The sequence below is a fragment of the Triticum urartu genome, chromosome 2 (genome assembly GCF_003073215.2).
Source record: "Triticum urartu cultivar G1812 chromosome 2, Tu2.1, whole genome shotgun sequence".
In the NCBI taxonomy this organism is placed as follows: Eukaryota; Viridiplantae; Streptophyta; class Magnoliopsida; order Poales; family Poaceae; genus Triticum; species Triticum urartu.
In genome coordinates, this window is record NC_053023.1 from 68423246 (window position 1) to 68493950 (window position 70705).

At 45.9% G+C, this 70705-nt stretch overlaps 6 protein-coding genes across 6 annotated transcripts; 3 read left to right on the forward strand and 3 right to left on the reverse strand.

The window, feature by feature from the left end:
• Positions 1-31745: 31745 nt before the first annotated feature.
• On the forward strand, positions 31746-34456 carry LOC125535827 (cytochrome P450 709B2-like). Its single transcript, XM_048698898.1, has 5 exons — positions 31746-32165; positions 32451-32674; positions 32919-33169; positions 33283-33661; positions 33812-34456. The coding sequence occupies exons 1-5, from the start codon at positions 31898-31900 to the stop codon at positions 34241-34243; spliced, it is 1554 nt and encodes a 517-aa protein (XP_048554855.1). The 5' UTR covers positions 31746-31897; the 3' UTR covers positions 34244-34456.
• Positions 34457-39698: 5242 nt separating this feature from the next.
• On the reverse strand, positions 39699-41621 carry LOC125535832 (elongation factor 1-beta). The gene is made up of 6 exons (XM_048698903.1): positions 41402-41621; positions 41058-41174; positions 40865-40934; positions 40427-40532; positions 40189-40302; positions 39699-40090 (listed from the first exon to the last, which is right to left on the reverse strand). Exons 1-6 carry the CDS (start codon positions 41485-41487, stop codon positions 39927-39929), a joined length of 657 nt encoding a protein of 218 aa, XP_048554860.1. The 5' UTR covers positions 41488-41621; the 3' UTR covers positions 39699-39926.
• A 122-nt stretch (positions 41622-41743) lies between these two features.
• Positions 41744-44058, forward strand: LOC125535831 (pentatricopeptide repeat-containing protein At1g01970). Its single transcript, XM_048698901.1, is given in 3 exon segments — positions 41744-42243; positions 42706-43640; positions 43642-44058. Coding segments are annotated over 3 exon segments (1389 nt in total). The 5' UTR covers positions 41744-41823; the 3' UTR covers positions 43676-44058.
• A 1900-nt stretch (positions 44059-45958) lies between these two features.
• Positions 45959-47138, forward strand: LOC125535833. The gene is made up of 2 exons (XM_048698904.1): positions 45959-46469; positions 46985-47138. The coding sequence occupies exons 1-2, from the start codon at positions 45992-45994 to the stop codon at positions 47134-47136; spliced, it is 630 nt and encodes a 209-aa protein (XP_048554861.1). The 5' UTR covers positions 45959-45991; the 3' UTR covers positions 47137-47138.
• A 4285-nt stretch (positions 47139-51423) lies between these two features.
• On the reverse strand, positions 51424-55250 carry LOC125535830 (nucleolar protein 56-like). The gene is made up of 8 exons (XM_048698900.1): positions 54913-55250; positions 54586-54800; positions 53966-54078; positions 52827-53014; positions 52492-52744; positions 52176-52324; positions 51945-52091; positions 51424-51842 (listed from the first exon to the last, which is right to left on the reverse strand). The coding sequence occupies exons 1-8, from the start codon at positions 55115-55117 to the stop codon at positions 51718-51720; spliced, it is 1395 nt and encodes a 464-aa protein (XP_048554857.1). The 5' UTR covers positions 55118-55250; the 3' UTR covers positions 51424-51717.
• A 3921-nt stretch (positions 55251-59171) lies between these two features.
• On the reverse strand, positions 59172-62370 carry LOC125535829 (nucleolar protein 56-like). The gene is made up of 8 exons (XM_048698899.1): positions 62082-62370; positions 61757-61971; positions 61116-61273; positions 60652-60839; positions 60310-60562; positions 60038-60186; positions 59807-59953; positions 59172-59712 (listed from the first exon to the last, which is right to left on the reverse strand). The coding sequence occupies exons 1-8, from the start codon at positions 62284-62286 to the stop codon at positions 59408-59410; spliced, it is 1620 nt and encodes a 539-aa protein (XP_048554856.1). The 5' UTR covers positions 62287-62370; the 3' UTR covers positions 59172-59407.
• Positions 62371-70705: the final 8335 nt, after the last annotated feature.

Genomic DNA, 70705 nt, shown 5'->3' on the forward strand with positions numbered 1-70705 from the left:
ATGGGCAAAACAGAGTGTGTGGTGGTATGATCAAAATATCTTGAAGTGGTATGTTCAGTAATTCTGCAAATAAAAGATACAAACGTTTTTACGTTCAACGTCGCCGGTGCCTCACGGGTCATAATCTGAATGCAACTGCGAGAAGTAATCATCCCAAATAGGAGGAGCATATGTATATAAAGTTATAAACAGAAATTCTTTCCTTGCTTATCTGCGGCCACAAGAATTCAGAAACTTGCATTACAATATTTGATGATTCTACTTGTATAAACCGGAAGAGGGGTGGGCCATAGCTAACGATGATGGTGCAATGTGGAAGCTCTCCGGGGAGGAAGGAGGCGGAGCGTTCTTACGGATCACCTTGGCAGGTTCATCGCTGGTTCATTTCAAATTTTTTCCGTCGCGTCTGATCCGGACCGTTGGCCCGACGACGTGCGGTGGAAATGGCGGTGGGATCTTGAAACTCGTTATGGAGACGGGGACAGTGGGGGTAGATAAGATTAGTTCATGGGTCCATCTCATTGAAGAGACGAAGAAGGTGAGATAGGCGAGGCGTACTGCAGAAGTGCAGATCAAAGTGACACATGGGCCGGGCCCCACATGAAAGCCACCCGTGCTGCACGGCCAACCCGGGTATATCTCAAACGCTGCGATCTGGGACTTTTCTAAATAATGCACTGCATGCCCTTTCTAAGAAAAGGAGTGAGCAGGCGTACTTAAATGCCAGCGGCCAGCCGACTGCCGTAAGCAAGCTTGTCCGGATGCCCGCAAAGACCCCTGAGCCTGAAAATCAAGAAATGATTGGCGGGACCAAACTTTCAGCTCCCGCCACCGTCTTCTTCGAGCGTGACCTTGTCGAAACGCCTCAAGGCCGGCGACCATCGGACCCTAGCTGCTGCCGCTGCACGAGCTACCTGCTGCCGTTATACGTAAGCACAAGGTGATCTAGAGGTCTGCTTCGGTACACCTCCCCCTCCCCTCCCGCTTAACGTATAAGGGCATTTTGGGCATATGGTGCTTAATGTATCCGGCGCTGTATGCAGCGTACCCATACAGGTAGAGCCGACCGCACAGCTCGAGCCGATACGGCCGGCTCGCATCTACCCCCTCCCGTCGCGTGAAAAAAAAGACCCACGACCTGCGTTGATCACGCGGCCCATTCCAACGTCGCCCCGCCCCGTCGATCGCCGCCCTACCCCGCCGATCGCCGCCTTTCGCCGATGATCTAGTCGTGATCACGCTGCCAATTTCCATGTCTCCCTGTCCGGCCGATCGCCGCCTTCCCCCGCCGATCGCCGACCATTCTCCCCGTCTTCACCCGAGATCTGGCCACCGTGGACGTTGTTGGAGTCGCCCGCCGTACGTGATCTGGCCTCCGTGCAGGTCGTCGCGGTGACGTGTCCTACATGGACGCCGTCGCCGCACGCAACTTCGTGATCAACCTCTCCGGGAACGTCGTCGCCGTCCGCAGCCAGGCCAGGCCGGCCGAAGTGCACGTACCTGCCATGTAAGACGTCTAGTTTGTCAAAAAAATTGTACATGTAAATAATTATCTGCAATCACTTGTTAGATATGAAGTACTCATCGGTATGACCATAGTACATTTAATTTGATTTAAAAATGATAGATCAATTTTTATTTATAATGTTATAGTGTTGGTAGTGAGGTCATTCAATGGATAAAGAAACTGGATTTATGAATCTGTTTTTGGAGGCGAGTGAGTGGGATGGTAGCGATAGTGTTGATCGTACGAATGGTAATGAAAGTAAAAATGGTGATGATAGCAGCGACAATGAATACTGGTCCTCGTACGATAATTTACCTGAGGAGGATTTTCAAAAGAAGGAGGAGGGTGCTTGTAGTGAAAACATAAGTGACGTGTACATTCATTTCGTCGGACGAAGAATCATATGGGTACTTACATGTGCATTTGATTTTTTTATATGCAGGGGGATATTGACGTCCAGAACAAGGAAAATCATGGTGTTGAATCTTTCGCGGATAACATAAGCCAGGTTTGGTCCAAACTTTAAGATGTCATACAATAATAAAAACTTGTTAATGATAACTTACACTTGCTTATGTGGAATATTGTAGGCTAACTTCGATGGTTGGAGTGGTGATGATGGCTATGAGCATGAGGATGGAGCTAATATGGACATTGAGGAGGCTGAAATCCAGCAACGTGCGCTGGAGACACAGTTGAAGGTTATGGGTATGACATTTGCATCACAGTGGGAGGCTTACATGTTCTATAATAACTACGCCAAAGACCGTGGATTCAGTATCAGAAAAGATAAGGTGGAACGAGGAAAAGGTCTTTCAACCACTATTCGGTATAGGCGATACGTTTGTTCGAGGGCAGGAAAACGTCTCAGTAAATTTTTAAACCCGGAGGGCCGTACCCGCAGGCTAAGACCTGAGACTCGTTGCGAGTGTGGCGCACATTTAGTCGTGAAGTTGGACAAAGGACGTGGAGTTTGGTTCGTGGCAGCTTTTATGGATGATCACAACCATTTGTTAGCTAGAGCAGATGAGGTGGTATTTCTGCGGTCACATCGAGTGATGGGAGATCACCAGATAGCTGAGATCTTGGCGATGGAAGGAGCTGGGATCAGAAAGCATATCATTGTCGACAACTTCATTCACGGGTATGGCTCATATGATAAGTGTGGGTTTCTGAGACGAGACGTCTACAACTTATGTTGCCGAGAAAAAATGAAGTTGATTGCGAAGGATGATGCTAACATGGCAATCGGGATTATGAGGAGCAGAAAGGAGAAGGATCCAGACTTTTTCTTTGAGTACGTGCTCGATAAGGAGGGCCGTTTGAAGAGCATGTTCTGGTGCGATGCACAGTCGCGGCGGGACTATCAGTTGTATGGAGATGTGACTGTGTTTGACAGCACGTATAAGATGAACAGATATGGTATGCCGTTCATCCCCTTTGTTGGTGTAAATAATCATCGTTGCACCACAGTGTTTGGTTGTGTCATTGTGTCCGACGAGACCGAAGCGACGTACGTGTGGCTGCTCCAGACATTCCTGAAGGCCAATTGTCAAAAGAAGCCAAGGTCAATCATCACAGATGGAGACGCTGCAATGATACGAGCTATTCGGTTGGTTTTGGTTGATGTGTTGCACCGTCTCTGCTCATGGCACGTGGAAAAAAATATGCAGAAGCACCTTAATTACAAATCGCTAAATGAGTTCAGGGCACTCTTGTACTACTCCACCTCTCCGGCCAACTTTGAGGCGAGATGGCACGCTTTCGTCCGTAAATGGAAGACTGATAAAATAGAAGAGTGGCTGCGTAGGATGTACACGAAGAGGAGTCTGTGGACATCATCATATCTGTCAGATGGGTTTTTTTCTGGGTATGCATAGTAATCAGAGGAGTGAAAGCCTTAACTCTTGTCTTCACCTTCACCTGGACGGCGGTATGACTATTCTTGATCTAGTTGTGCATTATGAGAACTGCATAGTTCGACTACATGAGAATGAGGCGCATGATGACTGTGTTTTAAATCAGTCATTGCCACCATCAGTCACAGAATATAAGGACATTGAGAAGCATGCTGCCAAAGTATTCACTCATTCCAATTTTTATATTCTTCAACAAAATTTGAAGAAGATATGAGAGCTTGAGATTTTTGAAACGCTGGTGGGAGTTGACTGCCACACCTTCATCATGACATGAAGAAATAACCGCAAATTTCAGTTCAGCATGAATTATCGAGCTGAAAACTCTGAGAATACGATAGACTGCAGTTGTGGACGAATGCTTCGGAAAGGGTTGCCTTGCAAACACATTCTGTATGTGTTGGTTCATCTGAAAATATCTAAAATACCAAAGTGTTGCGTCCTTAAGAGGATGTCGAAAGTTGCGAGAGGTGGGCTGCCTGCATAGCGGAAGAGTGACATGTTTGGTTGGGGTTGGACAGGGGCAGAGCAGCGTGCTCGCTATAGTCAACTCAGTATAACAGGAGCTGAAACTTTTCATGTTGCTTCAAATGATCCATTCGTCTTTGATGAGTTGGTGCAGTGTCTGCAGAATATAATAGCGAATAAAAAGGTCCCTGATGATGATGCTGTTGGTAGTAGAAGAAATGTGCATGAGGAGCCACGTGAGCCGGAACAACATGTTGATGCCATATGTGATCCCGTGAAAGTTTTCACGAAGGGCGCCCCTAAACAGAGCACGACAGGGCGGGCAAAGAAAGATCCAAATATTACAAAAAAGGAAGACCAAAATCATTTTCTGAGAGAAAACCCAGTCCTTTTGTGGCATTTGTAAGAAAGAGGGCCATAGACGGCAAACGTGCCCTGAGAATGAAAATTAAGTTTTACATTATTTTAATTATTTTTTGTTTCTCTCTTCACAATTTTCTGATGAGTTGTTTACAATTTGTTATGTAGGAACCGGGCATAAAAATGAAGTATTCATAATCAATGGAAGGCACTGGGACAGAGTTCAATTAGCATGTCGTACTATTTGTCGCTTTATTTTGGTTAATTTGTTCGATTCTAATGCGACATGACATTTTCAGTTTATTTGTTTAAGGATAAGAGACATGGCACTTTGAGTTTATTCTTTATGCCAGCTTGTTCAATGTTATGAGACATGCGATTTTTATTATTATGTGTGAAACATGATATATTTGTATGAATGTGTTACTGCTGTCATGACTTTGTCAACTGTTTAACATTTTTAAAATTTAATCTATGTAAAAAATATATTTGAAAAAAAGGCCCAGCCGTGGCCGGGCGCATGCACGGACAGTATACTACAACGCCTTCTGGGAGGACTTTCGGCCACCGAGCGAGGAGGCCACGGCGTACAACAGGGCATTCATTAGTGTTCTGAAGTGAGCTTGTGAGAAGGCGACGACACGGGTATATAAACCGGTCGTCACGTCTCTTCGCGGGCGAGGTGGGACTAAACCTAGTCGGCACAACGTGCCAGCGTCCCCATCCGCACACGAAGAGGCATTAAAGGGCCGGCCCACGCGTCGTTAATGGGCCGACAGATTGCCATAAATCCCCCTCGGGATTGTTGCATGTGCCTGCTCGATGGGGCGGGACGAGATGTCTGCCACCGGGCCCGTGGCTGTTGCTCGGTCGGCTGCTGGGCCACCAGACGCGCGCGTGGCGCACGGTGAATCGCGCCAGCCCGCACTAGCTAGACTGCGCGGGCACGCCACTGCCTCGGCTGTCGGCCACCGCACGGGCTGGGCTGGAATATTCGTCGGATCCAGCGCCGCTGCTGCCACCAGAATCGCCCTGGGATATTGTGTAGGTTTTGTCCACATCGCGCCTATTCAGGACAACGAGGATATTTTTCAATAAATAAATGACCGTCGTGAATACAAACAACAACAATACATATAACATCGTAGCCGCAAACTGATATATTTTAGCACAGCAAAAATATTACTTGCCCACACGCATTAAAATGTTTAGTCTCACACGAAAGCGATAAATAAAACGTGAAAAATTTTCAAAATCTGTCACAGTGCCATGTCGCATTACAATCGATCAAAGTATCCAACAACGGCAAGGAAACCTTCTATGAGACTAAAACCCTACCGATGCTAATACCTATTCCTTCTCCATGTTTTTAACAATTTTCATCTTGACCTTCTCTAATTTGTTCATCTCTGAAAAAATAATTTCCGCGACAATACGTGGCCTTGACGCATTAATCTCTTCCTGGTCAAATTCATGTGTCCAGCGATCTTCATCCCAGTATTTTATGCACCACATCACAAAAAGTCCACAAGACACTCTGCAATAAACATGTGTGATCAGCTTACGATGTAGCATGCACTTGCTTGTACTCATTTAACTTACCCAGCTTTTTGTCTCGGCATTTTATACTCATTAATTGGCCATGATGAGACATCTGGAATTTTTTTTGCTTCAAGAGTTGAGTTGGCCTCCATAATATCCATAGAAATTTCAGCTCTCTGAAACAAATTAACAAAACCAGAATTTAATGTATGACCCAATATTTTTCTGAATGCAAGTGCGAAAATTATAGCGTACCAGGGTGGAAATCATATTGCGAATTCTTTGGCTAATTGCGCCTTTAGAATTTGAGTCAAGAACTTGAAACTCCTCTTTGACGGTGTGCATCACCTTGGTTATCCAATGATTATCATTAACGTGCATAGGAAAATACGCCTACATAGTAACCAAATCATGTTAGTGCAATTAAATAGTAATGACTAATAAAAACAAATAAATATGAAATCAATACCTTGTCCCGTCTGAAATACTCATCCATTACTCTTGCGAGGACTTTTGTTTTCTTTGTAACATTCTCTAAGTCTAAATCATTTACTGACTTGGTCTTTCCCCTTGCGCTATTCAACATAAATTTGGGGAACCACGTTGTTGATATGCAACGATCAGAAAAATCACGGTGTTGTAGGTGTTTACAATATGCATTGATGATCTGCATACATAAACAATAAATTTCTATCAACTTGTGAAGTACAAATGAGAGTTTTGTTAAAACCAAACTCATACTTACATCGCCATTCAACCATTTAAACGTCAGGACATCGTGAAGCATAACTGGCGTGCACATGTCCCCATTTGGTGGCGGCACATCAACTACGGTTCGCTGTGCATGCTTCTTTGACAATGCAAGAGTCTCAACAAAAACTCTGGCTGCCTCTATGTGATCCGGAGTCATATTAAAAGAACTTGCTAGAATTGAATATGATGCCAATGCAAACAGATCTAAAACAATGCAGCTACAGTCAGTTATATAATAAAAAAAATTACATAACGCGTGAATGAATTATAAAGTAGTATTTGACTTACTTTTTTAACACGTTTCTTGCGGGTAATGAGAAGGTCGTATGGGGATTGACAATATTTTGACTTTTTTCTTTTGCGCTTACCTTCATTTTCCTTACTGCCTTCACCATTACCTATGTTGCTCTTTGTCGGGAAACTCTCAAACGTGTCTTCGGACTTTGTTGGTGACAAAGCATCCATAGACTCACCAGAAATATCAGCATTTTGCGGGGTTCGAGACATAGATGGAAAGTCTTTTGTACATACAGTTGATGCCGAAGATGAAGAGTTTCCATTATCGTCTATAATGAAAGGATCAGTAGCTTCACCTTTACCCGATGTCGTCGCCAGAGCACCCGTGTCATCAATGGGCATGGAGGTATCATTCATACCCGTGAAAGATGTTCCTATCTTTATGTCAGTAGGTGATTCAATATCTGGCCAATATTTTGATGACTTGTACTGGCCATTCTCCATCCCAACTCCTTCACCTACATTATCAAATTCGTCATTGTTGTCCCTCTTATTGGGTTTGTACAGCACACCTTCCGTGTTCAACCTTTCCATTACCATCTACAAAAACAAATGAAACATCTTTCGGGTATATTGAGAAGTCCAATACAACTTCTAAATTACCTGTGCACATCTTTCAGGTATATTGAGAACCTCCTTGTGAAGCAGCTTTATGTATGTCATCACACGGTCCATACTATAAGTCGTGTTCGATGAAACCGCGGACGTGCTTGGCTTTCTACTCCTGCCACCACCTCTCGTTTAGGTTTCTTCGTTTCTTCCTCTGGGACAGTCCCTTCACGTGCTACCTTAGCACGTCTGTACTCTTCGCTAACGCAGTTTTCAATTTGTACAACAAACAATAAAATAAATTAAATAACGAATATACTTAATTACTATGTGAAACCAATTAGGACTATACTTATTGACTTACATTGCCGGTGCCCCGGCCGTGCATGTTATCATAGTCGTCTCGCTTTTTCCCTTCCGTTTCTGGCCAGTTAAGCATTACTGGGTATTCATGAGACAAAGGATCAAATGTATCCACATCAATTGGCTCAACTTTTTCCCAGTATATATACTGCATGATAATAAACACAACTAGTCAGACACATAGATCACATAAAAAATATATGTACATACAACTATTACGAAATGACTTGTACCTGAAGAAGAGCCAAGTTCCCGATTGGCCACTGGAATTTTTGAAGATCTTCGACCATTTTTTAATAGTATCCATGCACACCCCCAACGTGAAATCATTCCAATTGTATGACTCGATAGCATTCACGTCCTCCACCATTTTGTAATAACGATAAGGAACAAACTTGGTGGATTGTGGTGCTAAGACTGTACCCATAAGAACGAGTACGACCCTTCTCACAAAATCATCATCATATGACTGAGTATCAATAATATTTTTTATCAACTCGTCGATGAGGATTAGGCCTGTTCTTTTGTCTAGAAATCGATTCGGAACAATTTTTTTGGCATCTAGTTGTACTGTTGCTATCATGCTACTCACATCATCGCCCTCGTTACATAGCCCGAATATGTCATAAACATCTTCATTAAGCACACTGATGTCGTCAGTATTTGGATGAATACTAAATCACTTTCTACTACTATCATACGTTGTAATCATAAATTCCAATAAATTTTTCCTCATTTTCACTGAAGGAATTTTCAATATACTGTCCAAATGTGTGCCACGTAGCATCATGCGCTGTCTGTGTGTGAATTTTCCCACCAATTCGCACCACTTCTCAACCGAGCAGTACACATCTCCCAATTCTTGCATTCTAAATAAGATGACAGTTATCTAACTAGTTACGAGATTCAAAAAACATTACATATGGTTTAATACCATACCTTCCGGCGCCTCGACGTGCACCGGCAGCCCCCGTTGGCTAACCCCACCCGGTGTGGGTTAGTCGTGGCAGCCGTGCGCCCTCTTCCCACACCACTGCGCTGGCAGACGACCCGTCCTAGGGTTCTGGGTGCGGGTGACTTTGCCGAGACGGCAAGGCCGGGCCTTAGATCCAAGTCACGCGCGCAGATGCCGGAGTGTATGGGCGCCGTCAGGCCGGCGGGGGAGGGAGTTGGGAGGGCCACGGCGGTGCGACCGTCGGATCGGGGTGAGGACGTGCGTGGAGGCGGCGGGGTTAGGCGGTCCTGGGGCGAGGTAATGGCGGCGTGGTTTCCATGCCATGCACGCACGTACGGCGTCATAGACGTGGTCACGCCATAGTGGGCCCTTTGGCCCGTCCCGTAAAACTACCGCCGGCTGGCCCACGATGCATTTATTAAAAACATGCATTGTACTTTAACATTTCTAGTTTAATACCACATCGCTAAGCCGGCGCGCCGTTGACTCCTTTATATAATTTTCTTTTGCTCAATGAACAAACATCTGAGTTTGTGGGACTCTATTTGGAGGATATGCAGGATCGATGTGAGTCTTCACCTGCTCAGAGCTTGTGAAGGTTCACATGGATCATGCATATTCTTCAAAAAGAGAGCCATTATCTCCGATGTTTTTTTAACGACAGAAACTATTAATGCATTTTTTAATGCAACCATTCAAATTGTTTGCACACGCACTCATCACCAGGGCATGCGTGCAAGTTTTCATAATTTTCCGACACCGTATGAATTTCTTATGGTTTTCTCCGTGAAACGCACCGAAAATACTGACCGGGCGTGACGCAACGTGCGTTTGGCGTCCGAATTCGTTCAAATCTTGTGTGGGGCCCTAAGATGGGCATGCCCACTGCCTCCCAAAATTGGGTGACGTTTCGTGCATGCCACCTCGTACCACCTATGCAACCGGCACTGATCGGATATGAAGGATGTCAGCCCCATATTGCGTTCTCTTTTCTGACTCAGCCGGTGGACCCTAAACTTTTTGCACATGCACTCATCACCAGGGCCATCATGCGTGCAAGTTTTCATAATTTTCCGACACCGTATAAATTTCTTATGGTTTTCTCCGTGAAACGCACCGAAAACACTGACCGGGCGTGACGCAACGTGCGTTTGGTGTCTGAATTCATTCAAATCTTGCGTGGGGCCCTAAGATGGGCATGCCCACTGCCTCCCAAAATTGGGAGACGTTTCGTGCATGCCACCTCGTACCACCCATGCAACCGGCACTCATCGGATATGAAGGATGTCAGCCCCGTACTGCGTTCTCTTTTCTGACTCAGCCGGTGGACCCCAAACTTTTTGCACACGCACTCATCACCAGGGCCATCATGCGTGCAAGTTTTCATAATTTTCCGACACCGTATGAATTTCTTATGGTTTTCTCCATGAAACACACCGAAAACACTGATCGGGCATGACGTAACGTGCGTTTGGTGTCCGAATTCGTTCAATTCTTGCGTGAGGCCTTAAGATGGGCATGACCACTGCCTCCCAAAATTGGGTGACGTTTCGTGCATTCCACCTCGTACCACCCATGCAACCGGCACTGATCGGATATGAAGGATGTCAGCCCCGTACCGCGTTCTCTTTTCTGACTCAGCCGGTGGACCCCAAACTTTTTGCACACGCACTCATCACCAGGGCCATCATGCGTGCAAGTTTTCATAATTTTCCGACACCGTATGAATTTCTTATGGTTTTCTCCATGAAACACACCGAAAACACTGATCGGGCATGACGTAACGTGCGTTTGGTGTCCGAATTCGTTCAATTCTTGCGTGAGGCCTTAAGATGGGCATGACCACTGCCTCCCAAAATTGGGTGACGTTTCGTGCATTCCACCTCGTACCACCCATGCAACCGGCACTGATCGGATATGAAGGATGTCAGCCCCGTACCGCGTTCTCTTTTCTGACTCAGCCGGTGGACCCCAAACTTTTTGCACACGCACTCATCACCAGGGCCATCATGCGTGCAAGTTTTCATAATTTTCCGACACCGTATGAATTTCTTATGGTTTTCTCCATGAAACACACCGAAAACACTGATCGGGCATGACGTAACGTGCGTTTGGTGTCCGAATTCGTTCAATTCTTGCGTGAGGCCTTAAGATGGGCATGACCACTGCCTCCCAAAATTGGGTGACGTTTCGTGCATTCCACCTCGTACCACCCATGCAACCGGCACTGATCGGATATGAAGGATGTCAGCCCCGTACCGCGTTCTCTTTTCTGACTCAGCCGGTGGACCCCAAACTTTTTGCACACGCACTCATCACCAGGGCCATCATGCGTGCAAGTTCTCATAATTTTCCGACACCGTATGAATTTCTTATGGTTTTCTCCATGAATTCAATTCTATATTAAATAGTGTTTTTAATATAATTACATAATAAATTATATATTAAGTATTGTTTTTAACATAACTACTTAATAAATTCCATATCAAGTAGTGTTTTTTGAGAAGGGTATTTTCCAAATTATTATTACTTATAAATTATAACAAAAACCTCTTTACTATTATGAAAACTACTTTAGCCATTAATGCAAAACACATAAAAAATAATGAACATTACATAAATTATAGAACATTTATACAAATGAACCCAAATTTTTTTCATAGTGTTCTACCATCATGACTAGGATGCATGACAAGTTTCGTGGTTTTTTACCACTTTACGAATTTTCTACAATTTTTTTGATGAAAACACCTAAAACACTGACCGGACGTGACGCAACGTGCTATTGGTGTCGAAATACGACCAATTTTTGGATTCAGTGTGGGAGTGTGCATACCGGCTCACTTGCAAAATTTGGGGCCATGACAATTATGTCAAAAAATTGACCTCGTTCTCCGGATACCGTTCGGGTAGGAGCAAACGCCCCGTCTGAAAAGTAGTTTTTTTTCGACATCCTTCAAATGAACCCAAATTTTTTTCTTAGTGTTCTACCATCATGACTAGCATGCATGACAAGTTTCGTGGCTTTTTACCGCTTTACGAATTTTGTACAATTTTTCGGTGAAAACACCTAAAACACTGACCGGACGTGACATAACGTGCTATTGGTGTCGAAATACGACCAATTTTTTGATTCAGTGTGGGAGTGGGCATACCAGCTCACTTGCAAAATTTGAGGCCATTCCGAATATGTCAAAAAATTAACCTCGTTCTCTGGATACCGTTTGGGTAAAGGAGCAAACGCCCCTTCTGAAAAGTAGTTTTTTTCGACATCCTTCAAATGAACCCATTTTTTTTCATAGTGTTCTACCATCATGACTAGGACACATGACAAGTTTCGTGGCTTTTTACCACTTTACGAATTTTGTACAATTTTTTCGGTGAAAACACCTAAAACACTAACCGGACGTGACGCAACGTGCTATTGGTGTCTAAATACGACCAATCTTTGGATTTAGTGTGGGAGTGGGCATACCAGATCACTTGCAAAATTTGAGGCCATTCTGAATATTTCAAAAAATTGACCTCGTTCTCCGGATACCGTTCGGGAGCAAACGCCCCGTCTGAGAAGTAGTTTTTTTTCGACATCCTTCAAATGAAGCCAAATTTTTCCATAGTGTTCTACCATCATGACTAGGATGCATGACAAGTTTCGTGGCTTTTTACCACTTTACGAATTTTGTACAAGTTTTTGGCTAAAAACACATAAAACACTAACCGGGCGTGACACAACGTGCTATTTGTGTCTAAATACGACCAATTTTTGGATTCAGTGTGGGAGTGGGCATACCAGCTCACATGAAAAATTTGAGGCCATTTTGAATATGTCAAAAAATTGACCTCGTTCTCCGGATACCGTTCGGGAGCATACGCCCCGTATGAAAAGTAGTTTTTTTCACCATCCTTCAAATGAAGCCAAATTTTTTCATAGTGTTCTACCATCATGACTAGGATGCATGACAAGTTTCGTGGCTTTTTACCACTTTACGAATTTTGTACAATTTTTTCGGTGAAAACACCTAAAACACTGACCGGACGTGACGCAACGTGCTATTGGTGTCGAAATACGACCAATTTTTCGATTCAGTGTGGGAGTGGGCATACCAGCTCACTTGCAAAATTTGAGGCCATTCCGAATATGTCAAAAAATTAACCTCGTTCTCTGGATACCGTTTGGGTAAAGGAGCAAACGCCCCTTCTGAAAAGTAGTTTTTTTCGACATCCTTCAAATGAACCCATTTTTTTCATAGTGTTCTACCATCATGACTAGGACACATGACAAGTTTCGTGGCTTTTTACCACTTTACGAATTTTGTACAATTTTTTCGGTGAAAACACCTAAAACACTAACCGGACGTGACGCAACGTGCTATTGGTGTCTAAATATGACCAATCTTTGGATTTAGTGTGGGAGTGGGCATACCAGATCACTTGCAAAATTTGAGGCCATTCTGAATATTTCAAAAAATTGACCTCGTTCTCCGGATACCGTTCGGGAGCAAACGCCCCGTCTGAGAAGTAGTTTTTTTTTCGACATCCTTCAAATGAAGCCAAATTTTTTCATAGTGTTCTACCATCATGACTAGGATGCATGACAAGTTTCGTGGCTTTTTACCACTTTACGAATTTTGTACAAGTTTTTCGGTAAAAACACATAAAATACTAACCGGGCGTGACACAACGTGCTATTGGTGTCTAAATACGACTAATTTTTGGATTCAGTGTGGGAGTGAGCATACCAGCTCACATGAAAAATTTGAGGCCATTTTGAATATGTCAAAAAATTGACCTCGTTCTCCGGATACCGTTCGGGAGCATACGCCCCGTATGAAAAGTAGTTTTTTTCAACATCCTTCAAATGAAGCCAAATTTTTTCATAGTGTTCTACCATCATGACTAGGATGCATGACAAGTTTCGTGGCTTTTTACCACTTTACGAATTTTGTACAATTTTTTCGGTGAAAACACCTAAAACACTGACCGGACGTGACGCAATGTGCTATTGGTGTCGAAATACGGCCAATTTTTGGATTCAGTGTGAGAGTGGGCGTACCAGCTCACTTGCAAAATTTGAGGCCATTCCGAATATGTCAAAAAATTGACCTCGTTCTCCGGATTCTGTTCGGGTAGGAGCAAACGCCCCGTCTGAAAAGTAGTTTTTTTTGACATCCTTCAAATGAACCCAATTTTTTCATAGTGTTCTACCATCATGACTATGATGCATGACAAGTTTCGTGGCTTTTTACCACTTTACGAATTTTGTACAATTTTTTCGGTAAAAACACCCAAAACACTGACCGGACATGACGCAACGTGCTATTACTGTTCTAAACTTTTCGTATATGTACAATTATTAAGGGTGTTTTCCAAATTATTTTTTAATAAACTCAAAAATGTTAGCCATTAAATAAAAGTTCATAAACAATTATAACAAAAAACTTAATATTTGTACTTATAAATTATAAAACAAACTCAATTTTCTTAGTTATACATTACAACAAAAAAACTCATTATTATTATAACACTTAAAAAATTAAATAATGAACATTACATAAATATGTAAAATCTAATTAACAATTCTATTTTAAGTGTTGTTACTAATCTACACAAATACATGAACAATATATTCACGGGACGACGTGCGTTAAAATTATTTTTGAAACAAAAAAAAACACCCTCCATAGCGCGCACTGGCCGGCCCAATGACTGTGCACGACGGCGCTTCTGGACCGGCCCATTGACTATGCGGCGTTGCGGGGGCAGCGTCGGCGGGGGGGAGGACTAAACTTTAGTCCCACCCCTCCCGTCGAACGACGCCGGGACCTCCTTATATACCGGTGTCCCTCCTCACTTTCGAACTCCTCTGATTCTCGTCCGTCCCGCCATTGCCCCGTTTGACTGTACTGCAGGCCATAGCTGGGCCGAAAGGCCGGCCCTTTCGCCGCCTGGCTTGATCGGGCCGGAACGATTACGTGCCGTAGCGGCCTGCAAGTATTGTTGGGCCTTTTTTTGCCTCACTCTTTTTTTATCGTTTCCTACACTACACAAATTTAGTGTCATCTCGTCCGAAAATGCGTTTTTTTAGACATCCTTCAAATGAACCCACATTTTTTATAGTGTTCCACCATCATGACTAGGATGCATGACAAGTTTTGAGGCTTTTTGCCACTTTACGAATTTTCTATATTTTTCGGTGAAAACACCACATAGCACACCCCGGACATGACGTGTAACACTCCAAAAAATTTGATTTGGTTTTATCAAATTCTTTATTTGATTTGAAGGAGGTTATTTAAAAAAATTCTAAAAGACTCTCCTTTTCAAAAAAAATTCTCTTATGACAAGTATTTTTTGGGGGGTTCATCCAAATCTTGATCTTCGGTCTTGAGGGTTTTTCATCTTATATTGGCTCAACACAAATAAGGTTGGAAGGTCTTTACAATTTATTTTTAATAAAAAGAATTCCTAAATTTTGGATTTATTCTTCCCCATTCAAACAGTGCCCTCTTGCCATGACCTATGTAAAATATTTTCTTCCAAAACCCACCTCCATACTTTGGATCAAGCCAAGCATCCAATTCCAGCAAGTTTCAACCTCTTTTAAATTGTATTTCTATTTATCTTAACCTCAAAATCATTTTCTGTCATTTATTTGGACTATGGTGGTTTACAAAGGAACTACCTAATTTCCTTTGACTCTTGATCCCAAATAAACTTCTCTGGCTAGTCCTTAGTACCCTCAACCTAGATCCATCAATATCCATTGGTCCATAGTTCAAAATTTTCAAATTTTTCTTGCTGCAAGTTTGGACCAGATTTGCTTTTTTTGGGTGAAATTCATTTTTTTTCTCTTCCTAAAAATCTGAGATAAATCAGGCAGCCCCTAGATGCATCAAGAGACCACCTCACCAAGTCCGAGCTCCAGAAAAAATTCACGTGCCTAAATCATTTCGTCGAATAGTTGGTGTGCACTGTTCCTGTCAAAATTCAGAGTTTCAGTGTTTTGGTTCAGTCGTCAGTGTCGTTTTCTTCAGAACTTGGCGCCGATCTCGCCAGTGCGCGCGTTGGTGCCTTGCTCACTGCTCCCCCTTCTTATCCATCGCGCCGCACGGTTGCTTGGACGGTTGCGAGCGTTGGCGGTGAGCTGGCAGAGGTGCATCGCCCCCGTGAGCGGCGGCAGCAACACTCGCTGCGGCTGCCAGAGAGGCGCAGCGTGGAACGGCGCCGTCCAGCACCGCCCACACCACCAGGCGCCTCTGCGTGACCGTCCCCTCCCCTGTACGTGCGGCAGAGCCGTCGTCGTGGCCTGGAAAGCACAGAGCGCGCTCCCTGCCGCCGACGTGCCCGTGAGGCCGTTTCGTCGAGAGCTTGGAGTATCACCCAAGTCATACCAAGTTTAGCCCTTGAACGGAACTAGCGGACCAACCCGATGATGCCAAATCACCCAAACCTCCAGCCCGACCACTGCCTCGCCGTAATCGCTCGTCGGAGTTATCCCGTTCTCGGCAACCGCCTTGGGCCGGCTATAAAAGAAGGCCCCGAGCTCGCCTTCGACCCAGCACCACCCCTCCACCTCACCAGAGCCGCGCCCAGCCACTATGAGGACCTCGAGGAGGCCTTCTTCCCCGACTCCGGCCGCCCCGATCCGCTTCGGGCTCCGGCACGATTTTCTCCGGTAAGGGCACCCCTGCCTCCCAAACCTTGCCAGTAGTCTCCTAGTGCTCCCACTCTTCTGACCCTAGCCTCAATTTGGCGTCTGCAGCCCTCCTCGGTGAAATCCAACACTGCCCGAACCACCGTCCGCCGGAGTGGAGGCCGCCGTCGACGTGGTGCTCGCCGACGACCAACTCCACCACCCACAGATGCGGAAGAGCTCCGTGAACCCGTAGGTACTCTCCGTTTCCCCTACCTCGCCGTGGATCGACGCCGGCGACCACCGCAAGCCTCAGGCGCCGGTGGACTCTGTTTTGAAATTCACACCTGACGGGTGGGACCCCCTCGTCAGCCTCTCCTCTCTTATTCGAACCGTTTTCTAAAAACGCCTTCGGGCAAAGTACGCTTTCCCTTTTGGGTTGGCGTATTTCTAACTGAAGCATTTATGTTTTTATAAACTAGCCCTTAGATAGTTTTATGTTTATAACAGATTAGTCCCTGGACTAAAACCTTTATAACTTTTAAACAAAAGATGATTTTGAGTTGATTCTTTTTCTGTCATCTTTATTTTTCTATCTATTTTTTATCATATTTATTTGAAAAATATTTGAAAACAATTTTATGCACACACGGTATTTACGTTAGTATCCAATTTCTTTTATACCTTAGATACCGAAGGAGGTGACAGAATCGCAAACTTCGCCGAGCTAGACTCCGACTACTCCGAACCAGGTAAGCATGTTTGAGACTTTGATATGATGAGTGTTTTTCATGTTTGCTTGAGTAGTTTTCTCATGGCATGTTTATATAAGCATATTGTGAATGTTATATTGCATGCAAGGAAAGCTACAGGTGAGCTTCGAAGTTTAATGTGTTCATATGATGGTGAGATAACCTGATCATGTGGTGGCATGATAGGTTGTAAGCTGGTAATGTCGAAGCATGCCAGTCTTATGTCAACTGTGTAACTCCAGTGTTAACATGGATCAAGTCTTGTTCCCGTTTGTCCCCGTCCGTGCTACCACATGTTTTCTGCAAAGAATGCGGTTTAGTAAGTTGCAAACCTCTCTCCTTGTACACACCAAATAGAGGGGCCGTGATGAGGGTTCCATGGCCCTCGATTAAAGCCCGTCATCCGGTCAGGGGGCATGGGTGTTTCTAGTTGGGACCAAGAGGGGGGCACCCCTTAGAGCGCGCGAATATAAATTTGATCCCATGCTATTCGAGGTTGTAGCCTCCCCGTCTCAGAGTTTTTATTGAATGTTGCCTAGGGTGATCCCTGGCAGCAGAATGTGGAATGGGTGTGTACTGGTTAGATGTGTTTCTTCTAAAATACCGTAAACGGAACTAGTCCTTTGTGACTACTGAAATCCGTTGGTTGTGGAGTAACAGTGCAAACTCTACAGAGTCATAACCATTCGAGTAACCGTGTCCATGGCCAAGGACCTTGATCAACATATCAGTGCCAGTCTCCGTGTTTGTCTCAGTATCCGTCTCAGTGGCAGTCTCCGAGAATGAGCATGAAACCAAGAATGGTAAACCCGGATGAATGTTATTCCGGTGGATGGACTAACCGGTTTATTATTATGTACTAAGTATTTCCTTGGGATGATTTAAATTCATGAGCTACTTAAATTCAAATGACAAAATATAAGCCCTTTATGTGATGTCGCTCAGACGTCCGACTGCGGCATTCTTGTTATTTACTTTTGATATAAGCCCTTTATGTGATGTCGCTCAGACGTCCGACTGCGGCATTCTTGTTATTTACTTTTGATATAAGCCCTTTATGTGATGTCGCTCAGACGTCCGACTGCGGCATTCTTGTTATTTACTTTTGATATAAGCCCTTTATGTGATGTCGCTCAGACGTCCGACTGTGGCATTCTTGTTATTTACTTTCATTATAAGCCCTTTTCGAGATGTCTCTTAGACGTCCGACTGTGGCACGTACTGTCATTTACGTTTCAGTATAAGCCCTTTATGTGGTGTTGCCCTAACGCCCGACTGCGGCATGTTAATTTATTTTTACCTTGCGAGGCGTCGCTTCAGACACCCGATTGGTCTTCAGCTATTTTATTGGTATTTCGGGAGGACTACCACCTGACTTCCTTTTATTTATCGTGCAGTGCAAATTTATTACCTGAGTGTGCATTACTAATCTGCTCATGTGCATCATGTTTGCATTTGTTATATCTTATGTCCAAACTGTCTTGCGAGTACATTCAAAGTACTCACCTGGCTTGTTGATTTGCCCAGATGTTGATGAAGGCAATCTTATGGATGAAGAGTTCGATAGCGAGTCCGACGCCTAGAGGAGTCCCAGTCAGTCCCGTGCGATCCTGGAGTTGGTCACCTGTATTATATACGCTTCCGCTACCCAAATAAAATCATCAAGCCTCACTCCGACGCTTGATGAGTTGTAAGATTTTGGAGTCATGTCACCCACTACACTGTGACATATCCACCACCACTTTTATTACGAGTCAGTAGTTATGCCACCATACTCCTTTGTTTCATATCCGCCCTTATGTATAATATCAGTGTGCTTGTAATAAAATTGTTGAGCAGCCTCAGCTCAACCTTGTATAATATTTAATACTTCTGGATTTCTGTATCAAGGATTTGTCTGCCAGTAAGGAGGATTCTTCTATACTGGTCAATACAAGGGTCGGCTTTTCAATAAATGTTTTATTGGAAAACTGGTCCTGACAATCTTGGTATCAGAGCCAGGCTGACTGTAGGAAGCCACTAGGTGCGATCGCTAATCAGTTATTCACGTAATAAGTGCTATTTTTAACACTTTACAATGGTAGCAACTTTCTGTTAGTCATCATAAATTTATGAATTGACTATCTGGAATTTTTGTCTACTTTTGTAGATGGCTGGCAGCGACTGTGAGTCACAGGTGTTCGCCAATGTACCTGAGGGGTTTATCAAGCTTCTCGTCTCCATCACCAAGGTCGTGATCGGGCCATCGACTCGTCCGGAGTTCACACTCTACCAACACAAGATCAGCGACAGCGTGTCTACGTACCAGGCCGCGGTGCAATTCAAGGGAGGACGTTCTGAGACATGCCGCTTCCGATTTGTGGGAAGGGCCATGCCTACGGAGAGGCATGCCATGCAGATGGCTTCCCGTGAGGCGATAGCTCGTCTCCGGGATGCTCTTCCTTCGATGAAGACTCGTCGCTACCGCTATCTCCCATGCCACGTGCCATACACTTGTCACTATGCATTTGCTTGCGCTAGGGGAGAGATATATGAGGCTATTGAAATGTTGGTTGAATATCTCAAAGCTCTTGAGTCAGCTTTTGACAACCTCGTGGACGACCTTGTGGCTGCTCGTATGGACTTCGTTCAGGGTTGTTCCGCCAACAGGAGGGAGCTCCTCCATACAGCACCACCACTGACTTATGTCTCGTCCTCAGCCTCCTATGCACCTACCATCTTAGCCACCGCTCGCCGCCTGCCTACTACTGAGGAGTTTGACCAAGTCATTGCCCCTACTCCAGTCCGTGCTGCACCACCAGCCGCGCCCGCACCAGCTCCTCAAACCAGTACTTCGCGCCTGGAGCCTATTAGTGAGGAGGAGGTTGAGTCTCCAACATCATTGGGTCTTACCCTCGGCAGGCAGAAGGAAGTGTTTACCATCTCCGACTGAGTGCGCCTGGCAGCCGCGCGATGTACCAGCTTGTATGATATGTGTATTTGTATATAGGTTTGGTGAGAAGTAGTTTGTGTGCGCATCATGTAGGAACTCAGAGAAGTGCACTAGCCTAAATAACATGTCAGAAATGTGTACGCACATCCTGAGTGGTGTATTGTATAATTATGGCTTGCGTGTAAGATATGTACTGAGCGGTCCTTCTCCATGCGCAACCAAGTATTTTCTTGAAAAAATTTGGAGTTCTTAAAATTTCCGCCTTTGCAATATTATTTATTTTTGCCACTCGGTTTTTCTCATGAATTCTGCAAAAATACCCCAGAGTGGAAAATGCCTCGTCCCTGGACTCGTTCTATGCCAAGTCCGCTAGAGGAAAATTATGAAACCCAAACAAGTAACAATTTCACACAGGGACAGTAAAGTCAGCAAGGCAGTGAAACAGCATTTTCTCAAGTATGCCGCCTTTATGAACAAAGCCAGCAGCAGCATCAAGAAATGATGAACCATGTTATCAATATGGGAAATCACCGTGAACCATATCAGCAGCATTCCAAATTGTCTGAACTACAAAAGACACCTCCCCTAACGTTCTCTCACACTGATAGACCTCTTGAGGTCGATGATTGGCTTCAAGACATTGAAAGGAAGTTAATTATTGCATAGTGTTCGGACCGTGAGAAAGTACTTTATGCACCTCACTACCTCACAAGAGCAGCTGCATCATGGTGGGAAAATTTCCTACACATGCACCCCAATGAAAATAATATCACCTGGGAAGAATTTAAAGAAGGTTTTCGTGGGGCGCACATTCCCAGAAGTGTTATGAAGATCAAGAAAAGGGAGTTTGATGACCTCAAGCAGAGAAGCATGACAGTGACTGAGTACAATAGTCAGTTTACTCAATTATCTCGTTATGCCAACGAAGAGCACATGACTGAAAATAAAAAGATGGAAAAATTTCTGGACGGTCTGGCACCATCACTTAAATGCCAGCTGGTCATACACACCTTTCCGGATTTCAAAACACTTGTGGACAAAGCTATTACATTGGAAAATGAGCGCCGCAGCTTGGAGGATTTTCGCAAGCGCAAAAGGGACAAGACTACTCATGCTCGCAACAACCGAACAAGACTGATCTTCAGAAAATTGGAGCGAACAAACCCCCAACCAGTGCTCCACGCCCGAACAAAAAATTTCATGCAAGAGACAAGGATTTTACATATCGCCCAGGCGTTACTTGCTACGCTTGTGGAGAGGAAGGACACTATGCCAAACAGTGTCCAAAGCCAAGAAACTCGGCCCCCAAGCCAAACAACAATGGAAATAATTCAACACCCAAGCATAACAACTTCAACCCCAATAACAATCACAGGAAGGGTCGCTTAAACCATGTGACCAAGGAGGAAGCCCAGAATGCCCCGGATATCGTACTCGGTACGTTCCCTGTCAACACAATACCTGCCACGTTTTTGTTTGATTCTGGAGCTTCTCACTCGTCCATTTCAAAGAAATTTGCTTTGCAACATGATTTTTCGATACTTCCCTTGGAAAAATCCATGACCATCAAGTCCCCCGGGGTTAAGCAAATCACTCAGAGTTACTACTAATGTGTGGTTATTGAGATTGAGGGACTAAAGTTTCAGGCAAACCTCATTGTATTGGAAAATAAGGGACTGTATGTTATCCTAGGAATGGACTGGTTAACCACCAACAAGGGATTTATCGACTGCTTCAATCGGACTGTAATTCTTACTCACCATCACGGGAAGACGATAAAAGTTGCAGCTCAAGAAAGACCAATATCATGGCAACCAAAGTTGAACAAGGTGGACATTTCAGAGTTAAGAAAAGTTCCAGTGGTATGTGAGTTCCCTGACGTATTTCCCAAAGAACTACCAGGCATGCCACCAGACCGGGAAATAGAGTTCATCATTGAACTAGCGCCTGGAACCACCCCCATTTACAAGAAACCTTATAGAATGGCACCCTCCGAGTTGGTAGAATCAAAGAAGCAAATAAAATAATTACTGGACAAAGGATTTATACGGGCCAGCTCCTCACCTTGGGGTTCACCGGTATTATTTGCCAAGAAAAAGGATGGGACACTGAGATTATGTATAGACTATCGAGCCCTCAACATGGTCACCATAAAAAACAAATATCCGATGCCACGGATAAATGATTTATTTGACCAGCTCGCACAAGCCAAGGTCTTCTCAAAAATTGTTTTAAGGTCGGGGTATCATCAATTAAAAGTACGGACAGAAGATATCCCTAAGACAGCATTCACCTCCAGATACGGATTATATGAATTTACAGTAATGCCGTTTGGACTGACAAACGCCCCCGCATATTTTGTCCATCTCATGAACAAAGTGTTTATGAAATTTATGGATAAATTTGTTGTGGTGTTCATTGATGATATTCTGGTGTACTCTAAGACACCAGAAGAGCATGCGGAACATCTCAGAATTGTACTGAGAGAATTAAGGAAACATCAATTATACGCGAAATTCAGCAGATGTGAATTTTGGTTAAGACAGGTTGGTTTTCTAGGCCACGTATTGACTCAAGAAGGTGTCGCCGTGGACCCAGAAAAAGTCAAGGCCATACTTGGCTGGAAACCACCAGCCAACATAACAGATGTACGAAGTTTCCTAGGGATGGCTGGATATTGCCGAAGGTTTATTGAGGGGTTTTCCACCATAGCAAAACCAATGACACGGTTACTCAAGAAGGATAAGAAATTTGTATGGACTGAAGCTTGCGAGAAAAGTTTCCAAGAACTCAAAAGGAAGTTAACAACAACACCAGTATTGGTTGTACTAGACATACACAAAAGTTTTGAAGTATATTGTGACGCATCCCGGAAGGGCCTCGGATGCGTACTAATGCAAGAAGGCAAGGTAGTCGCATGCGCTTCCAGGCAACTACGAAAGCATGAAGAAAATTATCCTACTCATGACCTGGAATTGGCAGCGGTCATTCATGCACTCAAGGAGTGGAGACACTTTTTGCTTGGAAATCGTTGTGAAATATATACAGACCATAAAAGTCTCAAATATATTTTCACACAGCCAGAACTCAATTTGCGGCAAAGGCGCTGGTTGGAATTAGTGAAAGATTATGATGTTGGCATTCACTACCATCCAGGAAAGGCAAATGTAGTGGCAGATGCTCTTAGTCGAAACCCCAGCTCGGGCAACGACAGCCTACAGAACTTGAGACCTGAATTTCAGCAGGAGTTCGCCAAACTTAACTTGGTGATGGTCACTGAAGGCAATGTGTCAAATTTGGAAATACAGCCCACCCTAATGGAACAAATTAAGAAGGCTCAGCCTGGACACCCCAGCATCGAAGGCATAAAAAGAAAGTGAGTCTGGGCAAGGCTTTAGAATTCGTCATAGACGATAAGGGAATATTATGGTACGGAGACAGACTTTGCGTACCAAATATAGCGAACCTCAAACAACAAATTCTAGCCGAAGGCCACACCACTCTATATTCAATCCACTCTGGAGGAACCAAAATGTACAAGGACATTCAGGAAATTTTGGTGGCACGGCATGAAGAGGGATATAGCCACATTCATTGCATGTTGTGATTCATGTCAGCGCATTAAAGTCGAGCACCAAAAACCAGCAGGACTATTACAACCAAACAGGATACCTGAGTGGAAATGGGACGAAATTGGAATGGATTTTATTGTCGGACTACCTCGGTCACGACACGGGAATGATGCCATATGGGTCATCACGGATAGATTAACTGAGGTGGCACATTTCATCCCAGTAAAGACAACCCACACCACTCAGAAGCTTGCCAAGCTTTATCTCTCCCGTATAGTTTGTCTGCATGGAATTCCAAAGACTATAATATCCGACAAGGTACTCAATTCGTCTCTAAATTTTGGGATCAGTTACAACAAGCTCCGGGGACTCAGCTAGTATTCAGTACAGCATACCACCCCCAGACCGGAGGACAAATTGAACGTGTGAACCAAATTCTAGAGGACATGCTAAGAGCATGTGTTCTCACCTATGGAACCAGTTGGGAAGAAAGCTTGTCGTATGCCGAGTTCGCATACAACAACAGTTACCAAGCCAGACTACAAATGGCACCTTTTGAAGCCTTGTATGGGCGACGATGTCGTACCCCATTAAACTGGTCAGAAACAGGAGACAGCCGTATCTTTGGCCCAGACATGCTCAAGGAAGCTGAGGAGAAAGTTAGACTAATCAGAGATCGACTCAAAACAGCCCAGAGCCGACAGAAGAGTTACTACGATCAAAAACATCGTGAGGTCAGTTTTGAACCCGGTGAATATGTGTACCTGCAAGTATCTCCTATGAGGGGCCTGCAACGATTCAAAGTTAAAGGAAAGCTGGCACCACGATTTATCGGACCCTTTTGTGTGGTTGCACGAAGAGGCACAGTGGCCTACCAGCTAGACCTACCCAAAGAACTGTCAGATGTCCACGTCGTGTTCCACGTCTCACAGTTGAGGAAATGTGTAAGCAATCCGGAAAAACATGTATCTCACGAGAACATTGACATGAAACCAGACCTCACCTACGCGGAACGTCCAATAAAAATATTGGAAGAGTCTGAAAGAAGGACCCGTCAGAAAACAATTAAGTTTTTCAAGGTTCAGTGGAGCAATCACACTGAGGATGAAGCAACATGGGAAAGAGAGGATTTCCTTCGGGCAGAATACCCACACCTATTTGAGGATCAGCTGAAATCTCGGGGACGAGATTTTTCCTAAGGGGGTAGGTGTTGTAACACTCCAAAAATTTTGATTTGGTTTTATCAAATTCTTTATTTGATTTGAAGGAGGTTATTTAAAAAATTTCTAAAAGACTCTCCTTTTCAAAAAAAATCTCTTATGACAAGTATTTTTTTTGGGTTCATCCAAATCTTGATCTTCGGTCTTGAGGGTTTTTCATCTTATATTGGCTCAACACAAATAAGGTTGGAAGGTCTTTACAATTTATTTTTAATAAAAAGAATTCCTAAATTTTGGATTTATTCTTCCCCATTCAAACAATGCCCTCTTGCCATGACCTATTTAAAATATTTTGTTCCAAAACCCACCTCCATACTTTGGATCAAGCCAAGCATCCAATTCCAGCAAGTTTCAACCTCTTTTAAATTGTATTTCTATTTATCTTAACCTCAAAATCATTTTCTGTCATTTATTTGGACTATGGTGGTTTACAAAGGAACTACCTAATTTTCTTTGACTCTTGATCCCAAATAAACTTCTCTGGCTAGTCCTTAGTACTCTCAACCTAGATCCATCAAGATCCACTGGTCCACAGTTCAAATTTTTCAAATTTTGCTTGCTGCAAGTTTGGACCAGATTTGCTTTTTTTGGTGAAATTCATTCTTTTTCTCTTCCTAAAAATCTGAGATAAATCAGGCAGCCCCTAGATGCATCAAGAGACCACCTCACCAAGTCCCAACTCCAGAAAAAAATTCACGTGCCTAAATCATTTCGTCGAACAGTTGGCGTGCACTGTTCCTGTCAAAATTCAGAGTTTCAGTGTTTTGGTTCAGTCGTCAGTGTTGTTTTCTTCAGAACTTGGCGTCGATCTCGCCAGTGCGCGCGTTGGCTCCTTGCTCACTGCTACCCCTTCTTATCCATCGCGCCGCATGGTTGCCTGGACGGTTGTGAGCGTCGGCGGTGAGCTGGCAGAGGTGCATCGCCCCTGTGAGCGGCGGCAGCAACACTCGCTGCGGCTGCTAGAGAGGCGCAGCGTGGAACGGCGCCGTCCAGCACCGCCCACACCACCAGGCACCTCCGCGTGGCCGTCCCCTCCCCTGTACGTGCTACAGAGCCGTCGTCGTGGCCTGGAAAGCACAGAGCGCGCTCCCTGCCACCGATGTGCCCGTGAGGCCGTTCTGTCGAGAGCTTGGAATATCACCCAAGTCATACCAAGTTTAGCCCTTGAACGGAACCAGTGGACCAACCTCCAGCCCGACCACTGCCGTAATCGCTCGCCGGCGTTATCCCGTTCTCGGCAACCGCCTCGGGCCGGCTATAAAAGGAGGCCCCGAGCTCGCCTTTGACCCAGCACCACCCCTCCACCTCACCAGAGCCGCGCCCAGCCACTAGGAGGACCTTGAGGAGGCCTTCCCCGACTCCGGCCGCCCCGATCCGCTTCGGGCTCTGGCACGATTCTCTCCGGTAAGGGCACCCCGCCTCCCAAACCTTGCCAGTAGCCTCCTAGTGCTCCCACTCTTCTGACCCTAGCCTCAATTTGGCGTCTGCAGCCCTCCTCGACGAAATCCACCACTGCCCGAACCACCGTCCGCCGGAGTGGAGGCCGTCGTCGACGTGGTGCTCGCTTGCCGACGACCAACTCCACCACCCACAGACGCGGAAGAGCTCCGTGAACCCATAGGTACTCTCCGTTTCCCCTCCCTCGTCGTGGATCGACGCCGGCGACCACCGCAAGCCTCGGGCGCCGATGGACCCTGTTTTGAAATTCAAACCTGATGGGTGGGACCCCCTCGTCAGCCTCTCCTCTCTTATTCAAACCGTTTTCTGAAAACGCCTTCGGGCAAAGTACGCTTTCCCTTTTGGGTTGGCGTATTTCTACCTGAAGCGTTTTTTGTTTTTATAAACTAGCCCCTGGATAGTTTTCTGTTTATAACAGATTAGTCCCTGGACTAAAACCTTTATAACTTTTAAACAAAAGATGATTTTGAGTTGATTCTTTTTCTGTCATCTTTATTTTTCTGTCTAGTTTTTATCATATTTATTTGAAAAAAATTGAAAACAATTTTATGCACACACGGTATTTACATTAGTATCCAATTTCTTTTATACCGTAGATACCGAAGGAGGTGACGAAACCGCAAACTTCGCCGAGCTAGACCCCGACTACTCCGAACCAGGCAAGCATGTTTGAGCCTTTGATATGATGAGTGTTCTGCATGTTTGCTTGAGTAGTTTTCTCATGGCATGTTTATATAAGCATATTGTGAATGTTATATTGCATGTAACGAAAGCTATATGTGAGCTTCGAAGTTTGATGTGTTCATATGATGGTGAGATAACCTCATCATGTGGTGGCATGATAGGTTGTAAGCTGGTAATGTTGAAGCATGCCAGTCTTATGTCAACCATGTAACTCCAGTGTTAACATGGATCAAGTCTTGTTCCCGTTCGTCCCCGTCCGTGCTACCACATGTTTTCTGCAAAGAATGCGGTTTAGTAAGTTGCAAACCTCTCTCCTTGTACACACCAAATAGAGGGGTCGTGATGAGGGTTCCATGGCCCTCGATTAAAGCCCGTCATCCGGTCAGGGGGCATGGGTGTTTCCGGTTGGGACCGAGAGGGGGGCACCCCTTAGAGCGTGCGAATATATATTTGATCCTGTGCTATTCGAGGTTGTAGCCTCCCCGTCTCAGAGTTTTTCTTGAACGTTGCCTAGGGTGATCCCTGGCAGCAGAATGTGGAATGGGTGTGTACTGGTTAGATGTGTTTCTTCTAAAATACCGTAAATGGAACTAGTCCTTTGTGACTACTGAAATCCGTTGGTTGTGGATTAATAGTGCAAACTCTGCAGAGTCATAACCATTCGAGTAACCGTGTCCATGGCCAAGGACCTTGATCAACATATCAGTGCCAGTCTCCGTGTCTGTCTCAGTATCCGTCTCAGTGACAGTCTCCGAGAATGAGCATGAAACCGAGAATGGTAAACCCGGTTGAATGTTATTCCGGTGGATGGACTAACCAGTTTATTATTATGTACTAAGTATTTCCTTGGGATGATTTAAATTCATGAGCTACTTAAATTCGAATGACGAAATATAAGCCCTTTATGTGATGTCGCTCAGACGTCCGACTGCGGCATTCTTGTTATTTACTTTTGATATAAGCCCTTTATGTGATGTCGCTCAGACGTCCGACTATGGCATTCTTATTATTTACTTTTGATATAAGCCCTTTATGTGATGTCGCTCAGACGTCCGACTGTGGCATTCTTGTTATTTACTTGTGATATAAGCCCTTTATGTGATGTCGCTCAGACGTCCGACTGTGGCATTCTTGTTATTTAATTTTGATATAAGCCCTTTATGTGATATCGCTCAGACGTCCGACTGTGGCATCCTTGTTATTTACTTTTGATATAAGCCCTTTATGTGATGCCGCTCAGACGTCCGACTGTGGCATCCTGATTATTTACTTTCATTATAAGCCCTTTTCGAGATGTCGCTTAGACATCCGACTGTGGCACGTATTGTCATTTACGTTTCAGTATAAGCCATTTATGTGGTGTCGCCCTGGCGCCCGACTGCGGCATGTTAATTTATTTTTACCTTTCGAGGCGTCGCTTCAGACACCCGATCGGTCTTCAGCTATTTTATTGGGATTTCGGGAGGACTATCGCCTGACTTCTTTTTATTTATCGTGCAGTGCAAATTTATTACCTGAGTGTGCATTACTAATCTGCTCATGTGCATCATGTTTGCATTTGTTATATCTTATGTCCAAACTATCTTGCGAGTACATTCAAAGTACTCACCTGGCTTGTTGATTTGCCCAGATGTTGACGAAGGCGATTTTATGGATGAAGAGTTCGATAGCGAGTCCGACGCCTAGAGGAGTCCCAGTCAGTCCCGTGCGGTCCTGGAGTTAGTCACTTGTATTATATACGCTTCCGCTACCCAAATAAAATCATCAAGCCTCACTCCGGTGCTTGATGAGTTGTAAGTTTTTGGAGTCATGTCACCCACTACACTGTGACATATCCACCATCACTTTTATTACGATTCAGTAGTTATGCCACCATACTCCTTTGTTTCATATCCGCCCTTATGTGTAATATCGGCGTGCTTGTAATAAAATTGTTGAGCAGTCTCAGCTCAACCTTGTATAATATTTAGTACTTCTGGATTTCTATATCAAGGATTTGTCTGCCAGTAAGGAGGATTCTTCTATACTGGTCAATACAAGGGTCGGCTTTTCAATAAATGTTTTATTGGAAAGCTGGTCCTGACATGACGCAACATGTTTTTGATGTTTAAATACGTTCAATTCTTGGATTGACTGTGGGGTTAGCCAGACCAACTCACTTGCAAAATTTGAGTTCATTCCGAATATGTCAAAAAATTGACCTCCTTCTCCGGAGACCGTTCGGGCGACCGAAGGCCCCGTCCGCAATGAGATTTTTTTCGACATCCTTGAAATGAACTCAAATTTTTTCCATAGTGTTCCACCATCATCACTAGGATGCATGACAAGTTTTGTGACTTTTTTTCATTTTATGAAATTTCTATAATTTTTTCGGTGTAAACACCACATACCACACCCCGGCCGTGACGCAACATGTTTTTTATGTCCAAATATGTTCAATTCTTTGATTGACTGTTGGGTTGGCCATATCAACTCACTTGCAAACTTTGAGGTCATTCCAAATATGTCGAAAAATTTACCTCCTTCTCCGGAGACCGTTCGGGCAGGACCGAAGGCCTTGTCCAAAAGGAGTTTTTTTGACAGCCTTCAAATGAACCCACATTTTTTAGTGTTCCACCATCATCACTATGATGCATGAAAAGTTTTATGGCTTTTTTATTGCTTTAATAATTTTTTATAATTTTTTCGATGAAAACACCACATACCACACCCCGGACGTGACGCAATATGTTTTTAGTGTCCATGCATGACAAGTTCTTCGGAGACCGTTCGGGTATGAGCGAAGGCCCCATGCATGTGTTTTGCGACTGATTTTTCTACAATTTATGTGTCGATTATCGTCTCGTAACGTTAAAGTGCATGTTTCCGTTTATTTTTTGAAGTTGCACGACTAACATCAAATTAAACATACGGATTTTTTTTCAGATAAACCATTCCGAGTTCATTCATAATTCAAAATATTTTACATAACCCTAAACATAATCGAGCACTGCTCTTACATAACTTAGACCTAAATTTAAATTTAAACCCTAAAACTAGACTACTCGTCGTCGCTGGCGCCGGTGAGGTTGACGACCGGCGCCATACCGCCGGCCTCTACTTCGATGTTGTCACCGCCGCCGCCGTCGTCGTCGCTGAAGTCCCACCAGTTGTCTTCCCGCGCCTGCTGCTCCTGCACCGCCGCTATGGCCGCCAGCCGCTCTCGTTCCTCACGAGTGGCCGCCGTCGTCGCCTCCTCTGCCAACCGGGCCAGCACCGCAAGTAGCCCCGGCGTGTCGTCGGGGTCTTCGTCTTGCATGAGGGCGGCCTGCGCCGGCGGGATCTCGACCAGCGCCGGGGCAGGGGGCGCCTGCTGTGCCGGGGCAGTTGGGGCGGCTGGAGGTGGGCCGTGGCGGCGGCGACCACGGGAAGTGTCGGCCTCGCCGGTAATGTCCCCGACGGGAAGGCCGGCCGCCGCGTCCCTGAACGCGCCGAAGACGATGTCGAAGTTCCTCCCGCGCCAGAACCGGCGGCGGGCCCTCTGGTTGTACCGGCCGTCAGGGAAGGCGCAGAGCTGCTCCCTCGTCGGCGGCAGTCCCATGGTGGGGATGTCGTCCGCCCCGATCCGCCATGGCCCCGGCACCTTGGCTGCCGGCGGTACCGGGCCAGATCCTCCATGTCGCCGATGGTGAGGCTCGGCGGCCAGACGCCGCCCGGCCACGCGCCCTCGTCGGAGTCGCTGGAAGACATTGCCGGCTAGGAGAGGAAGAGGGAGATGGGCGGGCGAGGGAGATGGCACGACGTGGAGAGGGCTGGCGCGGCCTTTTATAGACGGTGGGGGAGGAAGGTGGGCGGGCGAGCCATCGGCGGCGCGCGCCACGAGGGAGAGGCGGACGGCCCGACGCGGGCGGCTGGCGGCACGCGCGGCAGCGGTGGCGTGTGAAGGCGCGGCAGGCAAGGCAGGCAAGGCATCGGTGGCGTCTGGGCGCGGCAGCGGTGGCGTGGGAGGGCGCGCGGACGGCAGGCGCGGCAGGCGATGCGTCGGTGGCGTCTGAAGACGGGCGGGCGGTCGCCGCAGCGGCGGCACCCGACCGGTCGCGTCAACTGCCGGCCCGAGGCGGAAGGCTGGCGCAGGCGCCCGGTGGCCGCACGCGCGGCAGTGGAGGGCACGGACTACAAGGGCAGCGGGCGGGCGGCAGGAGATCAGCCGCGAGCAGTCGGCGCCTGCATGCACGCCGCAATTACTGCAAAGCAGTTAATTGCACGACGATATGGCCGTCCGCACCACGTCCACACGTACGCCCCCACCGGTCAACGCCGACTTTTTAAAGAAAACATGCCCTGCACCTGACATACTGGGCCCATGGATGCTAACTGCTCGGCTCGGCTCGCGTCCTCACGGCTGCCAAGCGGCTCGGCTCGTCCCGCAGCCGCGTATACACAGGCGCGCAGGGTATCAGCGTGGACGCGCAGGGTTACTTTTTTTATATAAAACAATCGTGTCCCTAGCAACGAAGGGGTATGGGGGAATCTCAACCCTTATGTGTTTGAGAGTGTACCGAAACAGAAGTGTCTAGGCATCTAGCCATCTAGGTGAAGCTTACCGCAATGCAAATCAAGTGACACATGGGTCGGGTCCCACGTGAAAGCCACCTTACTGCACGACTACAGAAGACCCCAACCTGGATATATGTCAAACTCTGCAATCTGAGACTTTTTTCTGAATAATGCACCGCATGCCCCTTTCTAAGAAACGCCAGCGGCCAGCCGACTGGCGTGAGCAAGCGTACTGGCGTCGAGCACTACTAGCACGTAGCTCTCCCACAGCCACACTCCTCAATCATTCCGAGAGCTGTGCTCCAGAAAAAGAAACTGCAGAGGGGGCGAGAAGTGCAAAAAAAAAGGAGCTGCGAAGCTCTGCTGGCGCTCGCCGTCTCCGTCTTCTCCGGTCTCCACCATGGCCTCTTTCGCCGCCCTTCCGCTGGCCGCTCTCCTGGTACTGGCCGTCTCGTGGGCATGGGAGCACCTCGTGTGGAGGCCCTACGCCATAGCCAGGAGGCACAGGGCGCAAGGGATCCATGGCCCCCCATACAGGTTCCTCAAGGGCTCCAACGAGGAGGTGAGGCGGATGAAGGCGGAGACGGCCGACGTGGTGCTCGACGTCCACGACCACAACTACCTCCCCAGGGTCGCGCCGCACTTCCTCAAGTGGAGGGCACAGTATGGTACGAGATTCTTCTCTTTTTTTGCGAATATGGTAGTACGAGATTTTGCTGGTAATTGATTTTGCTCAACGCTCCTCTGTTGCTGTTTTGGTCAATTTGTTACTACAGGCGACATGGATTTTAGTTACCTGTAAGCTCACTGTTGATCCTGTGCAGTTATGATCTACTACTGTATTCTAGTAGCAACATGGATATTATGTGAAGTACTATATATAGTTGATGATACGGATGATAATATGCATACCTGCACATGTGTGATATGTGTGAATGGTATACACTACACAGGAGAGCCATTTCTGTTCTGGTTTGGTGCCAAGCCCCGGATCTGTGTCTTTGACTACGAGTTGGTTAGGCAGATCCTTTCAAGCAAATCCGGACACTTTCCGAAGAACGACGCGCACCCGAACGTGTTGGAATTGCTCGGCAAGGGCCTGGTGTTGGTGAACGGTGTGGATTGGGTGCGCCATCGCAGGGTCATCAACCCTGCTTTTGCAATGGATAAGATAAAGGTAATTGATATTATGCCTTAACCACATAAAAAATTGTACTCCACAGCAAGCGTGATGCAAGCTGAATTCTAGTATGAATATCTGTCCACCTTGTACGGATAGAGATAGGAATGATCATATACAGAGTGTCAAACCAGTGACCTTTCCAAAAAAACGAATCAAATCAGTGAATGAAAATACAAAATAGGCATGGTTTACTTTTCTATGCAATTACTACTCATATTGTTTTTCACCTTCAATGTAGGCGATGACGGAAACGATGGTGTCTTGTGCCCAACGCACGTTCAGTGTGTTTGAAGATCAGGCATGCAAGAACACAAATAGAGAAATCCTAGTGGAATTCGACAAAGCAGTCCAAGGGTTAACAGCAGATATCATATCCCACACAGCCTTCGGAAGTAGCTACAAATTAGGAATGGAAGCCTTCCATGCCCAGAAAGAGCTCCAGTCAATCGCCATATCCAGTTTACTTAATGTGCAGATACCAGGATTCAGGTAATACGTACCCCGTATGCTTTCATTTGCATAATCCTGCAGGATGAGAAGTTCATTTCCTCGAATGCACATCCATTTGGCTCACTTAACTCCGTATGTTCTTTTGAGATTAGCTATCTGCCCACAAAAAGGAATAGGAGGAAGTGGATGCTTGAAAAGAAGCTTCGAAGCACGCTCATGCGTGTCATAAACTCGCGGTTAGCGTCGAAGGGGAGCGGATATGGAAATGACCTACTTGGTTTGATGTTTGAGGGCTGCACTACGACAGTGCAAGGGGGCAAGCAGGAGCAGCTAAGCTTGAGCATGGAGGAGATCCTACACGAGTGCAAAACATTCTTCTTCGCCGGTTACGAAACGACATCGCTTCTGCTCACCTGGACAGTGTTCTTGCTCAGTGTGTACCCAGAGTGGCAGGAGAGGCTACGGGGGGAGGGCTTGAGGGAGGGTGGAAAGGGGAACCCCACCGGCGACAACCTCGGCAAACTGAAAGAGGCAAGATCAAAAACCAACCCTTATCTTGATTTGATGATCATGTCTTGAGAAATTGCTTTGTGCATTAAAATATAGGATCATTCGACACTCATGCATGCAATGAAAATTTCAATACATGTACAGCTAACTAGAACATGACATGTGTTGCAGATGATGATGGTCCTCCATGAAGCCCTGAGGCTCTACGGCCCTGCTCTTTTCATGCAGAGGAAGACCATAACTGACATGGTGGTCGGAGCCATAACAATCCCCAAGGACCATGCAGTTGTCATAGGCGCCCCATTCATGCACCGGGATAAAAAGGTCTGGGGTGAGGATGCGGATCAGTTCAACCCGATGAGATTCGCGAACGGGGTCGCCAGAGCGGCGAAGGTTCCACACGCCCTGCTGGCGTTCTCGATCGGGCCGAGGGCGTGCATCGGCCAGAACTTTGCGATGCTCGAAGCCAAATCCGTGATGGTGACGGTTCTGCAGAAGTTCTCGTTCGCTCTCTCCCCGAGCTATGTCCACGCTCCTGCGGATTTCCTCACTCTGCAGCCTAAGTTTGGCCTCCCCGTCGTTATGAAGCTGCTGGATATATGAAATGGAACCGGCTGGTTCTGAATGTTGCAGTACAGAACTTCTGAATTTTCTGCATGTGGTGCTTATAGTGCACGCAGTGTATATATTCTTTTCCAAATTAAGGTTGGAAAAGTAGTACGATTACAAGAAAATATACTGCATGTGGCTTGACCACCCGTCTGTTTGCATGGATAGTCTAATTTTCGATAATATATGCCTCCTGCCTTGCCTTTATCCCTAAGCTGAATCTACTCAGACACCTGCTGCGCCACTTGCACCGTTGTGGATGGTTTGCTGGCAAAGACTCTTGAATTCCCTCCCAGCCATAGCTTTCTCATGCGCGATTGTGTAACCGTAAGCCATTTCCCCCACACGAGCGAAAGCCAAGATTCCAAAAGGGTCGTAGAATTTGAAAGCCAGTTTATGGGTTTTTTTTAAAAAGGAGGAGGCCCCCCGCCTCTGCATCTGGACGATGCATGTAGCCACTTTATTAATTGTTCACGCAAGATCGTACAAAGTCATACAACAGTAAGACTAAAGCCACCATCTAGGCAACATATGTCGTTACTCCTAACCAGTTGATGAAGGGGCGCTGATAGTCTGGACCTAATACCAAACAGTCCTCGCATCCAAACCTAACATCTAAGACTGAGGTCCCAACTAGGACGCCTGCCGGGTATGGGGCACCCACCAGTCCGGCACACTCCTCAATCAGGACACCTGCCGAGTATGAGGCCGCCACAGCCACCTGCTACCAATCCATCTTCAGTATTGTACTGCTGCATCAACCTTGCCCGGTCTCGTTCCCGTCGACGCCACCATGGCGCCAGACAGCTCCACCGCCCTGCGCTCGTCCATCTAGCCGCATCCGTCGTCGATATGCAGTTGCACCATGCCGCCAATACTCGCCGTCATCGACGTGGTAGATACAACGCCGCTCCTCCTGCCAACCTCCACACCGTCGCCATTGTTGGAGCTACGCGGAGTCCACCACCCCTAGCACCTCTCCCCGAACAACTGAGCCTCCCAAGACGGCGCCTCCATGGAGGTTACGACGTGCAAGACACAACCGCCACCCAATCCAATCTGAATTTAGGACTTTCGTCTGGGAGGTATTCGGAGGTGGATAGGAGGGACCTCGGCTTCGCCTCCAGGAAGGGTAACGAAGTTTGAGGGACGTCGCCAATGCCGGGCTGTTCCAGCCGACCAAAGTTTCCTCCGATCCCCATCCTATACCACCAAACCTTCGTCTGCTCCGGATCCGGCAGCGAGCCAAGAACCGAAACCTACATAGATGAGATTGCCATGGGGTCGAGAAGACATCCGTAGTAGATATCCATGCGTCGAATCAGACGATTCGACGTAGCCAGCGGCGAAGACCACCACCCCGCGCCGGCCGACCGTGTCCAGCATCAGATCGAGATCCGATCTGAACCCGGCGGCACCCGCAACCTCCTGTCGCGTAGCCATCACCATACCGCGCGACGGGATCTCGCCGCCTCCACCGTACCGTGCACAACGTCGACAAGGGTAGCACAGCCGCCGTGCCGCCGTACCCTACGCAAACCCCTTGCAATCCAGCCGTCCCACCGCCGCCCTGCGGGCCAGGCTTTGCCTGGTGGCGCTGCGGACGTTGGGAGGTGGGAGGGCTCAAGGGGGAGTGCGACTAGGGGCCCCCCCCCCCCGGGTCGCCCACAGGGGCGGCGCGAGGGGGCGAGGGGGAAAGCCAGTTTATGGTTGGCCCTGGCTGCAATAGAAGACTGCAGGTACCGCTGAAGTTTGAGAAACACCTGGTCCCCAACAGCAAAAAACACGTTCAGTGCGATGTTTATCTGCTTAAGCTTTCATGCGTTGTTGAGCACACAGCAGATGCTGCCTAACAAACTCCAACACCATCTCAAGGTTGTCGAGCCACGGTTGCAAATTTTCATAACAAATAGCGCCATCAGGTTTCAGACCAAAGTGACAAGGCAGATGGCCATAGATGATTTCAAAAGGAGTTTTACCCGTAGCCGAATGCCAATTGGTATTATATCAAAACTCACAAAGAGGGGTCCATTTGGGCGAGCGAGAAGGATGGCTACTGACAAAACAGTGCAAGAAACACTCAACTTGTTGATTGACACGTTCTGTCTTGCCATCACACCATGGATGGCGAGCTGAACTCCTACAAAGCAGAGTGCCAGTTTTTTGAAACAATTCCTTTCAAAAAACACTAGTAAAAATGTGATCACGATCAGACACAATAGAGAGTGGCATACAATGGAGCTTATAAACAGAATCCAAGAAAGCCTCTGCCACCTTTTTGAGCCGTGAAAGTGTGATGTAAGGGAACAAAATGGCCGTATTTGGACAATTTGCTGATGACCATAGACAAACAGTTATACCTACCAGTTGTGGGAAACCCTTTTACAAAATCGACCATGACCATTTCCAGTTATACCTGGCGGATGTGGGAAACCCTTTTACAAAATCGATCGTGGCCATTTTTCAAGGAGTTTTAGGCCCTGTTTATTTGGGCTTTTACTTCTGCTTTTGCAGTTTTTTCACTTTGGCAAAAGAAGCCACAGAGGCTCCTAAGGGGCTGACATGGAAGGCACTGGCTATTTTCTTGTGCAAAGCTGGATCAGCTCCAACCGAGATGCAACTGTCAACTCGGAGTAAACCAACTTTGAGAGAAAATTTAGCGTCAGCCTGAGGAGTAGTGGCCAGTCGTTGCAATAATTCAGAAGCAAAGGAATCATTGTACAGATGGCCACAATATCATCGAGCCACACCTGTTGGGTAGAAGAAATAGCATGCAGCTCATGTAATGTTTCACTCACTGAATGAGGCATGCGCGACAAAGCCTTGGCACCTCGATTCTCGGATCCTTTCTTATAGCTGATGGTATAATGTAAACCCAAAAGCTTGGTTAAAGCCTTCTGCTGCCAACTAATGTGCAAACGCTGATCAGTCAAACTAGCCAAATTGTGTTGAATGATGAAGTCTGATAACTGAAGATATTAACGCCAATGCTCCATTGCCAGCAAGATTGTCAAGTACTCCTTTTCATACACAGATAATGTTTGATTTCGTGGACCTAAAGCTTATAACTCACATACGCCAAGGGGTGACCTTCTTGCATCAGAACAGCACCAATACCCACCTCACAAGCGTCAGTCTCCACTACAAATTTCTTAGATAAATCAGGAAGAGCCAAACCAGGGGATGTAACCATGGCTTGTTTGAGAGCAACAAAAGCTTGTTTTCCCACTTCTGTCCAATGAAACAACACGCCCTTTTTAAGAAGGTTTGTAATTGGCCTACAAATGATCCCGTAATGTTGGATGAACTTTCTATATATATAGCCAGGCAGGGAAGCAGTTTTAAGCGGGAAACAGAGATGCTGTTGGCACCAATAGGTAAGAGGGGGAGAGAGAGAGAAAGAGAGACCCCAATCCACACGCACCTCCTCCTCCTTCTCTGGCTCCTCTCCTCCAGCAGAGCTGCTCCCTCCTCTGCAGCAGATCCTCTCCAGCAACTCCTCATCCTCCTCCTCTTCAGTACATCAGCAACCAGCAACAGGCAACAGCAAGGAGCCAACTACCAAAATATACCTCCCCCATCCTCTACTCCTCTCCCTCCCACTTCTCCCCCACCCTCCTCTGCTCTGTTTCTTCCATGTTCAGTTGTTCATTGCTTGCTGCTTTTCAGTTGTTCGTTGCTTCCTTCTTTGCTGGTTGCTCACTGTTTTGTGCTAGCTGCTTTGCTAGTTGCTCACTGCCTCTTTTATAGTGGTTAGTGGATGCCTGGATGGTTAGAATAATGCATGATTACTGGGGGAGAGAAAGTGCAAACGGGATGGATGCTATATGGGCTCTACAATCAGCAGCAAGCGCAAGATGTGTACTGTGTATGCCTAGTTGCCTACCAAATTCTGTTGCTTAGAACTCTCTAAGGCGTCCGCCTTGCCTTGTGCCTTATCACTTAGGCGGTGAGGCGCCCCCCAGCGCCTTGCCTCGCCTTACCGCCTTAAAAACATTGGTGGTCACACTTCATTCTATTTTGGGACTAACCTTAAAATGCATGATAGCAGAATTTTCTTTTCGTGTGGTTATGATTTCAGGAACCTTCTAGAACCCAAGAATTGCATGAAAAATCATTATATCATATGATGACAAAGGCATGTAGAAGGGGGTTGTGGGAAACGCAGGGGGCTCTTGCCCCCCCCCCCCCCCACACACACACACACATGCACGCGCGCGCGTGTGCGTGCATCTAGGGCCTGATGTGCTCTAAGGGATTCAGCGAAGAGAAAATGGGGTTTTTGATGTGTGATCTACAAGCAAGTTGACTAACTTGATGTTCCTCGTCACAAGCACAAAACTATCAAATGAAGTAGCAGCAGCATCCCACCATCTGGTTTGGCCTGAGTAGTATTCAATAACTGTTGTCGAATCTGATTCTGCTTCTACTCTAGGAAAACCAAGAGAGTTTGCAAAAGCGAGACCGTTTCTCATTGCCAGAGCTTCAGAGGTGACCACATCTGATACATGTGTTAAGTATTTGCATTGGGCTGCTAAGAAGTTACCTTTCTCATCTCGAATGACTGCTGCCGTTGCTCCAGTAATCTACATGGAATGAGGCATCCACATTCAACTTCACAAATCTCGGATTGGGTTTCAGCCACCTTTTTTCATGGGTATCTCGACTCCTTTGGTTTGCTTGATGGAAGTTGTTTGCAATAGCCAGAACTGCCATGGGCCATCTCAAGGACTGCGGTGGGGATCTATTGTGTGTGAATTCACGACGGAACTACCATAGGTACCAGCCCCCTACAGCCAAAATTTGTTTGACATCTAGGCTTGGCTTTAATGGAACCGGACGGTCATTCATCAATAGTAAGTATTCAAGCACGGCTGGACCAGATCGATCTACCCCCATGGCCTCTTCGACAATTTCAAGAATCCCCAGGCTACTCCACAATTCCCTGGCATGAGCGCATTCAAAGAGGAGATGTTTGATATCCTCAGCCACCTCCTGGCATATTGGGCATCCACCGTCAGACCCTACATGACGGTTCACCAGGATTGATTTTAAAGGAATTATACCATGCAAGGCTTGCCAACAGAATATTGAAAGTTTGTGTGAAATCATCAGCTTCCATAGTTGTGGCATAATCAGTTGGTAAACATGTGTCAAAACGTTCAAGCTGACAATCCAAACAGTTCCTCATGGTGCTGCCACCCGTGATTGTGAGGGACGTGCGTTGATTTGCAGAGCCTGCCTTTATGTTTCTCAAAGCAACACTTCATTTGGGCACCATGAGCTTAAGGCTGTGCAATCCTCTAAGTTCATAAATTGAAACGATTAAGGCACCGTACAGCGCTAGGCACGACAGCTTCTTATTTCTTGGTGGTAAGATTGAGTTTCGAGTCACATCTCGGATATGGAAACAATTGTAAACAAGAACATCTCGATCATCCTATCACAGTTATCAAAGACTGATTTTACTCCACATGATAGATGTTTCGCCATTACAAACCGCTCAGCAGTTCAACTATTTAAAGGTAGCAGACATTCAAGACCAGGGCATCACTCAAAAACAAAACCAGTAGCATTTCTGTAAGAGGGGTAACTAAATGGGACGACAATAATGTTTTCCAGATCGACAGATCCCAGTACCAAGAATCCAGCAGCAACAAGTGGGTCAACAAAGATTCTAGATCTTGTTGAAGGCAACGATGTCACACGACTGGACATACTCGTTGATGGGCGTCTCGCAGAGCACTTCCTCAATAAGAGTGTCGACAGACACGAGGTCGTCAATGATCGTCAGCATGATCTGGAGCTTCTTGATGCCATAACCCACGGGCATAAGCTTAGCTGCGAGAGTGAAAGCATTATGTTAACTTTCTCAAACTGTTGCATCAGTGAGGTATGATAAGAGATATATACTATATGAAAAGAAATGAGTTCCTTACATGCACCCCAGGTGAGACCCTCCATTTGAACACTGCGGACAGCCTCCTCCAACTTCTTCATGTCAGTCTCATCGTCCCATGGCTTGATGTCCATGAGGACAGAGGATTTGCCACCTAAATAAGCTTGGAGTTAGCACAAACTGGACAATGAAAATGTATGCCAGACTAGGTGAATGCTGCAGAATAGTTGCCTAGAACTCCGCAGAAAATTTAAGCATACAGCACTAGAAGAGCTTACTTTCTTTCTTCTTTGCAGGCTTGGCAGCCTCACGCGCAGCTGCAGCTTTCTTGTCCTCCTCGGTCTCATCGCCAAACAGATCCATGTCATCATCGTCGTCTTCATCCTGCAAGAAGGTCAAGCGCACAATGCAGAGCAATAATTATATTCGAATTCAAATGAGGCCTATGAAGATTGACATAAATGTAACTGAGATAGTACTTCAGCAAACATTCATTAATGTGAAGCATTCAGAGCTTGGCATACACACAGTTCTATTTACTAAAAGAACGATTATCATTCCCTCAAAACTACAATTTGGAGTTCTAGCACATGCTGCAGTCACTATAGAACTTATTATAGTAACAATAAAGCCTTCAAAGGGCAAATAAAAGCACCGATTGCTCAAACTCTCAAAGTAGTAATTGACACAACAAACATGGACAAGCAGGAGCAAACCTTGGAAGCGGCAGGAGCAGCTGCAGCAGGAGCCGATGATGCACTCACCCCAGAGGACTGGCCAGGGAACCTGCATAGTCAGCAAAGGCATTAAGAAACCATGCATATAATTACACCATTCGATAGGCCAGATTAATCTGCCATGCTAAGTGACAGCATACTAAGATAGAACAGCACATACTACACTTCGTACCTTGAAGCAACAGCCGCGGCGACGGTGTCATACCAGCGGGCAGCGTTCGGGAACTCGGCGCTGGGCTTCACGGGCACCGCCGCGAACACCTTGACGTCGTCCTTGGTGATCCCATCGCTGCGGAAGCATCACAGACACTACTAATAAGCAAACACAGCCGCATCCAACCAGAAAAATCACCAGATTTGCAAAATTCGAAACTAAGGAGAAGAGATCTCATGTTGTAGGCAATCAAATATCGCAGCGCAGATCAGTTCAAACCTAGCTAATCCAACTGCAGACCACTACGAACTAGCAGATCTGATCGAGTACAGCGAGTGAGTAGGGTAGGCGACTGTGCTCACCCGGAGATGTAGGTCTTGCCGGCGAGGTGCGCCTCGAGGGCCTTGAGCCCGTCGGCGGTGTGGAGGTCGGAGAACGTGACGGCCATCGGATCCGGCGAGCTCGGGGGCTTGTCGAATTCGCTGGGCGGCGGCGGCGGCGGCGCTGGAGGCTAAAATCGCAAAACCCTAGCGAGACCGAGAGGGGACTGCGGGGTAGCCAGGGCCGGCTATTTATACCTGGCGGCCGCGCCGGTGGGTCCCACGTCGCGCACGCCCGTGCGATCTGGCATCTACGGTGGGGATATTCCCTGGGAAAGCTACACGCGCATCCTGGCCGCTCGATCGGATCTCCCACCATTGGACGGTTCAGATTCGATCGTGCCACTGGATAGAGCCCTCTGCTCCTTGCTCAGCTCCCTCGTCGTCTTCTCCGGCGAGCTCCCATGGTATCGCTCGCTGCCCCGGCCTTCCACTCGCTGGCCTCGCAAGCCTCCAGGGCCTGCACCACGAGGGCGTCTTCGCAATGCGAGAGCGCGCCCGGCCGCCGTGGAGCGAAGGCGCGGCCTCGGGCGGCGGGGACTGCGCAGGCGGCGGCGGTGGAGGCGGAGGAGACGCCGAGGTTCAGGTGGGATGCGCTCGGGTCCGACCTGTCCGAGCCCCAGGAGCAGGCGATGCGCGGCCTGTCCCCCAAGCTGCCCAACCGATGCAGGGCGCTGATGCCGCGCGTCGTGTCGCTGTCCCCCGGCGATGAGAATCTCGGCGTGGTCCTTGCGTTCTGGGTGAAGGCCATGAAGCCCAAGAGGGCGGACTGGTTGCTGGTCCTCAAGGAGCTCAAGGCTATGGAGAGCCCGCTTCTCGCTGAGGTCAGTGGGCATTATTTTTCCCCCAAATCTCGTTGATGAATCTTTGGAGCAAATGGAAATTACATGGTGCGTTTGCTGGACTGTGGTTAGGGGTGGTTGCTCAAGTACTAGAATCACCTAGGGAGTGATCATTTTTCATGATTATGAAGCAGTTGAATTAGCTACTTACTTGAGAACGTGAAATGTCCTCTGCTTGTTGCTGCACTAGGTTGAAATCGTTGTTATTTTTCGGCACCACCATTGCCTGAGTGAGATTTCATTTGCTTGGAGAATGAACATGGTCTTAGTTTACTCACATCTTCTTTAGGGAATTTTGAGTTTAGAATTTTATGCACTTCTGATCTGAACTCCTTACTGAACATTGAATTAGAAATGGCTGAACTTCTGAATTGCGTCAATGGTGACTGTTCGCATTAATTTTATCGGCAATGTGACCTTACGAATGGACTGTGTGTTGGCTAGGTACTAGAATATGCACTGCTGGAGGATTCTTTCGAAGCGAATGTGCGCGACTACACCAAGTTGATGCAAATCTACGGCAAGCAAAATCTGTTGCGGGAAGCCGAGGAAGCATTCCAGGCCATGAAAGCCAGAGGCCTCCCATGTGATCAGGTCATGCTGACTGCACTGGTGGACATGTACAGCAAGGCCGGGGATCTCACCCGCGCAAATGAAACATTCGAAGAGATCGTGTTGCTGGGCCTACCGCTCGATAAGCGCGCGTACGGTTCGATGATCATGGCCTACATCAGAGCAGACATGCTAGACCAAGCAGAAGATCTGATCAAACAGACGGAGGATCAGCAGGTCTTCGCAGGAAAAGAGGTCTACAAGGCTCTGCTTAGAGCATACTCGTACAAAGGCGATTCAGAGGGGGCGCAGCGGGTTTTCGACGCGGTACAGTTCGCGGGGACGGTGCCGGACACAAAGCTGTGCGCGCTCCTGGTGAACGCGTACTGCCTCTCCAATAGGATCGACGAGGCTGTCTGTGTGACCCGAAACATGAGGAGTGTGGGACTGGAACCGTGCGACAGGTGTGTCACCTTGATACTCGGCGCGTACGACAAGGCCAACAAGCTGGAAGGAGCATTGGAGTTTCTGGCGGAGCTTGAAGAGAATGGTGTCGTGATCGGTCAAGAGCCGTCGCAGTTGCTTGCGGCATGGTTCGGGAGGCTCGGGGTGGTTCATGAAGTGGAGCAGGTCCTGGAGGAAGTGAGTAAGAGTAGCAAGAGCAAGCAGAGTGTTTCACTCCTGAAGGAAGGGACGAAGAGTTGGAAGAGCAAAGACAGGGTCAAGAAGGAATGGAGAAAAGGCAAAAAGAGCAAACACAGCATTTCAGTACACCAGCAACCCAGCATTTCAGTCCAGACGAAAGGGGCAACCAACAGGAAGAGCAAAATCACTCGGTCCATTACCTCTGCAACTGAAGTGATTTTGTAACTCCAGTGCCATTTGCGTTCATATTATGACAATATGTTTTCAGAAATCACATGCACAATCATGAGGAACCCCTAATCACAAGAGGCAGGATGCCAGGATCTATGTGAGTAAGTGTATGTAGCTGAAACTCTAGTGCAGAAGAGAAATAAGATTCCACAAAACCAGGCAACAGTAATGCCAACGTAACATCTCTCTGGAAAAAAATGTCAACTTAACATTAATACATCTTGTTCATGATATGAAAAGCAGGGCTCCTCAATTCATGCTCTTCTAGATTATAGACCTCAAAATGTGTCCCAGTGCAGAGAGAAACAACTTCGAAATAAGATTCTTGGGGCTCCTCTTGTTCGCCGTCGTCATTGGCTGCCATCTCTTGATCTTGGGGCTCCTCTAGCTTGTGCTTCTTTTTATTTTCCTTCTTCTCTGTCTCAGGTTCAGCTTCTGCTGCGGCCGTATTGGCAGACTTATCAAGATCCATGGCGTCACCATCAGCCTCAGATTTGGACTTCTTTTTCTTACTTTTCTTGGCAGACATGTCACTGTTCTCCTTCTCCTTCTCCTTGTCTGCGGAAGAGGGCAAGGTGTAAATTTACACATGTACAGAAAGACTTGAAATTAAGTGATTGAGAGACCAATATATAAAGAGAAGTACCCTTACCCTCCTCTGAGACTGTGTTGGTCATACCCTCAATTGCAGCTTTCATTACATCAAGGTTCTTGCGTGGTGCAACACCCTTGTCATGAAAGTCTAATCTCTCCTCGACTTGTTCACGCAGTTTCTCACTGAAAATGGAGCTACTCATCTCTGGAATTCATAACCCAGTGAGGAAAACAAACAAAAAGGCAGTCAGGATGTTTAACCTTTGCAGACAAAGTCCTTCAACTAACCTCAATAACAGTCAATGCGTGAAGCAATTGAGCATTTGTTTGCCAGGTATCTAGCCATTCTTCCCTTGTTCTTGGTCGATGAGTGGAATATGGAAATATAATAATACAAATATTAGTGTCTCTAGGGTATATTTCCCATCTAAAAAAAAGGGTATATTTCCAACAGTTTTTTCTTATTTTTCAATTCTAAACATAATTATACATATGTATGTTTTTTTGGTTCTCTCCAAGAAAAATTAAAAACCTCTTCCTTTTTCCTTTTTGTGTGGGTTGTGATTTTTTCCCTTTCCTTTTTCTTTTTTGCTATTTTTTTCTTTTCCTCGTTATCATTTTAAATATTTACGAACATTTTGAACTCAAATATTTTTTCGTTGTAAGTTGCATGTCCATCACCAAACACGTGAATGCAAGTATCACCCATGCCTCAAAACTGCATGTTTTCAAAGCGGACGTAACTTGGGAGGCGGAAATGGGTAGTTGCATGTCTCCTACTAGACGCTGCCTCTGACATGCAACTAGATCTGACCCATTTTTCGTCTCGGTTGCAAATTCACCCTCGCCACGCAACTGAGGGAGGGGGAGGAGGGCGACTCTTTTTTTTTGTCTCAATTGCAAGTCCACCCCAGGATGCAACTGGGCTCGCCTCTTTTGTTCTCCTAGTTGTGATTCCATCTGTCATACGCAGCTGGGGATGACCTATTATTTGTCCCAGTTACAAGTCCACCCCCGACCCCTTTTGTCCCCAATTGTAAGTCGACATCCGGCATGCAACTGGGCCTTGTCCCTTCTTTGTCCCTATGCAACTAGACTGTTGACTAGTCACATGTCCATAATTTAAAAACAGTCATGAATTTTTTTATTTTAAAAAAATCATGAACATTTTCTTAAAATTGTGAACTTTTTAAAATGGCGACTTCGTCACATTTGTGATTTGAAAAAAATCATGATTTTTTTCGAATTCTCTCAAATTCACAAATATTTTTAAGTTCATGCATAATTTTTTATTGCATGGATAATTTTTACATGCGTGAACATTTTCTAAATTTATTAGCATTTTTAATACTCACAAACATTTTTTTGTATCCATGAACAATTTTAAAATTTACAAACACTTTTTCTATTCATGAACTTTTTTTATCCGCATACATTTTAAATCAACAAACATTTTTTTTAATTTGTTATTTTAGATTTCCTTTTGTATAGTTCTTGTTTTATCACGTATGGTTGTTCCTATCTTTCCCTACTAATAAACCAGCGATCGCTGCTGGTCGTACGTCGCTGACGTTTTTTCAAAAAAGCCCCTATGCTTTTGCGTATTAAACCCGCAGTACTATTTTAAGTGAATCTGATAAAATCGTTTTCACAAAAAACACCCTGCATCTGCCGGTGCCCGCCGCCGCCGACCGCACCCAACACCTCCATGCGCGGGCTCGCGCTCGTGCCTCCTCGCCGCCCCGCGCCGCCGACGGACGAGCGTGCCGCCATGCCCTCTCTCCTTATTCCCTCCCCTTTGTCCGGTTCTATTTCTCACCTCCCTCTTTCTCTTTTACAGGAGGCGGAAGCCATGGCCGCCGGACCGCCGCCCCGCGTCGGCCGGCCATCGGAGCGCCGCTGCCGGACCAACGCGCCGCCCTTCCCTCCTCTCCTTCTCCCCCTCCCTCCGGTTCTATCTCTCACCTCCCTCTCTCTCTCCTTTGCAGGAAGCCACGGCCGCCGGACCTCCATGCCTCCGCGAGCTCGCGGCCGGCCTATGACCTCTACGCTGCCTCCAGTCCTCTCCGGACACCTCCTTGTATTCTTCTCATTCTCCGACGCTGCCAAGTTCGCCCGAGGAAGAAGCGCCGAGTTTGCCGGAGGAACAAGAACATCCGTCCAATGTCGCCTGAGCTACACCAGAGGTATGTATCCCCTTGATATTCACTGGATGGAATCCCCTGTTTACATCCAAAGGTACTAAGTTTGTGCAATTCAGAATATTGATGGTCAAGATATCCCCAAATAACAGTTATGCCTATTAGTCTTAGAGGATTTTCTGTCCAAGCAGATTTATGTTTTGCAAGAATTAGTCTACTTATTACAGGTAGAACCAGTTTTTCGTCACAACATGAATTTCCTGATGATATCCATAGTGTGCTCATTTGCTTGATTTGGTCAAGTAGAGCAAGCTTTACAGATTTCAGAATTCAGTTAATGGAATAAGTTAGAATTATGGTTCCTTTTCAGTGGGCAGTGGGCATCATATATTTTGTATTATGTTGTTGCAAAGTAGTATAGTTTAATTATATGGTTTTACCACTAGCTCTACAAAGATATCATCCATGGTCCCTGCTTGTATTGCATTGCATACATAACACTATTTATTTGCTAGCTTGACTGAACTTTAGCCGCTGCTCCTACGATGGCCAAAGTATAGGTTGCAGCTCGATCTGGGACTTGCAGCAGGAAAGCAAGCCACGATTTCTTCTTAGGGAAGTAAGTTGTATCCTTGCCGAAATGTACATCTCGATTCCAGTTTTATTGGACTATTCAAGTGTCAACTCTTCGCATGGATATATTCATATTTGATCTGTTGGGTTTGTAAAAACTTTATTAACAAATAGCTGTGGTTGCTGTGCAAATGGAAATTGTTAGGCTCTTTTACGCTGTAGGAATTTCTGACATGAGCTTGGCCTCATGGAAAAATCATTCGTACTGCAGACATCTCTACCCTTGAAAGCTAATCACTGGAAAGAATCATTTCTTCAGTTATCAATTAGCTTTGCAGTGGCATACACATGAATAGATATCTCAGCGTGTACTACAAATAACTTATGTTGGATATGTGTGCTTTTCAATATTTATTTGAAGTGTAACAAGCCTCTCCCAGTTGGATCTATTCTGAACATATGAGTTTATCTCCTGAACCCATGTTTACTTCCTGAACATAGAGTAGCAAAACTGAAAGTATATATATAGCTTATGTGTACTGTACTTTCAGTAATATGGATGCCAATATCATTACTTTTTTCCGTTAGGGGGTGGTGGGGATTCACTTTGGTATAAATCTGATTGATAGTTACTGCTCTGGTCTTTATTTTTTTGCATAAGTCTACTTAGAGTAGCAGTGATCATACGTGTTTGCTTATCTGTTACGAAGCTTCGTATTACATCAGAGTTAAGGTAAACTCAAGTATAGCGTTTCTGGAATAACATAATTGTGTTAGCATGGAAGGATGAGTACTCTGAAGAAAATAGGATGAGGCTATAACTAAGAAACATCAGGCCGAGATTAACATTATATTGCTGTAAAGGACAAAGGGTTTGCTGCTATACCATCGTATTTTCTGCCATGGGTGGCTTCAGAGATGTTGTGTTCTGTGTCATGGGTTACTTTTTCTTTCCCATAAAGTATTTTTTAGTTGCATGTATATATCACATTGCCAATATTTGCATGTGTGAGTTGAATGATGCACTTGGTAGGATCAAAAGGTTCAAAACTTCTGCATGTGTTGCTGCAACATATCATTAATTTCTCCTAGAGAAACCGTAAAATCGAACAATTCCTAGCATTACATCATGGGCAGACTAATAGTTTTCCACGTTTTGTCAACGTGACAAGAACTGGATGCTATATGATAAAGAGTCATGTTCTTAAAGAGGGTATTTTCTCTCTTAGGGGTTGCTTTGCTTACCTGTAGGATTTTCATCTTTTTGTCTTTTTAGTTAGTTTGTTTACCCTCTTTCTGTACAACTCTTTTTAGTTAGTGAAATAATCTAAGGCAATTTGGCATAGAGGTGTATTTATACAAAACTGAAACTATATATTCACTTTGGCTTGATATTGTAACAAATGCCTGTGCATTAATCTGTACAAATACTGCCAATTCTGACTTAACCTGTTTTCATCTCCAAATTTAAGAGGGGACAGTCTCACGTGATTCAGTAGATTTATTTGTACCTAGCTGATTGTGCTGTGCATTAACACCAGTGAAAGGAAGGAGGCGGCACGCCGCGCTTGTGAAACAGCCCATCTAAATGCTTGTTGTTAGTTTCGCAAGAGAAAAACAATAACTGCATATCAGCTCTCATTTTTACTTGCATATAGTGCTACTTGATTTGCTTGTAGAAATTTTTACCTGACAGCAAAGTGTTTTGCTGTATTCACATTGCCAATACTAAAAAATTGAAGACAGTGTAAGCAAAGATGGGGAAATTCTCTAGCTGAGACTGCATCTCTACTGCCAATATTTTTTAGCAAGCAAATTCTCAACGGAAAGTCCACTGCTTTGTAAATCTTCTTGGCATCCTGAAGATCTAAATTTCGAATTCGGTAGAGAGCGCCTTGCTTTCAGTTTATTCTTGAACTTGTTTGTTTTATGTTGTGGCACCATTTACTCCATGGTAGTTCCCTGTCGGAATAACTTAATTTTTCATTAGACACAGTCCTAAGCTTTTTACATGAAACAAAACATAATAAAATATAAGGTATGTGTTTGATCTAACCTGGCAGTCCACCATGACGAAAACCAGTTCAGGTAGTGTTCCTGCTTTTTGTCTTATGAATTCTCATACCCTAGGAATTCGTCCAAGGACCATCGGAAGATCAGAATTGCGGCTAATGTCCCTTAAGAGGTGTGTCGTGCATGTCTATAGTTTTTTGGCATGCACAAAATATTTGGCAAATTGCAAAACAAAAATTACTATTTTTCCTGAATGTACATTTTTTTATAAAGTTCAATTGTTGGCAATTAGAAGCAATATAGCCAGACCTTTTTCACTATTGTTACTGAATTTCTTTGTAACTTGATTAAATAATTCAGGAGCGTACGCATTGTGCAAGCTGTAAGATGTACCTATTCAAAACAAAACCGAACTGTCCTCTTGCGTATAAACCTTCAACTCTCAATAAGATCGTAGTGCACTATAGGAACTGTCATTTTTCTGGGATGAAAGTTCTGTTGTAAGAACTGACCAATACATCAGGGCAAAACTTCTGTGAACCTTGCAAAAAATCTGCTCCTGCCCGTTTGATTGCAACATCTGCCCCCGCCGCCCTAGAAAGAGAGAGTTTGTTGTGTGTGTACTTGTGATGATGGGGAGGTGGGCACGAACGCGTGGACTGCAGCCCGGAATACCTTTGGCGTGCACCGGGACGCGGACGCAATGAAACCCACGCTGCACGACCTCGGTGGAGATTGAAGGTTTTGGGACAAGGGGACATTGGCGGCGGCAAAAGACCACATGTGGTCGTCCATGATCTTGGGCTGGAGGCGGCAGAGAGGCCCGACACGATGTGCATCTCCCAAAGCATGCCCACCCGCCGCCGCATCCTGGAGCATGTAGCCACATCACGCCTACTTTGACGTCCTCTGATGTTGCGGCTCGACGGCTATTCATTCACGGCCTCGGCCATGGTGGCGCGATAATCCATTGGGCCACTTCGATCAAGGGTGGAGACTGGAGAGATCATCGGTGGTCGATAACGGCGAGGGCTGGTGGCAATGGATGGTGCTTGTTCGGTGCCGAGGGATGAAGGCGGCAAAAGGATGAATTCCCTTTTTCTCTGCCCCTCTCTTGTTGCGTTGGGGAGAGAAGATGGGGGTGGAGGTAACGTTGGGAGGGACAGGACCTTGGCGGTTGGCCGGGAAGGGGGGGGGGGGGGGGGGGGGGGGTAAGGCCGCCGGAGAGAAAAGAGACTCCAGTGGAGCTCCTCTTTCTCTCCATCTCTCTCTCTCTCTCAAGATTATTAGGGAAGGAGCGATGGACTGGGGTGGATAGTGCTCTAGATTATTCGGTGGCCCTCAGCGGCAGATCCTTGAAAGAAAGTTAAAAGAAGTCTTTTTTTTTTTGCATACAACGTGTCAGCCTAGGAGTGAGCACCCACCAGCGCCTCAAATGCATGGCATGGGCTATAGCTTACCACTTTAATTCTTTCATATATTAGAAGTAGACAAATGCAAATGTCCATAGTAATAAACTTGTGGTCACAAGATTGCTAGCTTAAAGTTTGCTAGATTATGTAAATGGGTAATTTTGTTGCCTGCTTTTTAGGTTTCCATAGTATGACTCATTCTACATAATGGCAGGCAAGAAAAAAAAATAGCTTGACTATTCCATGCACAACTATTCTTTCATCGAATGAGACCGCGGATCTGAATTAGGTCCTGACAAATGCCATTAGGATATAAGAAGTGTTGTGTAATGCCACACAGAGCATGTTCAAAAAATATCGTCCGTTGCAACGCACGGGCATTTGTACTAGTCACAATCATTTATCGATTAGTACATAGGAGGTTGAGAAAATTTTGCTTGATCGTGAGCTAGCTAGCTTATCCATGCAGGCATGCACACACCTCAGTAACATGGTTGTTTGTGTATGCACTAATGCACACACGGAGATAGGCCGACTCACGGCTGAACGAGGATTGCTCCTCTGATCAACGCGCAACCCGCAGAGTGGAAACAACACATATATATACCAATATAAAAGGACCCAAATGAGTAAATCCAAACCATCTCGACCGTCAAATCATGTTATTTAGCGGTTCAAATCGCTTCAATGTTGAGCACCAAACACGTTTAACGCTTCAATTATCCACCACTGCCGTTGGTTATAAACACGTTTTGACTTAACATTATCCCTTGAAATCTGTCATGTAATTAATATCTTATCATTTCGGTGAAAAAGTAATTGACATCTTACCAAATACCAACATGCAACAGATATATCTTATCTAATATAACGTGCAACTAATATCCTATCTAATATAAACGTGCATTGCACATACATTATTACTAGTCAACACAAGTGAAAAACGGCAAAAGAAAAGGCTTGCAGGGTAAAAAAACAAAACAACCACAGCAACAACACACAAGTGAAAAGCAGAATTGAGGAAGCACCAGACTACAATCAATAATGATGTCACTCAGATGTGGCATAACAATGTCTCATCTAGATAAGACTTACACGAACCCATTTTACTTCCTCAAGTATCGTGTAATGAAGCTAAAGACATCCTTCCTCAAATTAGTTGGACTTCAATCATTACCCAATTGTGCCCGTGCTGACTTTCTATACATGTGAAATTTAACATGCATTGTTTATATACAACTCCAGCAAAATATTTCAAAAGCCCGTGCATGGCATTCTACTAGTAGCATGTAGGACTACAGTTCGACGATGGCCAATCGGGTGCACAACGTCGACTGCATAGCAGGCTTATCAAGATGCATAGCATCATCATCAGCCTCAGAATTAGACTCCTTTTTCCCACCGTTCTCCTTCTCCTTATCTGCGAAAGAATTGTTCAGGGCGACGTGTAAATTTACACATGTACAGAAAGACTTGAAGTTAAGTGATTGAGAGACCGATGTATAAAGAGAAATGCCCTTACCCTCCTCTGAGACTGTGTTGGTCATACCCTCAATCGCAGCGTTCATTACATCAAGGTTCTTGCATGATGCAACATCCTTTTCACAAAAGTCTAATCTCTCCTCGACTTGTTCCCGCATCTTCTCACCGAAAATGGAGCTACTCATATCTGGAATTCATAACCCAGTGAGGAAAACAAACAGAAAGGGCAGTCAGGATGTTTAACCTTTGCAAACAAAGTCCTTCAACTAACCTGAATAACAGTCAATGCGTGAAGCCATTGAGCATTTGCTTGCCAGGTATCTTGCCATTCTTCCCTTGTTCTTCGTCGATGCACGGCCAATGAAAGATGAGTGGAATATGTGGCCATACTTCGGTGTGTTTCCACCTGTTCTAAGAGCTCTGCAGTAAAATTAGGAAATCAATCACAACATATCAGAAACATAGAGGACAAAGTCTGAATACTTGACAAAACAGTTAGTGAGTATAAGGACAATCACAAATAAGAGAGCACAGCTTGAGAAAATAAGACGTGGGAATACATAAGGAGACCATTCGGTCACAGTTACCTTCTCAGCGCCTTCTCAGCACCTAGTATCTGGAGAGAGGAGGAAGGTAATTTTGCAAGATTCGAAAGACTGCCAGCATGAGAAATTAACTGGGCTCCAACCATTTCGCCAATCAATGACGTCAGATTTGGTGCAATATCATTCATCTTTGTCACCAGATACTCATAGATATTTTTACGGTACTCAGATAGATTCATGACCCTTTGAGCAAACTGTTGGACAGTGATCAAATCAACTGGTGAAAGGTCCTGGCCTGGAAATAAAAAGAAGATTATGTAAACTAAGCAACCATGGCAACTACTGTGAAGCATACCAATTGTGAATATTCTTGTTACCCATAGATTCCTTTGCTGCTTCAACAATTTCTTTTGCCTTGTCCTCATCTCCAATCAGATCTGCTAAAGCTGGAATGTCTTTCTCTGACAAATCAGATTTGTTTACTACAAAGTTGGCAAGCTTAGCATAAAGGTAGTTGTCATTCACGATTTTGATCAGCTCAGGAAAATGCCATCCATACCACTCCCTGCATCATGGTTAAGCAACAATTTAATACAACCATGCAACTAACACAACTACAGTGACAAATGTTCAAAACTAGTTACAGCGTCAACAAGTGTAAAAAGAAAAGGAAATGTCACTATACCCATCTAAAGCGTTTAGTGTTCCCCGCAAAGAAAAGAAAGCATACATGGTGTAGGATAACTGCACAGTCGATTAGTTAAAATTGATCTTTCATTACCATAGGATATATATTGTAAGATAGTACAGGGTACACAACGCTTGTGTCACAGTAAGCCGGGCAGTGACCTGACTGGACATGCAACTAACATAAAGTATTTGATCACGTGAATTGAGCCAATTTATCAAGACTTCGACACAATATGCAACTGAATCCACATAGTATAACTAGAGACTTGGGCTTAGGGTTTGTAATTATACTACCTCTTTTCCGGTTTATTAAGCCCATGCGTACCCCTAGATCAACAATTGACCAACACAATACAAGTTATATATTATAAAATTATGCCATTAGAAACTTCAAGTGTTGTATTTCCAATGGTATAACTTTTGTGATATATAATTCATATTGCATTGGTAAAATTGACAACCTAGAGATATACACAGGACCTATAAATGGGAAAGGAGTAGTAGCATATAGACCATATGATTGATGTCACTGATGTATAAAAAATCTGGTTACGAAAGAAGAGGTCATGCAAAGGAAATTAATCAAATTTCAGCTTTCTTTTTAAACTCATGTAATCAGAAAAGGGTGGCACAACCAATATACCGACAGCTAAACTGGAATTTTCTCACAAATGTTAACTCTAGTACCTATATCTAGAATTTTCTCAGGACTTCTATGTCGCCATCAACTTATCTATTTTGAGATAATCCAAGTCTCATCTCAACAGACAAAACAAAGAACCAGATAGTTAAATTAAGCAAATTAAGAATAAGATGAGGGACTAACCTCACTCTCATGGTGAAGAAATTGATACCCTTATCAAGTGTATCCAACAGAATGAGAGTTTGAGTCACCATGTTATCCGCACTTGCCCTGCTATAGTTCTCCACGTCATATGGCTGCAATCAAAAACCAACGGAACAGAGTTTACAAACAAGAACCAGAAAACACTATAAATAGCCTACAGATGGAATAGAACCCTTGAAGAACGATTAACATGTCAGCAATCAATTTGTGAGCTTCCAGGCAATTCACTGTATGATCTAGGTAAACTTAACTAGTGAAAGTGATGTGTCAACCATAATAAGGTAGTAATTGTCCAACTCTCTGCACCCACTTCATGCAAAATCATAGTTCATACCACCAGAACATTAAACTTTTTCATAGTTCATACCACCAGAACATTAAACTTTTTCATAGTTCATACCACCAGAACATTAAAAAATTCCACTGCTGTAGAATCCTCTAAAATCAAATACCCCAGCCACAACCCCACAACTCAGACCACACAGTGTTCTGTCCTACTGCACCTTACAGCTTCACAAGGCATGTTCCACGGTTCAATCTTGTATGGAACAATGTAAAACATCGAAACTAGACGCAAATGCAAATGCAAAATCCATCACCTTGAGTTGGTCAAACAACGGACCGAAGTGCAGCCGCACCGAGCCAAGCAGTTCCTGGATATAGTCATCGGACTGGCAAGGGATTCCGGTGGCCTCGGTGATGCGGGACCCGACCTTGGGCTGGGCAACGCCGACGGTGAACTTGCCCTTCTTCCACTCCTTGACCTTGGGCAGGTTGAGAACCAGGAAGTTTACCAACTCGTCGGTCGTGATCCCTGAGCCACCAAAAGAGCACCCATCACACGCAATTCGCTCGTCACGGGAGACATAAAGCAGGGAGGCTCGACACGAGGATTCCACCGGGGGAGGTGGGGGAGGATACGATACCTTCAGCGATGGCGTTGCACTGGTTGGTGGCGTCGGCGGCGGACAGGAAGGGGGTGAACCTGGCGAGCTTGACGGCCTTGCTGAACCGCTTGAGGTCCAGCAGGGTGGGGCGGACGGCGTCCACGGTCTGCCCGATCTTGCGGATGCCGGAGGCGTGGAAGAGCGCGTACCCCGACGCGGACTCGAAGAGCAGGTAGAGCGCCATCTCGCCCGCGCGCTTCGCCGGCGACGACGGCCGAGGGGTTTGGGAGGCGGGGGCGGGGAAGAGGCTAGGGTTTAGGCGGAGGGATGTGGGCTTAAGCTTCGCCGGGGCCTTACTTTTTTTTTCTCGAGTTGGACACCGGGGCCTTACTTATTATGGTGGGGTTTGCGTTGGCGCTACGCTGGCGAGTCTCGGCCGTCCGATTGGATTTATGCACGAATCCGATTCTCTGAGCGCTCGTGCGCTATCCTGATTGACATCTCTTGGAGGCCACGTTGGGATCGGCACCATCGCTCTATTCGGAAGAGACATCTTGGCTTTGGTTTAATCAAACGAATTGGATGGTGAAAGAACCGTCTAAAGTATGAGTTTTTGTATGGCAACTCGCACATACCTCTCTTCCTACAGGTTCAGTTTGCCATGAGAAACGATGCCGGCGACGTCCCCTGAGCCAGAGCTGGAGGCACACAAGAGGGTAAGAATGAACCAAGCTGAAAGCGGCACTGAGAAAGAACCTTAGAGGTGTGTTGATGTTGGAGAAGAACAAAGTCGACCCTAGACCTAGAAGGACGCGCGAGGAGAAAGTGGACTACCAATTGCGATGGCAGTGGGGCCAGGGCCCTTACGATTCCGGGGGGGGGGGGGGCGGGGGGGGGGGGGGGGGGCATGCCGACATCAGAGAAGAAGAAAGACCCCTAGACTTAGAAGGATGGCCAAGGAGGCAGTGGACTGACAGTTGTATAGCAATGGTTTAGGGCTTAGGGTTATAGAAGGAGGTGTGTCGGCGTTGAAGAAGAAGAAATGCCCTTGGACCTAGAAGGATGGCCGAGGGGGCAGTAGATTGACATCTGCAAGGGCGGCAGGGTCACCCTGGGCAGACGACCAGATGGGTCCATGCATCATTGTTGACTCATCAAGCAAACCAGCGGGCGTTGGAAGCGAGTCTAGGACAGGAGCGGACGGCGGCCGTTTCTGACAATGTTGAGATCATCTCGAACAACTCACAAAAGAACTCCTGAGCATATATTGGGGCTTCCTATTAACACCCTTTTTAAAAAAATAACAACTCTATTAATTGGAAATAACGGTTACATAGTCTATAAGAAAAGATACAATATCGCCCATAGGCTCCTCAAACCACTCATTTGTCGCGGAAACTCTCGCTAACCTAGCTTGTTCATGTGCAACCCTGTTCGCTTCCCTATTAAAATGTTCAAAACTAGTGAGAGGAAATCACAAGCCAAAAGATAATAGTCATCAAAAACTGCAGCCAGCACTCCAGCAGATTGTCCTCCAGTCTTCATTGTGTCGATGACTTCCATATTATGAGAGTTTATTACCAGGCGATTGCATCCCGCCTTTTATGCCAGAGATAAGCCAAACCTTAGAGCCAAAGCTTCTGTCATGAAAACATCCACACACTAATCAATCTTCCAATTTTCGTCGACAATGAAATTTCCTTTATCATCTCTAAAGACAACTCCCGTTGTGCCCCTATGCTAGTCATGATCAAAAGATGCATGAACATTCAGCTTAACAAAAACCATAGAAGGTTTACTCCACCCCCTCGTTTACTGGTTGCATTAAGGGAGTTAGCGTTAACAAAATTATCCGTTATAGCCCGGACCCCCATGGATGTGTGGTATGCATCTTTGAAATTTCCCTCATGGACCAGCTTACGTCTGTCCCACCATAGATACCACACGGTTATAGCAATCATTTCATGTACATTTTGGAATCCCAAATTAGATAAGTCCTGGTCTCGCATAAGGAGTAAGAATTCAAGTACCGCCTCACCCGCACGATCAATAGCACAATCTTTTTTAATCACCTCATTCATCCCCAACTTATCTCAAGCCTCCTTCGCTTTCTAACAAATAAACAGAACATGCTTTGTATCTTCTAGCCCATTCAAACATGATGGGCAGATTGGCAAAACTTTCATGTGTCTATTTGCAAGCGTAACACGGCACGGGAGATTTCCATGCAACGTATGCCAAATATAAATCTTGACCTTTGCTGGACATGAAAGTTTCCAAATCTTACACCAGATAGGGTTAACATTGGTTCTACCCATACCATTTATATATTGTAAGTTTCTCCCATGTTGATGATCCCATTCCGCCAAGTAAGCATATCCAACAATGAACAAACCATTTTTTGTATAGCTTCAAACAATGAAATCCGACATATTATGCATATAGAGAGGAATAGCTTGAACTCTTTGAGCATCAATTGGCAACGGTGTTTGCCTCACCAAATCTTCATCCCAGAAATTTGTGACTGGATCAATAAGATCTGAAACCTTGGACATAAGGTGCCCTCCTCTAGAAGTAATAATTTTCCTATTTGCACAATTCAGGGTCCATGCATCTTTCCAAATATCGATATTCCGTCCATTTCCAACTCGCCAGATATAATCATTTTTCAATGAGTTAACTCCAGCCCACCAGGGTTCAAGTCCTGGTGCTCGCATTATTCCTGGATTTATTTCAGGATTTTTTCGGCGATGCGCTTTCAGTGGGAGGAGACGTTTCCATTGACGACGAGGTGCCTACGGTGACTTCGAAAATTTCAAGATAACATGCCGGCTCAGTCTCTCGGAGGTGCTCATAGGGATAGGGTGTGCGTGTGTGCGTTCATAGGTGTGAGTGTATGCGCGTATGTATGAGCGCTTGCGTTTGTACTGATGTTCAAAAAAAACTCCAGCCATAATGCTTTGCCACGTAAAAAAAGAGCCCCTTTTAAGCTTGCATTCATCAAATCGCCAACAGGAAAAAAAATTAGCTCTCAAGAGAAAGGCACATAAAGAATCCGGATTATCAAGGAGACACCACGCTTGTTTAGCTAATGATGATAGATTGAAACAATGAATATCCCGAAATTCTATACCTCCTTGATTTTTTTTTAGAATGAAGGCTCGCGAAGAGCCTGGCTTTGAATTAACAAAGCCATCAACCGGCCAGGAAATACAAACACACACAAACCCCATGACCGAGCGATACAAGGGGACACTCTAGGAGGCTTACAACTCAACGGGTCGCACAAGCTCAAAAAGAATACAAGAAAAACAAAGCTCGAAGCTTGTCCTAGCCGAAGACTACAGCCAAACAGCCATCTAGGGGTGAGGCACACACGAGCACGACGAGGACCTGCTTGCAACAGAGTGTGGCAAGTGAGCCCGACCAAGGCCCAAGTAGAAAGACATCACACATCCGCCGTCTCTCTCGCCGCAGAGGAACTCCTCCTTGATTTTTTGAAACACACATCTTCCACCAAGCCATCTAATGCATCCTCTTCCGATTGTCCTCGTCTTCACATCAAAATTGTGACATCGCGTCAAGGATTCCTTTGCAAAAAAAGCTAGGAATTTTGAAGGCGGACATGGCATAGGTGGGGATAGATTGTACAATAGATTTGAGCAAAATTTCCTTCCCTTCAACGGATAACAATTTTTCTTTCCATCCATTATTTTTTTTATAATATAGTCAACAATTTTTCTTTTCATCCATTAATTTTTTTATAATACAGTCAACCAAGAACTTCAGTCATAATATTCATAATTGAACAAATTTACGCCTTGTCTTCCACTTTTGTGTTGGGGCTAAAAAAGATGCTAGATTTTTCAATACTCACCATAAGGTGGCGGCACAATAAGCGTCTAGGACTGATTTCAAGGCCTCCACATTCATGGTATTGGCTTGCATATGAATCAAAGAATCATCAGTAAAAAATCGATGGGGCAGACATCGTTAGCAGATCCCTCATCCCTCCCTGGTTATTGGGGAGCGTATTGAGGGTAGGTCAACTCTCCCACCATATTAGGGAAAGATGATATTTTTTTGAGGAACTCTCAAAATTCAACCATGTGCAACGGTCGTCCAGGAGAGCAGGACTATATTTCACATCAGGTAAATTCTTAACCTTTCCTCTTTACTTTTTTTCTTTCATATCTACCCTTCCCCTCACTAATATTATGTCCAAGCAGTGATTTTAAATTCATTGGTCCACAAATAACGAAATATCCCCTTCATGTGATCATTGATCATTCATCTACTACCAGTGCCAACAATGCCATTCCATTTATATAGGAAAGCTAAGCCATCCCCAAGAAACGACATACTGCAACATCAAATGTATTACAGATACGCCGCTTCAGTCCATGAAGCTACATTACAGACCTCGTCAAGGGCTCAAAGAGGCTCAAAGAGTACACACTTAAACAGTCGGTACAAAAAATTTCATCCTCAATCGACTTGAACACTCGCTGCTAGGTACTTAGGTACTAATCTACTACTCGTCGTCATCAGCCTTGGATTTCTTCTTCTTTTTCTTGGATTTCCCCTCGGTGCCCGTCTTAGGATCAACAGACTCGGCGTCGCGGTTCTTCTTTTTCTTCTTCTTAGGGGTCTCATCATCGCCATTGGCTTGCATCTCCACATCCTGCGGCTCCTCAAGCTTGTGCTTCTTTTTCTTCTTCTTCTCGGTTCCAGTTTCAGCTTCTGTTGCGGCATTCTCAACGTCCATCGCGTCACCGTTAGCCTCAGCTTTGGACTTCTTCTTGCTTTTCTTCACAGATGCGTCACCATTCTCTTTGCCTACGAATGAATTTTTGGGTAGACAATTATGTTGGATTGATAAAATAAAGTAAGCAAAACCGGGAGACTAATGAAAGAACAGATCTATCCTTACCGTCATCATCCTCTGTGTTTGTCAAGCCATCAATAGCAGCTTTCATCACATCAAGGTTCTTGCGGGGTGCAACACCCTTATCGTAGAAATCTAGCCTCTCCTCAACTTGTTCACGCAGCTTCTCACCAAAAATGGAGCTACTCATATCTGGAATTCATAACCCCGTGAGAAAACCAATCAGAAAAGGGGATCAGAATGTGTTACGTTCGCAAACAAAGCTCTTCAACTAACCTGAATAGCAGTCAATACGTGAAGCAATGGAACATTTGTTTGCAAGGTATCGAGCCATCCTTCCCTTGTTCTTGGTTGATGCACGACCAATAAAAGATGAGTGGAATATGAGGCCATACTTTGGTGTGTTTCCACGTGTTTTCAGAGCTCTGCGGTACAATTAGGAAATAGGAAATGAATCACAAGGTTTCAGAAGCATAAAGGACTATCTTCGAATACTTGAAAGAACAGTAAATAAGGTGCTCTACATAAGCAGTCCAAGTATCAAGTACCTGAAGAGTGCCTTTTCAGCACCCAGTATCTGCAGAGTAGAAGCAGGGCATTTTGCAAGATTTGAAAGACTGCCAGCATGAGAGATTAGCCGAGCTCCAACCATTTCACCAATCAATGACGTCAGGTTTGGAGCAATGTCATTCATCTTTGTCACCAGATACTCATAGAGATTTTTACGGTACTCGGATAGATTCATGACCCTCTGAGCAAACTGTTGGACATTGATCAAATCAACAGGTGAAAGATCCTGGCCTAATAAAAATACAAAGGAGATTGAGTAAGCCACACTGTCACCAACCGAACTAAAGAGAAGCAAAATTAATTGTGGACAGATTTGTTACCCATAGATGCCTTTGCTGCCTCAACAATTTCTTTTGCCTTGTCTTCATCTCCAATTAGATCCGCTAAAGCTGGTATGTCCTTCTCTGACAAGTCTGATTTGTTTACCACAAACTTGGCAAGCTTAGCATAGAGGTAATTGTCATTCACAATCTTGACCAGCTCAGGAAAATGCCATCCATACCATTCCCTGCATTATAGATTAACAGCCGTTTAATATCTGTACAACTGCCACCATCATCCGTATATATAGGAGTGTGGAAGTGAAGTGAATACTACAAATATACAAGAATGGAAGCGTAATGAACAAACATGGATTGAAATACCAATACCTTGAATATTACAAATACTTATACTAGTTACACAGTGAAACGAAAACAAGGTGATTCCTAGTGCTGACACAACATCTAAACTGAAGCATAGAACAACTGAACAGGTTAAATAACAGAAAGGGCGAGTAACCAACCTCACTCTCATAGAGAAGGAATTGACATCCTTGTCAAGTGTATCCAACAGAAAGATCGCTTGAATCACCATATTATCCACACGATTCACATTGAACTTCACCTTGGCCCTGCTATAGCTATGTCCCAGACCTAGCTGGGCTTTCTCCAGGTCAGATGGCTGCAACCAAAAAAAAACAAAAGGAATAAATAAATAAACAAACAAGAATGAAATTAACACTGTCAATACATCTATGGTGCACAGAAAACAGTTGCAGGCTGATGAACAGACCCTACTACAACCGTACTATAAGTCTATACCATCAGCTATATACAAATCTGAAAGATGCCATCCGCTCTATACTGACCAAAGTCATGCAAGATCAGATTTTGAAGTTACATGATTGTCGTTTCACCAGGACTATTAATTTTACCACTGCTAGGGAAACCTCTGATAAACAACCAGTTTACCAGTGCTAACTGTTAAAACATCCCAGAGCAACACCGCAAGCAAGATGCCATTGACCCTAGTAGTTTACCAGTGCTAACTGTTAAAACATCCCAGAGCAACAGCGCAAGCAAGATACTGTACAATTGACCCTAGTACAGTCTGAACTCCCTATCAAACATACAACAGAAATAGGCGCATTAGTAAATCCATCACCTTGAGTTGCTCAATGAATTGATCGAAATGCAGCCGCACTGCACGAAGCAGTTCCTGGACATAGTCGTTGGACTGGCAAGGGATTCCGGTGGCCTCGGTGATGTGGGACCCGACCTTGGGCTCCATGACGCCGACGGTGAACTTGGCCTTCTTCCCCTCCTTCACCTTGGGCAGGTTGAGCTCCAGGAAGTTCCTAAGCTCGTCAGTCATGATCCCTGAACCAACAAAATCAGCACCCACACATCATTGGGCCGTCACGGGAGACCAAAAGCAGGGGACTTGAGACGAGGACTCCACCGGGAGAGGAGGCGGGAGGACACGATACCTTCGGAGATGGCGTTGCACTGGTTGAGGGCGTCGACGGCGGAGAGGAAGGGGGTGAACCCGGCGAGCTTGACGGCCTTGCTGAACCGCTTGAGGTCCAGCACGGTGGAGCGGACGGCGTCGACGCTCTGCCCAATCTCGTCGATGCCGTGCGCGTGGAAGAGCGCGTACCCGGACGCGGACTCGAAGAGCAGGTAGAGCGCCATCTCGCCGCGCGTTCGCCGGCGGCGGCTGAGGGGTTTGGGAGGGGGAGGGGGGGGAGGGGTTAGGGTTTTAGGGAGAGGGGAAGAGGGGAATGCTCTTCACGGGGGGCTTATTTATGGTGGGCTCTCGTTGATGTCTGGGCCGTTCGATTGGATCAATGGTCGATATCGAAACCACTTTTTTTAAACTAAATTTAAATAGGTGTCAACCAAACACAATGGCGATGATTTGTGCCATGCGCGAAAGATGTGGGAAAAAACTCGTGATTTTATTTTTGCAGGGTTGTAATTATCTCAAATATAAGATTTGTTTGCATGTTTCAATATATATATAGTGTTAGTATTCATCACCCAGGGTTATATATCCAATGCGTGTTTTTTACTATGATTTTACTACATGTCTAAAAGGCCCGTGTTACAAAAAAGTGTTGAAATGTTTTCTTTTTGGCGAGTGGAAAACTTGTATTAGACCCCAATAGGATTACAATCATAAGTAGTAGCAAACTCCAAAGCACGTGGCGGAGATGAAAAAAATAACCAAGTCATAATTCTAGCGTAAATGTAGCTACAAAGTCACTAACTTTATTCTGGGATCTGCGAACACGAGTAATAGTAGTCTCCTGGAGAGACATCAATTACTTAATCTCCTTCACCAGAAAAGCAAAGATTGATTTGTCAATGGCATAGTAAGATAGACATAATGGAATTATTTCTACATGCCATATTAATGGTCGAAAAAAACAAAACTTGGTTGTGTGTAATAACGTGTCTTATTTTAAGATTGATGGGGGTATTCACGGGCCTATTCGTTATGTTTTTTGTAAATTTGGAGACATGTCAGTCCATACCAAATAAAGATGGTCACATTGTCTCAAAAAAATAAAAAAATATGGTCACATGGAAAGAAGTTTTATTCGCGGGAAGACAAACTTAACTTATAATAAAAATAATTACCAAGTGAGCATCAAACATTGGATATACATCATCACTTCACGGGGACCGATAGCTGATTGCAAACCGCAATCTAATATTTAGAGGTTTTTGTGATATAACACTTATCTGGAATGGGAAAAATAGTCTAAAGTCGACTATTGGTAGAGTTACGGACATATATGGTATCATGTGGTTGGCTGGTTGGAATTAGGGGGAGGGGGGGCATGTTGTAAAATCAGAGGCAATTATTGGGGATTGTAGGGAAAATGCCCTCAAACCAACATCTGAAAACACTTTGTCCATAAGTCTACCAATTTCGGTCTAAAGCGAGAGGTTGTCGTGATGTGGATGCAGATGATGGTTGCATTCTTCTCCACACAAGTGATGTTTTTGTTAGACTTGTATGAAATTCCCGCTCGCCTTTTATTACTTTTTTAATGATTTGAAGATGCTCACAAGGCCTACTGCCTGCCACTCGCCTTTTATTATGAAATAATGTCATACACTACTACAGATCCAAAATAGCACTGACCCCTCGTCATTGACCGACCCTTGACCACGCGTTAGTGATGAGATTTAACACCGAGCGACCTCCCAAAGGGTATCCCTTAGCACAATCCGGTCTAAAATTGACCGGTTAATTATAGAGTGTCACCATGATCAAAATGGACCGACGGTATTCGCTGACTAACCACTATATTTGACAAGTTTGTATAGCGTGTTTATTATCTTACCCTTTGCATTTCCACTAGCCAGTGTTGTTCTGTGTGTGGCCTGTTATAATCCTTCGTCCACTCCTTATCTACATTCCATACCTTCAATGTCACCATCGAGTCCCTCCTTCCCTTTGCCTCCCTCTTATTCCTCCTCTACCTCCAACCGCTGATCTGTGGCGGCATGGAGTCCGCCTTTTCCTCTTCTGTTGGAAATATGAGCAATTTACCAAATAACTTTGCTAACAGAAATACTAGATAAAGCATGACTAATATAGCAGAGATAAAGCAAGTCATGCAATCTGACAGAGAGAAGGTAAATAGCATCTACATATATGAACTTGAACTAAACACAACTAGAACAGACACTAGATGAAGTTGCATATATGAAGTAGAACCTAACATATGTAGGGCAGAAACTAGAGCAAAGAACTGTGGCAGGACATCTAATAGAAAGAGCAAGAACACATACGGGACAATAGCAGCAGAAGCACTGGACTTGGGGTCGACATCCTCTCCAGCCATGTCGTTGTTGAGGTTGTCGACGTCGGGGAAGAAGTCGTCGTCGGGGAAGTAGTCGTCGGAGACCGTGATGAAAAAGCCAGTAGTCGCGCGGAGCGCTCCCCGAAAACCTTATCACCCTTCTCCCGTACAGGACTCAAAAGGTGCGGTTCCGGAGGCCTACTGTCTCGACCTGCGGTGCATGCCGCAAGCCGGGATGGGGAAGATTGTCGCAGCATCGTAGTGCTCAGGAACCTTGTGGCGAGAGGAAGAGGGTCTTCTGATGTGTCTCTCTGGAGAGGAGCGACCTCTCTTATATAGGCATAGGAGAAGGACGCGAACAGGCTGCGACGGGAGGTGAAGCAATGAAGGGAGACAAAGCGAACAGGCAGCACGCGAAGAGGTGCACCGTTCGTATTCAGTCTCCACTACAGCAAAACGTTTCAGCTCTCGTGTGACCGTTCGTATACCCGTCGTGCGTGGCAAAATTTTAGACATCGGCTCGGCTCATTCCCACAACCCGCGACGCGTCGCATCGCGTCGCGTGGCGTGGCGGGGGGCGGAGGAGGAGCACGCGTGGATGTCCCTCTTGTTCTCATGCTCATACATGTGGGGAAAGAGCCTCCCTTATAAAGAGGTTCAACTCCCTCTAAACTAGTAATGTGGGACTAAACTTTAGTTCCACCTCTTTCCTTACACGAATGGGCTGCGTGGGCCTCTATGATTTATTAGGAATTCATGAAACTGCTATTGGGCTAGGCCCAAAATAGACAAAATTCCAGCAATCCCCCACCAGATCCCAGAGGCACACAAAATTTGCCTTTGGTTCCAAAACACTGTTTTATATACCGGTACTAAAGTGGAGACTGTTAAGTTGAACTTCCACCTAAAACTCTATGCTACACTAGTAAGCAACTTGGACAGTGGACTGGGCCTTGAACTGCAAGTTTTCTGCGAATCTAGCTTCACATAAAGCCTTGACCGATACGTGGCTACCGTGGGTCTTCCCCGCGGGTGGAGCTTATGCGTCATACTCCGAGACCTTTCATGAGTTTACTAGAGAGAACCATACTCTCATAGATTGCGACGTTTAACAATCAGACTCATATAGGTGTGTTCTTCAAAAGATGTTCTGCAGGACAACATCTCTGCTTAAATGAGCCACTTAGAACTAGAAGTGCATCTAGTGCCCCTTAGTGATTTTGGTGTATTGAAGACTTATAGGTTAAGGGGCTAATGCGTTTGTGAGTGTACACAGGTCTATAAGTCTATGAGGAGTTGGATATTTATAGACAAAGTCGACCCCTGAAAATGAAGACTGAAGACTTTCTGAAGACTTTGAAAGTGAAGAAATTGGTGTGACCTTGAAGACTTGATATTCATTTGAGGAACATGAAGCGTGAAGATTTTTGTTTTCGTAGTTTCATTTTCTCTTTCTTGAGTCATAGGAAACACCGTACTGTTAAAGGGAGTCGAGGAAATACTAAGGAAAAATTTCCATGTGATGCTCAACTCAAAATCATACACCTACCAATCCCTTTGAGTGAAGCCATTGGAAATCTCATACAGTTCAGTCATATTCTTCAGTGACAGAGACGAAGTTCTTCTGGTCTCTGAGGAATTTGTTCTAACCGAGGAGTTAGGAATTCGCGAGTGCGGATTGCCTACACAGTGAGGAACATGATAGCCCTGAGGAATTTGATACTCAAAATTCCGACCGTTGTCGTGCTATGCGCCAGCTATCCCAAAATATCTACCCACCTAATGGTCATACCATCAAAGGGCATTTATGTCTTATCATGTCGGGCTGCTCCCTAGGCTATAAATAGCCGCCCCTACAACCACTAGCTGGTTGGCTGCTCCGAGAGAAACTAACACTTGTCATTTGAGAGCATCCCATCCTCCGAGGACTTTGAGTGAAAATCATCAAGTGAGGAAAACCCAAACCCAAACACCTACAAACCCCAAGTGATTGAGCATCACTGAAGAGATTGATCCTGCGTGGATCCGATGCTTGTTACCTTTGAAGACTGTGCATCTTCCAGACGGTTAGGCGTCATGGTCTAGAGCATCCAAGAGGAATTGTGGATCGCCGAGTGACCGAGTCTGTGAAGGTTCGGAAGTCACCTGAAGACTTACCACGAGTGATTGGGTGAGGTATGTGTGACCTTAGCTCAAGGGGAATATGGTGAGGACTGAGTGTTCTGAACTGCGTGTTCAGGACTGGGTGCCGGGACTGTGTGTCCTTAGGTTTAAATACCTAGCCGCCCTAACCAGACGTACAACTGTCACAGTAGTTGGAACTGGTCTACCAAATCATTGTCTTCACCAAGCTACCTGGTTCCATTTCCTCAACCCTTCCATTTCCTCATTTATGTGTTGAGTGCTTATTCATATATGTTTGAAGACTTTGACTGAAGACTTTCTCAATTTCCTCAGTTCAATTTCTTCAGTCTATTTGTCTTCATCCTGTGTCATCATGTATTTACGCTTTCCATACTTTGTGCTTATCTTCATTTCATCATGATGACTGTCGGTGTCAAAACCGGCGGATCTCGGGTAGGGGGTCCCGAACTGTGCGTCTAGGCCGGATGGTAACAGGAGGCAGGGAACACGATGTTTTACCCAGGTTCGGGCCCTCTCGATGGAGGTAAAACCATACGTCCTGCTTGATTAATATTGATGATATGGGTAATACAAGAGTAGATCTACCACGAGATCAAGGAGGCTAAACCCTAGAAGCTAGCCTATGGTATGATTGTTGTCTATGGAGTTGATGAAGTTGTCCTACGGACTAAAACCCTCCGGTTTATATAGACACCGGATAGGGTAGGGTTACATAGAGTCGGTTACAATGGTAGGAGATCTTGAATATCCGCATCGCCAAGCTTGCCTTCCACGCCAAGGAAAGTCCCATCCGGACACGGGACGTAGTCTTCAATCTTGTATCTTCATAGTCCAGGAGTCTGGCTAAAGGTATAGTCCGGCTACCCGAACACCCCCTAATCCAGGACTCCCTCAGTAGCCCCTGAACCAGGCTTCAATGACGACGAGTCCGGCGCGCAAATTGTCTTCGGCATTGCAAGGCGGGTTCCTCCTCCAAGTCCTTCATAGAAGATTGTAAACACCAAGAGTAGTGTCCGGCTCTGCAAAAAAAGTTTCCACATATTGCCATAGAGAGAATAATATTAACACAAATCCAATCTGCTGACGTATTCCGTAGTGCGCCATCACACTACGGCCAAGTCCTTTACGAATCGTTTTTACTTTTTCACCTCAGCATGTTTTGCGAGGCGGTTTCCTTGGCACGTCTTGTCAAAGCAGAGATCGTGTACCCCCCTTTTATGGGATTCTCATCAATACGGACGTGGGTAATCCAACCGCGCCACTTATCACGGCGCTTGGGAGGCAAGTGAGTTTTACTAGGCAGGTGGGGACGCACAACCGCATCCGCCCATATAAGGGGATAAGGATCCACCTTTTTACCTACGCCTTCTTCCTCCTCTGCCTATCCATCTCCTGCGCACTCGAGCTCCAGCGCCCAAGCCCGCACTTCCCACCTCAACCTCCTCCAGCAATGTCCAGAGCGGGAGGCAAGTGGATGGTCTCCACCGTTACGGAGGGCCAAGTAAAAAAGCTAAGGAAGGCCGGATACTTGTCCAAGGACATCGCGCACCGGCTTCCCGAGGAGGGGCAGCTTATCCCCACCCCAAGGCCCCATGAGAGGGTAGTATTCCTTCCCCACTTCCTCCGCGGACTGGGTTTTCCACTTCACCCATTTGTCCGGGGGCTCATGTTCTACTACGGCCTGGATTTCCACGATCTGGCCCCGAACTTCATCCTCAACATCTCGGCGTTTATCGTCGTGTGCGAGGCTTTTCTCGGCGTCCGCCCCCATTTCGGCCTCTGGCTCAAGACCTTCAACGTCAAGCCCAAGGTGGTGCGCGGCAACCAGGCGGAGTGCGGAGGCGCCATGGTGGGCAATATGGCCAACGTCCTATGGTTCGAGGGCTCTTTTGTGGAGACCCTAAAGGGATGGCAAGCCGGGTGGTTTTATATCACCGATCCGCGCGATCCAAAATGGACCGCAGCCCCCCGAGTTCCGATCCGGACCCCCACGCGGCTTATGTCCTGGAAAGAGACGGGCCTGTCGTGGGGTAACGAAAAAGAGGTGACCGGATTGCAAACATGCATCCAGTCCCCGGTGAACAAGCTAGTCCGGCTTGTCAATGTAATCCAGGTTATGCTTGTCCGCCGGATCCTCCCATGTCAACAACGGGATTTTAATCTGTGGGAGTTCAACCCGGCGCAGCATCAAACCCTCAGCAGGCTCTTCGACACGATGTACGAAGACGCCTGGAGGCTGCTATTTAAGGGCACCGAGGCTCCTGCATCCGCTTCCGAGGACCGCGGATACAACTCGCAGCGTCATGCTAACGAGGTAAGCCATCTACACCTTTTATAGGATGTTTTAAGCTTTTTCCATACTTTGACTCTATGCGGGATCTAAACTCCCTTACCTTTGACAGGCTTGGCGGGCGATATCCGGACCGATTAACTATCCGGCTCTTCTGACGAAGCTGCTGGTTCCGGCGCCTTATGTGGTGCCGAAGAAGAAGGCCAAGAAGAAGAAGACCACGGGGACTCGAAAGAGTGCCCGTAATATGGTGGTGTCGGACTCGTCATCTGACGAGTCCGAGACGCACTCCTCCCGTGAAGACGAGGAGGAGGAAGAAGAAACCTCTCCCCCTCCAGTGGGGGAAGGAAAGAAAAGGGAGGCCGCCCCAACGGGGGAGGCCGGAGGGTCCAAGAAGAGGAAGACCCCTCCGCCGGACTACCTCCTCGACGCCGAAGAGGACGAAGAGGAGTGGCCAGACAGGGCCAAGCGTCTGGCGAAATCGTAAGTTCGGATATCAGAGTAACTCATGACATTCCTTTGTTGCACAGCTTTCCCTGATGCCGAATATAATCATGCAGCCCGCCCCGGACCGGACTCGACGAGTCGTCGAGTGGCTCCCTGAATTCATCGGACGTGAACTCAGTTCCGCCCGCTGTCTCCCCCCGCACCGCGGACGACGCCGAAGTGGCGTCGCGACGAGCTCCGGGGCAGGAGGAGGTGGTCCCGGAGGAGCCGCAAGGCAACCTCCCGGACTCCAGGAGTGAAGGGGACAAGGCCCCCCAGGGCTCCAAGTCCGGCTTTGAGCCGGACACCGCACCGAAATCTACAACAGTTCCGGTCCGCGGTAGGCGAACTCCTTCCAAGAGGAGTAAGCCTTCTGAGTCGGCAGCCTCCGTCCAACCGGAGGTGCCGGACAATCTGCTAGAGGTGCTTGACAGCGCCTCCATCGACGAGGAGCACCGTACTATTATGTGTACGGTGATCCAGAAGGTTCAGTCCGCCAAGAGCGGACTGAGTGAAGCTTGCGCTAGCCTTCTAACAGGCTTTGAGGTAAGTAAAAAATATGTAAAGATATAACCACATAGACAGTAGCCCCTGATGCTCTATTTGGCGTTCGGAAAGAAAAGCCGAATAGAGGATCTATTAAATTTCGCAGGAGTCTAACAATAAAGAGTCAATATGCGTATGCAGGCTTCGCTGCTAGCCACCGCCGCACTGACTGCGGAGGTGGGTGCCCTGAAACAGGGCCTTGAGCGGACCAAGCAAGAGCTCGGCCTTGCCAAACGGCAGCTCGAGGAGAAAGAAGGTAAGAAGTACCTTACAGAAAGAGTGCCTATAGAAAGGCTTGATTGCAAAAAATAACAGGATTGTACTGCTTATTGTAGGGGCCACGACTGAGGTGGCGACCCTCAAGCAGGCGCTGTCCGAGGCCGAAAAGAAAACGGCCGCGGAGTGCTCCGAGCGAGAGAAACTTGAGGGCCAGGTTGGCGAGGTGCAGCAGGAGCTTCAGGCTCTCATGAAAAAACATGAGAGTTTGGAGCTTGAGTCCAAGACGCAAGCGTCCGAGCTCGCGGCGGCCCTTGAGACTACCAAGTCCGCCAAGGCCGAAGCCCAAAAGGCCCTCCAAGAGTTGGAGGAGATGAAAAAGATAGCGGCGGGTAAGGCATTCTTTATGCAAAGCAGAAGTATAAAAGTAAAGTACTTGTTACTTACCCGAATCCGGAGCTCTCCAGGGGCATTCGCAGATCTTCCCCGCAGCGTATCCGCCGCCGCCGCATTCTACCGAGCCGAAGAGGGCAGCTCGACGGAGAAGGTGTTCTGGTCTCAGTATGCTGAGGCCGGACACCCTGTGCCCTTAAGCGACCAGCTGAAACAG

Bases quoted from the DNA above. Each gene is read 5' to 3' on its own strand.
- LOC125535827 (XM_048698898.1), top strand. From the start codon at position 31,898: ATGGCCTCTTTCGCCGCCCTTCCGCTGGCCGCTCTCCTGGTACTGGCC. The intron at 32,166-32,450 runs GTACGAGATTCT...TACACTACACAG, and splicing joins CAAGTGGAGGGCACAGTATG to GAGAGCCATTTCTGTTCTGG. The intron at 32,675-32,918 runs GTAATTGATATT...CCTTCAATGTAG, and splicing joins TTGCAATGGATAAGATAAAG to GCGATGACGGAAACGATGGT.
- LOC125535832 (XM_048698903.1), bottom strand. From the start codon at position 41,487: ATGGCCGTCACGTTCTCCGACCTCCACACCGCCGACGGGCTCAAGGCC. The intron at 40,935-41,057 runs GTACGAAGTGTA...CTGACTATGCAG, and splicing joins GCCGCGGCTGTTGCTTCAAG to GTTCCCTGGCCAGTCCTCTG. The intron at 40,303-40,426 runs GTAAGCTCTTCT...AAGCTTATTTAG, and splicing joins GCCTGCAAAGAAGAAAGAAA to GTGGCAAATCCTCTGTCCTC.
- LOC125535833 (XM_048698904.1), top strand. From the start codon at position 45,992: ATGCGCGGGCTCGCGCTCGTGCCTCCTCGCCGCCCCGCGCCGCCGACG. The intron at 46,470-46,984 runs GTATGTATCCCC...GCCAAAGTATAG, and splicing joins TCGCCTGAGCTACACCAGAG to GTTGCAGCTCGATCTGGGAC.
- LOC125535830 (XM_048698900.1), bottom strand. From the start codon at position 55,117: ATGGCGCTCTACCTGCTCTTCGAGTCCGCGTCGGGGTACGCGCTCTTC. The intron at 54,079-54,585 runs GTGATGGATTTT...TTTTGATTGCAG, and splicing joins CGTTGTTTGACCAACTCAAG to CCATATGACGTGGAGAACTA. The intron at 52,745-52,826 runs GTAACAAGAATA...TTTTATTTCCAG, and splicing joins AGCAGCAAAGGAATCTATGG to GCCAGGACCTTTCACCAGTT.
- LOC125535829 (XM_048698899.1), bottom strand. From the start codon at position 62,286: ATGGCGCTCTACCTGCTCTTCGAGTCCGCGTCCGGGTACGCGCTCTTC. The intron at 61,274-61,756 runs GTGATGGATTTA...TTTTGGTTGCAG, and splicing joins AATTCATTGAGCAACTCAAG to CCATCTGACCTGGAGAAAGC. The intron at 59,954-60,037 runs GTTAGTTGAAGA...TATGAATTCCAG, and splicing joins ACGTATTGACTGCTATTCAG to ATATGAGTAGCTCCATTTTT.